The sequence below is a fragment of the Desmodus rotundus genome, chromosome 12 (genome assembly GCF_022682495.2).
Source record: "Desmodus rotundus isolate HL8 chromosome 12, HLdesRot8A.1, whole genome shotgun sequence".
NCBI lineage: Eukaryota > Metazoa > Chordata > Mammalia > Chiroptera > Phyllostomidae > Desmodus > Desmodus rotundus.
The window spans coordinates 63,540,125-63,610,041 of NC_071398.1; the positions used below are offsets into that span (position 1 = coordinate 63,540,125).

Below are 69,917 nucleotides of genomic sequence, written 5' to 3' on the forward strand. Positions count from 1 at the left end.
GCTCCTTCTGGGAATGGAGCATGCCTTATCCCCTTCGTATCCTGACTTTCTAATACACTGCCTTACACACAGAAGATCCTCAGTAGACATTTGCTGAATGGACAAATGAACTCCAGCTACACCAAACTCTCAAACTTCTTTGGCTGTACCATGCTCAAATATCACTCTCTTTGAAAGCGTTCCCTGACTGTCATTCAAGTGTTATATATGTCTCCATGCAATTCCCACCCCCCACCCCCAGCCCAACCAGGAGACTGTAAGCTCTTTAAGGAAAAGAGCACGCCTCCTTACTCAGCTTGCGTCTGGTCCAGTGTTGAGAAGAGTGCCTGGTGCAGAGCAGGCATATTGGCAGTTTGTTGGATAGATGGATGGATGATACTAGAGGGCAAAATATTAAACGTAAAGGTCTGTGTGTAGTGAGACAGACTGAGGAAATGACCTAAGAATAGTGAAAATAGAGATCAACAAGGATACGTAATTAAGTAGTCAGATGGTAATTCAGAACTGGATAATCAGAAAAAAGTGTGAGTGTGTGTTTGGGGGGTGTATTAATCAATCCGGAAAGACTCCCTAGGAGTGAGTTTTGAGATGTGTGTGAAAAGAGGAGAGGGACGTAACTTGGGCGAGCAGGAGCTGAGAAGCATCACAGAGCTGGGCCGAACCACAGCGTGGTAGTAAGCACTGAGTGTGTTTGCAGCCTTTTTGAGCGGGACCTCTTCTACCCCAAAGTCAAGTTCTGCCTTTCTCCTGGCTCACCACACAGACATGCTCATCCACTCTCTGTTCTGATGTTTCCTAGGCCAGCCCAATGTAGGACTGTATGTTCTCTCGGTTTCTGTGAGAATAAGCAAACAGAACTGTCCTGTTTTGCTAACCCTGGTTCTCTAGGGAAATAACTTTCCTGTTCCCAATAAAATAGAACTGCTCCCAGTGGTGTTAAGTCAGGAGAGAAACCCAAAGCTAGTATTAACCACTTTAGCACAACCTCATAGAAATTCTTTGTGTGGGGGGATGGGGGGAGATGGGGATCCCAAGAGGTCTAGGATGTCTGAGCTCTGAGGAAGACAGCTTGTTAGCAAAATCTTGCCATGGCCACACCTGCCCCCGCCTTCTGGAAGAGTGCAGTGCGGGCGCCCAGGAGGCTGGGCAGCCACTTTCTGGGCTCCCATCACCGCAGCCTGCAGCGCTTGTGGAATGGAAAACACAGACTATTCTACTCCCTAAAAACGTCCCCTCTTAGGAGTCAGAACGTTTTGTGCAGCGGGAGGTCCATGTGAGGTCCCGCGGAAACTCTCGACCCCGGGAGATGGCATCTGTAGGGCCTCCTGCTAGGGGACCCCACTTTTCACGCAGGGTCCACCCCCCACCCCGCCCCGAATGCTGGGTGCCCCACACACTGGGTTTCCTGGATCCCCAGCCTTCCGATCTCCCAGGGGAGGCAGCAAAATCGTGGTCGCCGTCGCGCACCGCGTATTTTGAGTGGTGGGTTGGGGCACCGCAACTTCTCCTCACCCGCTACCACAAACGCAGGGGCCGCGAGGCATCCACGCCTGCGCCGCGGGCCTCCCTCCCCTGCGGCGGCTCCGGGGGGGCGTCACGGCTCTTTGGGGTGTCGCGCCGCCCGTGGTGACGTCACACAGGCCGGCTGACGTTTCACAGCCGGGCCCTCCCGCCGCCACCAAGGCCCCCAGCGACCGCCGAGGGGCCGGCGGGGAGGGCGGGGACGCGGGAACGCAGCCCCCTGCCCTCGGGCCGCACCGCCCCCCAGCCGCCAGCTGCCAGCGCCGCTCCGGGGCGGAGCCACCACCACTTCCGCCCAGTAGGTGTCACTGCGCGGGGCTGGCCGAGGGCGCCGCGGGGCGGGGCGGCCGAATGGGGCGGCCGCTCGGCGCTCATTTCGTCGGGTCTGGCGACGGCTGCGGCTGCGGAGCGCGGGGCCGGCGGCGGCCCGGGACGGCTGCGGGAGGCCGAGGCGGGAGCCCCAGGGGCTGAGGCGGGCGGGCGGCGGAGCCTGCGGGGGGCTGAGGGGGCTCCCCCCGCGGGACGGGCGCGGGGCGGCTCCGGGGGGCCGGGGCCGGGCCGGCTCGCGCGGCGGGTATGATGACCCGGCGGCGGGGCCCCGGATCTCGTCTCCTCCGCCGCCTCCTCGCGGCTGCCCCAGCTCGCGGCTGAGAACCACACACACCGGCGGTGAGTGGCCGCGGGCGGGGGGCCGGCCGGGAGCGGCCTCCGATCTGCGCGCTGAGGGCCCGGGCCGCGGCTCCCCGGACGCTGGCCTGCGGGGCGGGGTGGGGGGGCGCCGCTCAGGGGAGCCGCCGCCCGGGCCGGCACTCGGCCGCGGGGCGGACTGTGGCCCCGGGGAAGCCGGCACGCTCCGGGCTGGCCTCCGGGGTGACTCCCCCCGCCAGCCACCGCCTGGGCGCGCTGCCGTCCCCCGGTGACAGGGGCGCCCCGGCGCGGCGGGTGTGCGTGGGTCTCGCAGCCCGGCGCCGCGCGCGACCTGGGAGTGGGGCGGGGACGGCGGGCTGCCTGGGAAGCTTCGCTGCGCCCCGCCGGCGGTCTCTTCGTTGAGCTCGCCCCGCGAGGTGCCTGTGCGCCGGCCGCCGTGCAGGTCTGGCCGGAGGGAAACTTTCGCTGCGCGCCGGCACTTTCCCGAGCGTTCGCTCCGGGGGAGGGGGGCGGGCGGAAGGGAACTGCCGGGCTCCCAGGCGGGCGAGGCCCGCACGGTCCCCAGGTCTGCGCGAGGGAGGCTGTGAGCACCTCGCGACCCAGACCCGGGGTCGGGGCCGGGTCTGCGTTGGTGGCGGGCGCGCCGTGTCCCGTCTGCGGGCCAGTGGGGCTGCGGAAGGGAAGCCGCCCGGGGCTGCAGCGCGGCCGCCCCCCCCGTGGTCCTGGGTGCTCGCGGCGGGTTCGCTGATGGCAGCGAAATGAGCCTTTGGACTGTGGGCTCCTGTGCGCAGCCCGAGCGTTCCCTGGTCTGTGTCCTGGTGACGCGGATGCGAACGGCGGTGTGGCTTCCTGCCCCCGACGAAGGGGGTTAAATTAAGTGGCTGATGCCCTCGGCAGAACCTACACTTTTGCTCTTGTTTGTGTAAAGCTATTTTTGATTCTTGGTCTGCAGTTGTGTGTGTGTGTGTGTGTGTGTGTGTGTGTTTTAAAGATTGCAGAGGATGCAAATCATTACCAGCTTTTTTCCACATATAGGCCTGTCAAACATTTTTTAAAAAGCTCCTAGCAAGTCGTTTAATCTAATAGTTGTTGTTCAGCTGGCGACTTGGGACCGTCACACGCAAGAGCGTCGGGGCCTGTGTTCCGCGGGACGGTCTGCCGCGGCGAAGGCGTCGCCGACTGTAAGGTGCTGTCCTGGCCTGGAGGGTGTTTTGCTGAAGCGCTTGCGGTTGCAGCTGCAGGCAGCCGGGCCCGAGAGCGTCTGGTGGTCACAGCGGGGAGCGAGGTCTCGGAAACGGGGGCTCGTGCTGAGGATGTTTGCGCCAACAGTTTCCCCTGACTTTGAACGCTAGTTTTATGGATTGTAGAGCAAGTTCATAACAACTTGGGACTAAAAACCAAGCCAGAACTCCCCTCTGAAAAAAAAGAATCTCCAAATTCCTGATCCTCGAGAAAGTGGAATTCTTTCGCTCTGTGGTTTTGTTTTCGTAAGCACAGTGGTTGTGTTGGCAGAAATCAGTGAGCCCGACCTGCCTTGTAAACTTCGGACACTCGGGACTCGTGCAACTCGTTGTTAGTTGTGTATTGTGCCCGGTCCTTTTGTGATTTGAAGTCATTCGTAAACTTGAACTTCCCGGTCTGCTCTTTCATTTTCATTTCACAGCTGTGTAGAGCACCCATTAATTTTTTTTTCAGTGTTTTTTTAAGTTACAGTTACTAGTTCCTCCCCAGGTTCTTCCCTTACATTTCATGCCACTCCGAATACTAGTCATCAAAATCAATTTTCCTTCAAGTGTCACTTCAACAATCACTGATTTGCTTTTTGATTCCTTTTCTGATTTGTGTTCCAGCTCTCCCAGCTCCCTAAATAAATGTCTTACGTATTTTTGTAGAACATAATTTGGCACCTTTGTGTGTCATATCACTGAAGCACATTCTAAGCTCCGGGGAGACAGGAACACTGAGGTGTGTTCCTTTTGGATTCCTTAAGGGCACCTTAAGGGTACAGTGCTTTCCCAGAGAGCTTTACACAAAAGAAATCAGAAGGCCTGAGTTCTTTGCTAGCATCTCTACTCCTTATCTGGCTTTTGTGGGTCTCCTTTCTCTCATTTTGAAATTAGGGAGTTTTAGGAAGAGTGTTGTGAGGTCCGTTTTAGCTGTAAAAATTCCTGTATGTGTTAGCCAGTGTCTTCTCCAATCAAATACATTTTTGGTTCTGATTTTTCTCCCTCCTCTGAACAGTTGTCCATTTTCCTACATCCCTTGCGTACGGGCAGAAGTTATACATCTGAAAGGGTTCTTTCCCCCTTTCACCTGCCAAACGGTTGTTTCCTTGTTTGGGTGCTGTGTACAGGCCTTTGCTGGCTGATCTGAACGGGGTCCTCTTTTGGTGTCTCTCTGTTTCAGACTGAGCTGTGTTTGAATTTGACACCCTCCTTACTCGGTTCAGACCTGTAGACTGTCCTGTACACATACTAAGATAGTACCTTTTTATCACACACAAAAAGCACCTGCTTTCCGTTTTGTTCCGATCCTAGAGATTCGTCCTTCCAAATCTCAGAGAGCTATTATTGACATTCAGGAAATGGTATCCTGCCTGGAAAGCAAGCACCCCTCAGCCAGTTTACCAAAATATTGCAGAGTTGGTTTGTATGGCCGGGAATTATAGAATTGCAGAGTTAGTCCTTCGCCAGCTGACACCACCTATTTCACACCCTATTTTTGTATCCTGGTTGGGGAACTGGCTTGTTTCACGTGGTTCCCTATGAAGGAAGCGGTACCGGAAAGGGGGTGGAGAGCTTTGCTTCAAAGAGTGCCCTTAGCATTTCAAGCTTATTTCTCCTTTTGTATTACTATACTTAGAAAGTCAATTAATATTGATGAAATTTTTCTTGTAGATAAGAGACTTCTTTCCATTTCATCATGTGAGTATGTCTGTAACTTAGTGAATGACTTCCGAGATCCCCTTAATGGTTACAAACACACGGAGAAGGAACGTGTTCTCTGTAGAGTCATTCATTCTAGCAATCATTCGACACAGACTGTGTGCCATCCGTTGTGATAGATGCTGGTGGTAAAAAAAAAAGGGCACCTAGTCCACTGTTGAGATCTGCCCTCACGACCCTTGCAGATGAGAATCGACTTTTAAATCAGTAATTACAAAGAGTACTACTTAGAATGAAATCCGGAGTGGCCCACAAGCCACGAGCTCTTTTCTGCCCCTTTGGGCCTGGTTTCTATCATTTTCTCCCTTGTTCCGTTCCACCTACACTGGTCGCTTTTTCAGATAGGCGAGAACAGTGCCAGGCAGCTAGACGCGCCTGTTCGGTGAATAGATGAAAAGAATGAGTACCAGGGTGGTATGCAGTAGTAGGGGGTGCTGTGGGAGCCTTTGGTAGCAAACCTCCCCGAGTATGAAGTGGTCCAGGGAAGGCCTTCCTGAGGATGTTTGTCAGCGTACGGCTGTCTAAACAACATTCTAGCTGAAGGAAAAAGTTCTCTGATGTACCAGCCTGAATGTTCCAGGTTGAAGTGAGCACTCCTGGTGGGCTGACGGCTCTGCTCTGTATGACCGTTCAGGGATCCATGTTCCCTCCGTCTTGTTGCTCTGCTGTCCCGTGGGCCCTATTTCATGGTGGAAGCTGGGTCTTCATGGGTTCCTGTGGGGGGGCAAAGGCAAAGGAACACGAGCCTCACCCACACATCACTTCCTGTCGGAGAGAGGGTCCGGTGAGTGCAGTCCAGCCTGGGACGAAGAAGAGAGTAGATTTTGATCCCAACCGACAGCCCGTCATGCCACACTGGAAAGCCAGTTGTAGGCAGGGACCAAAAGGATGAGCAGAAGTCAGAAAAAGGGGAGGCCGAAGGGAAGATGCAGTCCAGTGACGGAGTGTGATGTGCGAGGCTGCCAGGGTGGCAGGAGGCAAGGCCTGCCCTCGGCACCCAGGGAAACGGAGTACTGCTGCAAGGGAGAGTGCCCAGGGCAAGGGCGGGTGAAACAGGGCTGCAGAACCGATCCGGTCCAGATCTCGCAAGGCCCCAAACTAGGGGCGTTGGGCTTTATCTGAAGGTGAGGTGGGGGCAGGTAGGCATTTTGAAAAGTGTCCGTTGTAAGAAGGGAGAAGGGAGCATAAGAAGGGGTCTTGAGAGTCCCGTGGGGGAGACAGTTTAGGCTATTGATGTAAGTAGTCCAGACCATGCAGCAGGGGTAGAGAAACGTGGGTGGAGTAGAGAGAGAGTTGGTGTTCTGGCGAAAGAATTTTCTTGCTGAACTTGTCTTGCTTAATTTTTACAGAATGTGTATTTTTGTTTACATACTTTGATGATAAGAATGTTTTTTATATGTCATGTCAGACAAGTGCCAGAAGAAATCAGGATGTAGTACTGATTTTAGGTTGTTAAGATCACCAAGTGTTAAATTATACCAAAGAGGCAAAGCTGACACTAAGCAGTAGCAGTGGGAATATAGTGTTGGTGTGTCAGGGAAAAGATGAAGTTACTGCCCTGGCTGGCGTGGCTCAGTGGATTGAGCGCAGGCCTTCAATCTGAAAGGTTTGTGGGTTCCATTCCCAGTCAGGGCACATGCCTGGGTTGTGGGCAAGGTCCCCAGTTGGGGGTGTGCATGAGGCAACCAGCTGACTTTTCTCTTTTACACCGATGTTTCTCTCCCTCTCTTTCTCCCTCCCTTCTCCTCTCTCTGAAAATAAATAAAATCTTAAAAAAAAAAAAAAAAAGATGGAAGTCACTGAAAGCTAAGGGCAAAACACTGGCCTAGTAATTACCTTGGTTGTCATACCCAGTTCTGATCCCGGTTATAATACTTCAAATTTTTATGGTAAGATTATCCACCTGTAGTGACTTAGTGCGGAGCACCCAATAAAATGTTGTTAAATAGATGTGACCATTGCAGGGAGTGGGGGAGCTGTTAATTTTACTGTTTTTGAAAGCCTCGGATTCTAGCAAGACTCAGTTCTCTTTTTAGTAGTAAGTGCAGGTACCAGTGGCCTTTTGCCTTTAGTTTTAGTTCAGGATTAATGTGGTGGGCAAATTTGTCATTATGTTTAAATGCTTAAACCCTTGGAAAGTCAGGTTTGAAATATAAAGACTAGTTTATTGCGGGAGTTGAGCTACAGCATTTTCAGGAAGTTGGAAATAACTTCTAGTTTATTGGGAACTGTTCTCCTGTGAGCTGAAAATATTTGTAGTTGAGTTTTGGGAGATTATGGACTATGCAGAAGGTTAGTGCCCGTAACTCTCCCCAACCCTTCCCCCACCATTGTTCAAGAGTCACTGTAATTTCCTTACCAGAGAGGGCTGATACATAGTAAGTTTCCCACAGATGTTAGTTGTGTTTCATGTTTTTCCTTGGGAGGTCTCGGCCTAGGAAGAAAATTGCCTGCCTGTTTGCAAAGGCAAATCTGGTGACGTAGTATCTTTATCCTGTGTCTAGAAATGGCCATTTTTAGCGGAATTTCAGAATGTTATATAAGTAAGAGTGTTGATTTTTTGTAGGCAACTTTGATTCTGCATTTTCTCCTCTCCTGGTGCTTGCTGAGGTTGGGGTGAGCCTCAGCCACGCCGGGGGAGCCCCGGTGGCGTGACGCCGATGTCAGTGCTGTGCACCCTGGCTGTGGGGCAGGCCGGAAGTTTGTCTTACTGAGTAAGAATTATATTCATATTTATACTGAAACTTCCAGGGAAACGTTCACGAACTTGGGCTTTTTGCAGTGCTGTATGTGGAGATTTGAAACCATCAGTGTCTGTTAATTTGTTTACTGGAGGAAGAGTTGTCACTGACATTACTCTGGTAAATGCAGTATTTTTAAAAAGTGGCTACTTACGAACATACTTTAAAAAAAATTGGCATTACATCTTATGAATTCTCTTCAGTATTATTTTAAGCCCACATATTCCTAGATATAACTACAAACTGCAAATTTTGTATTCCAGATCTTTTATTAAGTAATTTTAGAAAGAAATAGAGAATGTCCCCGTACGTGCTTATGGTTTTTGAATTAGTAGCTCAGCAGATAGACAATGGGAAACACATTTTGCAGATCTACTTCCTTTCTTCAAAATTGGCTCAATTTTATGACAAATATTTTTTGCATATATTTTAATAGGTAAATTTTGTAAAGGCACTACTACATGATTTCAGATTTTTCTTTTATTATAATTTAGGGGGTGTTTTTTCTTTGCAGAGAGTAAAGTTTTTATTCACTCTCCAAGAAAGGAGGGCAGTGGTGTGGAGAGACACGAGCAGTGAGTGGGGGGGCTTTGAGATTCTATTGGATATAATTGGATTAAAAGGGAGGTGCTGCGGTGAGGCTCCTGGGCTGTTGGGGCATTGTGATGGAGGCTGCAATTTGTCCCAATGTTATCTTCTGCCTGGGGCTGCAGGGAGTGGTCAGTTCAGTTCTTCCAGTAATTCCCAGTCCTGGAATGACTGCTATGAACCTGGTGACAAAGCCAGGTACCAGGCCTGGTGGCTCTAATCAGTCTTTGAAAGTCAATCTTGATTCCTTAAGGCTTTCTGGTGATATCCAGGGTCAGGGTGCAGGCAGGGCTTCGATAAGAGTTGCCAAGTTCTAGATACCAATCTCTGGCCGGTGAGGAGGACGCTGTGGGCAGATTCCGGAGAGATGGAGAAGTTTGAGCATCCTCTCTCCCCACCTCACAGAGACGGGGCTGGGGGTCAGCCCTGGTGGAGCTTCCGCTGCCCACTGCTCCCCTAGTCGCGAGTCTGAGGAGGCCGGAGGAGAGGGAGGAATTGAGAATGTCCCTGTACGGACCACCACAATGTTAGAGTGGTCAGTGACACGGGCTGTGGAAGAATTCACAAATGGGAAAGTGTAGAAAATAAGGTTTTTATTCATTCTCCAAGAAAGGAGAGGGGCATGGTGTAGAGAGAGATACACCAGCCTATTATAATTTAGCATTATGTCAGCAATATAGTTAGAACAAGTTGACTTGTAAATTCATAGCTTTGGAGTTAAATTGCACGGACTTTAGCCTTTAATTTGCACTTTTTTTTTCTTTTCGAGGTTCATCTAAATTATGGGAACTCTTGTTTGAAGTAAATCCAGACTGCATTTTTAGAAGTTGAAGGCTGAGGATTTGTTCGTTCCAGCTGTCTAGTCCAGTGCAGATGGTTTTTAGTTGTATTCAGGCACAAAGAAATGTACACATTGCTTTTTTATGTTCTGTAACATCCTTTGCCACGCTTTCTTCCTTTCTAGTTGTATGTTTATTCTCTTATGAGTAGTAGAATTATACTATGTGTATTGGAGTGGAGCTTCCCCCGTTTCTTTAGGACTGCAGAGCTAAAAGGCAAGGGCATTAAAAACCAAAACAAGCATTTGGAAATGCTGCAGTTTAATGAGTGGTAGTCACCCAACAAATACCCAATGTCTGTGTATCGCCAGAGCCTGTGGTAGGTTCTGGTGATAAGAAACAAGTAACAGGACAGATGTGGTACCTGCCCTCCCTCATGGAACTTGTCCTGCAGCTGGAATGTAATAAATAATTTCAAGTTACAAGGGAGGAACTGGGTGCTCTGGGAGTGCATGGTGGGGGTGAGGCAGGGGTCGGGTGTGTGTGTGTGTGTGTGTGTGTGTGTGTGTGAACAGTTTTCCCAGCAGAAAATCTATGTTGAGTTAGAAGGCTTTCCAAAAAACTTACAGAAGGGCAGTGTGGCTGGAATTGAGGTCAAGGTGGAGAGATTTTGGAAGACAGCAGCCAAAAACCTCTTTTGGAGAGTTTTTTTTTTTTTTTTAAATCCTCACCCAAGGATGTGCTTATTGATTTCAGAGAGAGGGAGGGTGAGAGAGAAGCAACAAGTGGCTGCCTCCTGCAGGTGCGACCAGGGATGGAACCCCCCACCGAGAACTTGTGCCCTGATGGGGACTCAAACCCACTGTCTTTTGGAGTACAGCACACTCCAACTAGCTGAACCACCTGGCCAGGGCAGTTTTGAAGAGTGTTTTAAGGCGGGCTGAGGATTTGGGGCTCCCCATGGCAATGGAAACCCAGGAGACTGGAGGAGGGAGAAAGCTTTGCATCATCCTGAGACTTTCCTTCTTAAAAAAGAAAGGGCTGCCATCCAGTTTGCATAGGACTTCTCCCTCCCCTCCCCCACTTCCCCTAATATACAAGATTAGTTTGGAGGCTACTGGAAATGTGAATGAATTAGAATGTTCCAACAGGGTAGAGAAAAAGGGCTGGCTTGAGATACACTTAGGAGGTAGAATTGAAGATTTGGTCATAGATTAGATATTGGTAAGGGAGAGGAATGAGTCAGGATAATAATAATAGTGAATGAGTTCCAGGCATTATTACATGTATTAAATCTTTAAATTCTCTCAATAACTCCAAGAAGTAGGTATTGCTCTATGTATTTTATAGATAAGGAATCAGACTCTCTGCCTCCCTGGTTTTTGCCTTGAGGTGTTGGGTCGTTGAGATAGAAACCTGGGGTGGAGTGGAGGCTCCTCAGCTTAATTTTGAATTTGAGCTGTCTTTAAGATGTCCAAGTTGCAGTGTGAAGTGGTTTTTTGGAAATAAGGATTTGGGTTCAAGAGAGAAAAATCTGGGTTAGAAAGAGAGATCTGAGAACCTTTTGCAGATGATTAATCCTGGGAAGTAGTTACCGAAAGAGGGAAAAGTGTGGAGCAAGAGAAGAGGAATTCGTATAAAGCTCCAAGGCGTCTGAGGGCTATATTGCTGAGAAGGGAGAAGGTAAGTATGAAATGGCTTGTACGCTGTGTCAAATGTTTGGACTTTATTCTGAAAGTGTCAGCGTTGGGTTTAGTCTTTGGATGAATTGAGCCTGGGGTGACTATGGGACAGAAAGGTGGGCTGCCTTTCCTCTTTTTCATTCTTATTTTAAAAAGATTTTATTTATTTATTTTTAGAGAGTTGGAAAGGGAGGGAAAAAGAGGAGAGAAACATCAATGTGTGTTTGCCTCTTGTGTGCCCCGCCCACTGGGAACCTGGCCTGCAACCCAGGCATGTGCCCTGACTGGGAATCAAACCAGGGACCCTTTGGTTCGCAGAACGGCACTCAATCCACTGAGCCACACTAACCAGGGCTCCTCTTGTTTTTCTAAGAATAACATCCTGTGTTTCTTCAGAAGTTCCTGTCCAGGCTTTGTGTCATCCTCATTGCTTTCTTCTGGTCAGTTTACCAGTGGTCCTTTTACAGTGTAGTGGACAAAACTAGACACTATTTTATGCATGATCTGAGCAGAATGGATAGCCTTCACATTATCCACCGCGTTCTGGCCACTGTTTCTGTGAATATCGTTTAAGATTAAATTAGCCTTTGATGTGAGGGGAACATTGTAACATAATGTATCCCTTACCACCCGAAGGTGGTTTTCATGTGTTTTAATGCTAAACCTTGTCTCTCGTCCTGGTGCTTTGTGCCAGTTGTATTTGGGATCTAAGTGGGAGTCTGTGTTTGTGTTAAATTTAATCTGCTGGATTTGCCTTACGGTTTCTACCCTACGGTGCTCTTTCTGGACCTGTTATTTAGTAATATTGAGTATCCTGCCCAAATTCGGTTCATCTGTGAATTTTATAAGTATGCCATCTATGTCTAAATTTAAATAATTGTTTAAACAGTTAATCAGGGCAGGAATGAGGACGGAGCTGTGAAATGAGTTCTGTGGCCCGAGAGCTGGGTTTGAAATACAGTGCTGCCTGCCGCTTAATAGCTGTGTTGTTTTGGGCAAATTACTTTTAATGACTCTGGACCTTAGTTTCCTCGTCTATACAATGGAAATAATGATAGTTTCTGTTTCCAAGGGTTGTGGTGAGGATTAAGTGAGTAACGCCATGTGAAGAGCTTAGACTACTATGCAGTAAGTGATCAATCATCTAAATTATTATTATGTTATTTTTTATAAACCATCAGAGATGTTTCTACTTCTTTAACCATATGTCCTATTTATTGCTGAGTTCCAAAGAGCGATTAAGGATGTGTAATTAGACCATAAAGTTTATCCCTCTGTAACAGGAAACATGTTTTGGAAAATGCATAACATGAAACCCCAGCCAGATGTGTTTGCTTGTGGTTCTTCTTAACGAAAAGTTTTCTTAGACGCTCATTGAGGGGCTGTGTAAAACTGAGGGTCTGAGTCTTCCTCTCTGTCCTGCAGGTATGGCATCACAGCTGCAGGTGTTTTCCCCCCCGTCAGTGTCGTCCAGTGCCTTCTGCAGTGCGAAGAAACTGAAAATAGAGCCCTCCGGCTGGGATGTTTCTGGACAGAGCAGCAGCGACAAATATTACCCCCACAGCAAAACCCTCCCGGCTGCACAAGGGCAAGCCAACTCCTCTCACCAGGTAGCAAATTTCAACATCCCTGCTTATGACCAGGGCCTCCTCCTCCCGGCCCCTGCCGTGGAGCACATTGTTGTGACAGCTGCCGACAGCTCCGCCAGTGCTGCTACGTCGACCTTCCAAAGCAGCCAGACCCTGACTCACAGGAGCAACGTTTCTTTGCTTGAGCCATATCAAAAATGTGGATTGAAAAGAAAAAGTGAGGAAGTGGACAGCAACGGTAGCGTGCAGATCATAGAAGAACATCCCCCTCTCATGCTGCAAAACAGGACTGTGGTGGGTGCCGCTGCCACGACCACCACTGTGACCACGAAGAGTAGCAGTTCCAGTGGAGAAGGGGATTACCAGCTGGTCCAGCATGAGATCCTTTGCTCTATGACCAACAGCTACGAAGTCTTGGAGTTCCTAGGCCGGGGAACGTTCGGGCAGGTGGCTAAGTGCTGGAAGCGGAGCACCAAGGAAATCGTGGCTATTAAAATCCTGAAGAACCACCCCTCCTATGCCAGACAAGGACAGATTGAAGTGAGCATCCTTTCCCGCCTAAGCAGTGAAAATGCTGATGAGTATAATTTTGTGCGTTCTTATGAGTGCTTTCAGCATAAGAATCACACCTGCCTCGTGTTCGAGATGCTGGAGCAGAACTTATATGATTTCCTAAAGCAGAACAAGTTTAGCCCACTGCCACTCAAGTACATCAGACCGATCTTGCAGCAGGTGGCCACAGCCCTGATGAAGCTCAAGAGCCTTGGTCTGATTCATGCCGACCTTAAGCCAGAAAACATAATGCTGGTCGATCCAGTGCGCCAGCCCTACCGAGTGAAGGTCATCGATTTTGGTTCTGCTAGTCACGTTTCCAAGGCTGTGTGCTCAACCTACTTGCAGTCACGTTACTACAGGCAAGTGGCAAGTGCTAAAAAGCTAATCTTAGACTCAAGATCTATCTTTACATTTAATGTATGTTACATAGGGATACATATAACAATGAATTTATTTACAGGTTCCAAGACAGAAGTAGGAAAATAATTTAGTTAAGGGTACACCATTCCTATAAGTAGCATTATTTTATAGCTGAAATCTTATTTAACAATGGAAAAATTAATTCAGTCTGATTCCTAAGGTTGTTCCTAGTTGAATCATGTAGTTGACCCTTGAACAACAGTGCAGTTAGGGGGAACCTGCATATAACTTACGACTTCCCCAAAACTTAAGTTGGTTTTCAGTATCCGCAGGAGATTAGTTCCAGGACCCCTGCTGATACCAAAATTCGCAGATCCTCGAGGCCCTTTTACAAATTGGTATAAAGTACATCAGTGCACACAGCTCACCCTCCACACTGCGGGGCCCCCAGTGTCAGATTGAAAACAGTACAGGTAGTTATTGGGAAAAAAGCCTGCACATGGTGGGCCCTTGCAGTTCAAACCCTTGTTCAAGTATCAACTGTACTAGTGTCTGGTTTTCTTTAGTATCGTTATACCTAACTTTTTTCTTTAAAAGACTTTAAATATGTAAAGGTGTTTACTTATTTGTAATGAATTTGAGCATATGCTGTGATTTTTTCTTTTTCTTTTTTATGCTGCTACTTTTTCTAAGTTCATATCCTGGCAGGTAAGATGCCTTGGGAATAATTCCAGGTTTAACTGTAGCAATATTTTATTCTCCCACATTTTCTGTCTTGCCTAATAAAGGGAATTGAATTGGATGATTGCTAAGGTCTCCTCCTGTTTTAACATTCTCTCTAATACTTTGATAACTGACTTGGTTACCCTCCAACGGTCTTCACTCAAGTCAAGTGCTGGTATTCACAGGGGTGAGCAGAAGTAGGTTTGCAATTGTGAGTATGCAAAACAGAGTTTATTCTCATATAGTATTCATTACCTATTGTACTGGGTTGGCCAAAAAGTCCCTTACGTTTTTTCTGTACGATGGACCTAGTAATGCTTAGTTGTCTTTAACTACATTTGAAACAATTTTGCCAGATTGCGTTGTGACAGCTATCATATCAGCGTGCTTTAAAAAAAAAACTTATCAAAATTGGTGAATTTTACGCAGCTATTTTAATATGGGAGATGGAAAAAGATAAGCAACATTTTCAGCATGTTATGCTTTAGGTAAAAACACAACTGAAACGCCAAAAAAGATTTGTGCAGTGTATGGAGCAGGTGCTGTGACTGATCAGAAGTGGTCTGCGAAGTTTCTTGGTACTGTTGACATTTTGGCCAAATAATTCTTTGGTGTGGGGCTGTCTTATGCAATGGAAGGTGTTTAGCAGCACCCCTGGCCTCTACCCACTGGAAGCCTATAGCAGGAGAGAGCCAGCATACTCAAAATACCCAGATCAATAAAGTTATTGGTGAAAATGAAAGATGTGTCTTTTATTTTACTGAAAAACCTAAATGGACTTTTTGGCCAACCCAGAGTTATTTTCCATACAAACAACTCTGTCTGCCCACCCTGTACGATTCTGTCTGTACTGTAATCAAGGACTATTAGTGAAAGAAGAGGGGAAAGTCTTTTTTTTAATTGATTGAATTTTTTTAGAGAGCGGAAGGGAGAGGGCGAGAGAAAAACAGAGACAGTGAGAGAAACATCAGTTTGTTGTTCCAGTTGTTGATGCATTCGTTGGTTGCTTCTTGTATGTGCCCTGACCGGAGATCGAACCCACAACCTTGGCTTATGAGGATGAGGCTCTACCCAACTGAGTTACCCAGCCAGGGAGAGGGGAAAGCCTTTTAAAAATGAACTTTTATTTCTCAGTACATTTATTTACCTACGTACTAATTGTAGTAAAACTTACCTAACACGAAGTTTACCATTTTAATTATTTATTTTAAGAGTACCATTTCATTGTCATTAAATACATTCACGATGTTGTGTAACCATCACTACTATTTCCAAATTTTTTTTAGAACCCAAAACGGAAACTGTAACCATGAAGTAGTAACTCCACCTTTCCCCCCACCCGTGTTAACCTCTACTTGACTCTGTCTCTCTGAATTTGCCTAGTCTAGACAGTGCATGTAAGTGAAATCATACATTTGTCCCCTTAGGTCTGGCTTACCTTACTGTAAACCCATACTGTAACATGTATCAGAATTTCATTCCTTTTCACGACTGAATAGTTTTCCATTGCACGTACATACCACACTTTGTTTATCCAGTCATTTGTTGATGGACACTGGATTGTTTGCAAGTTTTGGCTATTGTGAGTAACGCTGCAGTGAACATTGGTATTCAGTTGCTTAAGTCTCTGTTTTCAGTTCTTTCGGGTGTATAGTTGGAAGTAGAATGGCTGAGTCATATGGTAATTCTGTGTTCACATTTTTAAGGAACCACCTGTTTTCCAAGGCTGCTGCACTGTTTTACATTCCCATCAGCAGTGCGTGAGGGTTCTAGTTTCTCCACGTCCTCACCAACACTTGTAATTTTCTGGGGTATTTTTATTGTAGTCATCCTTATGTATATGAAATGCTACCTCATTGTGGTTTCGATTTGCATTTCCCAAATGATGAGTGATGTTGAACATCTTTTCACATGTTTATTGCCCGGCCATCTGTTTATCTTTGGAGAAATGTCTGCTCAAGTCCTTGTCCATTTTTTAATTGTTTTTTTTGTTGTTGTTCTTCTTGAGTTGTAGGAGTTATTTATATATTCTGGGTATTTATCCCTTATCAGATATTTGATTTGCAGAGTTTTTCTCCCATCCATGGGGATGACTTTTCACTGTTTTTTCCACAAAAGTTTTAAACTGTGATGAAGTCTAATTTGTCAGTTTTTTCTTTTGTTGTTTGTGCTTTTAGTATCACATCCAAGAAATCATTTCCAAACCAATGTTATGGAGCTTTTCCTCTGTGTTTTCTTCTAAGAGTTTTATATTTTTAGCTCTTATATTTAGGTCTTTGATCCATTTTGAGTATGGTGTAATTTTTGTGTATGGTGTAAAGTAAGAGTCCAGTTTTATTATTTTGCGTGTGGACATTCCGTTTTCCCAGCACCATTTGCTGGAAAGACTGCCCTTTCTCCACTGGATGGTCTTGGCATTCGTCAAAACCCTTTAACCATATATGTGAGGGTTTACTCCTGGGCTGTCTGTTCTACTCCATTGGCCTGTTTGTCTGTCTTTATGCCAGTACCACACTGTTTTGATTACTTGTAGCTTTGTAGTAGGTTTTGGAGTCAGGAAGTAGGAGACCTCCAGCTTTATTCTCTTTCAAGGTTGTTTGGCGGTCTCAAGGAGTGTCTTGAGGGCCACATGAGTTTTAGGGTGGGTTTTTCTATTTTTACAGATTGATTTTTGATAGGGATCACACTGCATCTGTAAATCACTTTGGTTAATATTGACATTGGAACAACATTGTCTTCCAGTCTGCTCTCCGCTATTTTTATTTTTCGTTTCCCAGTTTTATAAAGCTGTGCCGTTTCTTCCTTGAGTGAGATAGAGGAGAGAAATTCCTAGCGCCTTTGGTTTCCGATTTCATGTTGTGTTGGACGACTTGGCTAATGTTGAGTATCTCACCTCCATTTATTTATTCATGACTTGGGAGACTTAGGTCCCAGTTTTGCTTCTAATCTTTTCCTTTGAGCAATCCCCCCCACCCCCAGCACATTTACAGGTGCACGGAAGAGTTCAGTGCCGCATGTCATTTTGAGCACTGGGGAGGAGGAAGGAGAACACAGCTGAGGGATGGGGGCCCATCAGCTGTTGCGTTCTCGATCTTTTATCTAGTCGGGTCTGCAGGTGTTCTTTCACTGTCTGCCCTCTCACAAAGTGCATTCTCTTGTGGTAACTGATGCAATTTTAAGATTGAAAAAGAGCAGTAGATCTAAGATTATTCATGAAATGTTGATGGAATTTTCTCTTAAAGAGAAAAAGGAAATCTCAGGGATGAAACAGTTCTGGCTACTTGGCTTTTGCTAGTATGAAATTTGAATAATTTTCAGTTGCTGGTCTTTGCCTCTTTTAAATTTAATTTAAGCTGTTATTTGAGTAATTTGGTTCTGCTTTTTTATAGAAAATATTTTTCAAAATTAAAAAATATTGTTAAAATTTGTTTATTTTTAGAGCGAGGGGAAGGGAAGGAGAAAGAGAGGGCGAGAAACATCAGTGTGAGAGAGAAACATCGATTGGTTGCCTCTTGCATGTGCCTCAACCAGGGACCGAACACCCAGCCCAGGCATGTGCCCTGACCGGAATTGATCTGGCAAATTTTTGCTTTGTGGGACAAAGCCCAGCCAACTGAGCCACACTGGTCAAAGCCTATTATCAAAATTTTAAATCCACTGGCAATTATTCTTCAACAAAGTCCTGTAAATCCATTGCATTTAGTTGTTGACTATTTGAGAAATTTTAAATGGAGCACAGTTTACCCCTTAGAAACAGTGATTCTGTGCGTTACTGAGTAACAACTGTGCATTCTGAGGTTCAATATCCAGGGCTTGACTCTGTTTAGGATTTAACATGAATGCTCTGGAGTGTTATGATGGAATAGCAGCTCAGGCACTCCTCCTCCATCCTTCGTTTTATCCACAGTGTCCTCCTGTTGCTTTGTTGCCTTATTAGAGTCCATTAAGTCCTCACCCTCTTGCCTTTCAGAAAACCTCTCAAATCCTTTCCACCAGTGAAGCATTCTGGCTCTAAGGCTGCCTTCCTCTCACCCTCCTTTTTAGTTTACATTGTTGCATCTTGCTGATAACATGCCAAAATATTACCATTCGACATACATTTTGCCACTGTGTTGTCTCTGTTGGCCCATGGGCATGGCTGAGTGACTCAGGCAGTGGAAATAACACACTCTTATTTCCTGGTCCACTATAAATGTAAACTAATTCCAAGAAAAGTTGCTGTCTTTGGGGTTTCAGTTTTAGGCACAAAGATTTCCATGCTTACAAGCTCAGTGCTTTAACATTCTGAACACACTAGCTGGCCTTCATTTAAAGCTGAGATCACTGTATTTGTTCTGTATGGAAGGACAAAGTCTAGAGAAAGAAAGCATATTTTCCCTTTGTCCTAGATAAACAAACAGTCCAGTTTCATCTGAGCCACAGATGTAGGAAGTGTGAATTTATGTAACACCTCTGATCCAGTAAGTTTGGTGCCTCTGCGACAGGCAGGAAGAAGCAAGTGCGTTCAGGAAAATGCATGGAGAAGGATTGCTGTTGGGTGATTGTGACCTCCGCTTGCTCTGGGTTCCAGTGGAAGAAAGCTTTGTGACCTTAGAGGAATCCTTCCATTTAAAGAAGTTTGAGGTTGGGAAATCGAAAGGCAGGGATTGCTGTTTCTACCACCTGGTATTATAGTAATTAGAGCTTGTTTAGTGTTTGTTCTTTAAGGGTGGGATGTATGTTCAAAGGGGAGACCACCATGTCCGAAGTAGAACTAATGCCATTTTTCTACTAGAGTGAACACTGCCAGTCTCCTGCCCCTCTTTCCTGTGCTTTAATAAGTAATTTTTTCACTGCCCGCCCATTAGAATGTCAGAGCTGGAAAGGGACCTACAGCAGTAATTATCTAACTCAGGCTCCGTATTTTACAGATGAAGTAGAACCAGAATATAGTGTCTATAGAGTTTATGTTAAGGGATTGAGAAATAATGGAGGCCAAGGGGAAGGATGATGTAGTAATGAGAATATTACCAAGAATTACAATCTGAATTCAGAGTTTGAAACATTCATTCTAGAAATGAACATGCTCTAACTAAATGATTCCTTTCTGTTCAGTAAAAGCAAATAGCTCAGTCTGTTTGCTTCCAAGAGCTTAGGTAAGTCTGACATTTCTAGGCTGAAATAATAGTGACAGTCCCTCAACAGACTGAACAGCCTTATTTTCATTTTATTTTACTTAGATTGCTTTCAGTTTTTTTCCCCTTTTGATACCTTTTGTGTGTGGTAGATGTTGCTGTTTTGAGGGAGCTTTGGCTGGAAATCCTTAGCTGCTCTTACTACTCCAGAAGCAGGGTGAGACCAAATGGAAAAACTGATTCCCGGCAATCTCCAGGGTTTGTTCTTGAATAGGGCTTGGGGCTGGAATTAGCGTGTTTCTTAGTTTCCCTGAGACTTCAGGTTTTATCACATGTCGTTACTACCTTTTTAAAGAAGTAAGTTACTGGGTTCCTGCCCCCTCCCTGTGACCTACCTTTTGGATTTTAAAATGTCTTCCTGGTAGAGTGGAAACGGCAGAATCACTCGCTCTCTTCAGTTGGTGCTTAGGAATGTTCTGAGCCCAGTTTTTACTTTGGCACAGAGCCATTTGCATTCTCCCTGCCAGCTATTTTTGGCACTGTCGTGAACTTGAAAATTAATGATTCTGCTCACTGAAAGTAAAAATTTTGTTCCTTCTAGATTTTAGAAAAGCTTTTATGTTTCTGGGTCCTCTTACCCTCTTGTTTGTTAATGCTGTCAGACTTGTGCCGTCTTAAAAACATGCCATAGTGGTCGGGATTTATTTGAACTCGGAAATTCCATCCCGGAGCTCCAGCCACCTGCAGTGGGCATATCGCTTTTGATGGCCGTTTCTTTGGCTAGCGAAGCCGCAGTTCACATCAGATAGTACAAAAACTGTCCGTTTCGCGGTTCCTCCCATAGCTGTCACCTAGTGTCAGTCTCGACAGGCCTGGATCTTTTGCTATTTCTCTGCAAGATCAAGAAAACTTCCAGACCCTGTGGAGTCCTCCCATTTACCCTGTTTTCATAGAAATTTACTTGGGGAGGATCCTCTTATTTAGGGAACTACCTTTATACCCTCTCGCACTTGATCTTTGCCCCTAGCTCCTCCTAGGCCCTCATGAGGAGCCAGAGTCTGTTGGATGCTTCTTAATGGAGAGATCTGCTTTTCCATTATCACCTGTTAAATGAGGGATCTGGATCTGGTGTCCTTACAGATTCAAGTTGGATGACTTGTGAGAAGGAGAGGAAGTTATTTGGAGAAGTTGCTAAAGTGTTTTAAGAGACTGCCTGGGTTCCATCATGTGCTAATTGTGTGGCCTTGGGCAACATACTTAACCTCTCAATACCCAGCTTCTTCATCTGTAAAATGCAAATGATACTTTATTGCGTAGAATCTGAGATACCATCGATTAGAAGGGGCAACATTGATTGTGTGCCAATGAGAAAGTAAAAGCACTGCCTCAAAACTAAAATATACTATCATTTGCAAGGATCTTCTTCATTTTAGAGATGCTAAAATGTGTAAAACTGTGCATCTGAGAATTAATGGCTTAATAGTAATAGTACCACTTTCACAAGATTGCTGTCAGGGTCACGTGACTCCACATACGCCAGTGCATGGCACACAGCACTCCGTGTCATCTGTTAGTGTCACTGATAATAGTGTCACCTGTTAGTATCATTCCCTTTCTGAATCATTTATGTCTTAAGTTTGGTCACACTTTGAAAAATGCCATGTATTGTATTCCACCATGCCAAATAGATTTTTATGGATGGGTATGTACTTCACTTTTTACTTACTTAGGGACAGTGTAATATACTCAACTCCAGAGCTAGACTTCTAGGATTCAAATTTTAGCTCTGCCGCTTACTATGTGATTTTGGGCAAGTTACTTAGTATATGTGCCTCAGTTTCCTCCTCTGTAAGTGAGGATAACAATTTTGCCTTGAATGTGTTCATGTATATAAAGCTCTAAGTTTATGACATTATCTTAGTCTTCTTTTTAAGCATTAATGGAAGTGAATATTTCTAAAAGCATACAAAGAACTCAAAGTATTAAAATAATGCTAATATAATAAGTTACTGTTATATCCAACACTAATATAGTACTTCCGTGTGTTAGGAGAGTTTGCTGTACAAGAGCTTTAATATTTATTATGATTACCAATTGCTTATTTGTATAAGCCGTATAACAGAGACATTAAGTAATTGGCTGCAGCCATTAAAGAGTGGAGCCAGGATCTGGCCCCTGATAGGCTGGCTCCAGAGTCCCGCTCTCAGCCACCCCGAGGTATTTATCAGCTAAGCTGTTTAATTGTTTTTTCATAATTAAAAAGGTACTAGAGGTAAAAAGAATAACTCTATGATTCCCTCTCTGTGATTTCAAAATTCAGAAACCTCTAAATACTAAAAATCTTTTTCTCAGTTTGGTATAAACTCATTTATTGGCAGGACCTGACTTGAACCTGCGTAAGGCTGTTGCAAGTCTCTATTCAGCGGACTTAGTATGACTGCTTGTGTGCTTTGTTGCAGAAATGTTCATGTATTTGATTATGAGTGCTTTCCTAAACTCCTTTGGGGTTATTATGTAATATGTAGTATATACATGGTTGTATCTTTCTGAAATACAAAAAGCTCTGAATTCCAAAAACACATCTGGCCCCAAGAGTTTTGAACGACGGACTGTATACCAAAGAACATTTTCAGTTTAGTTAAATCAGTGTGTCTTTAGTTGATACTAAAACAGGATTTAGTCAGTATTGTTCATTTTCCCAAATAACATGTATTGTTTCTATCTACTCTTTTTGTTCTTGCTAGAGCCCCTGAAATTATTCTTGGATTACCGTTTTGTGAAGCTATTGATATGTGGTCCCTGGGCTGTGTGATAGCTGAGCTGTTCCTGGGGTGGCCTCTTTATCCTGGTGCTTCAGAATATGATCAGGTAAGAGGGTTTATTAAATGGAAACAGAAGGAAGTAGTTACTAGTGAAGTAGAGTCTAGAAGACACGAAGTACTGGTGAAGTATTTAGATGGTAGGGAAAGGGTCGTTCATTTAGAAAGAGTTTTTACAGACTAGAAATTTCACTACCTGCTTTTTAGTCTGAAGTTATGTTTGCAATTCCACAATTAAAAAGGGATTTTATTTTATATTACCTTAGATGGGTACTTTTCCAGATCTGTAATGATTTATTAGAGTATTAACTTAGGTGAACTAAGGCAAATTATGAGTTGAGAGTAAAGTAAGGATGAGGACTTGGGAGTTTAAGAGTACGTGGGCTCATTCACACCTGTCGCGTTTGTCACACATGATGCGCACTGGAGGAAGCGCTCTCTGCGTACCCACTGGGCCCGGAGTCGGAGATGGACAGTGGGTCTCTGTGGAATTGGGCTTAGGAGGGGACGCATGGGCCTTGGAAAGTATTGCAGTGAATGACCTGTGTCTCGAACAGACAAGCTTTGGTTGATAATGCTACATTTCCTAAAGAGCTGGTCCTGAGGGAAAAAGTTTTGCCAAGGTTTTGAAATAAATTGTGGATTCTCATTTTTTGTTTTTTTAAAAAAGTGGATCATTAAAGCCTACTGGCTTTCAGCTTTTTGAGGGCAGTGACTGTTTCATTCCGTCAGTGTAACTCAGCTGTTGACACTGTGTCTGGCACATAGATGCATGCGATTTGGGGGAGAGGGTTTTTCTTTTCTATTTTTTTCTGGTTTTTTTTTTTTCCAGTTTGAAAGTCACAGACAATATAACTTTCTATAATTAGCTTAGGAGAAAAGTGGAGAACCCACTGGTAGTAGGAAGAAGCCAGAGTCTTCTAGGTTCAGGCATTTGATGAAATATTCCGTTACTGTGCATTTCCATTGCTTTCCCACGGCAGAGCATGCGGCAGAGACTTGGAACGCGCATGCCTGAAGCTAGGTTACTCTTATGTTCCATACCTAGGTTGCTAGCAGGGCTGTTCTTGCCACAGTAGTTGGCTGTGCCCCAGACAAATAGGGTACTGGTCTGTTCCCACAAATCTTTATCGTGGTCTTCACTGCAAGGAGGGCACTGCCACGTGCTCCTGGCCAGGGGATCTTGTTTGAGGTTGCTGGTTTGGTCGACAGCATCCTGCTCCATCCAACTTCTGTCGGCACAGCTTGAGGTACAATGGATAATTTCAGTCCAAGGAGCCTGATGATGAGCCAGCGTTGAAGGGACAAGGATCCAATTTGCGGCATCAGGATGATTCTTTTTGCACTTGATAAGATGATAAGGAAACCTGCAGGCCCTTATCTGGTGGTTCCTATTATGAAACAAAAGGTTTGCTGGAATTTCTAAAAGGACACAAGAGCAAAACAATTCTTGTCCCCACTTAGCCTAGAATTTTGACTGCTTGATCTATTTTAGAGTAGTTGTCACATTTACCAACTTCTAAATATTTGACTCTTTGGGCGTGTCTTTGCATGAAACAGAAAAATGAGCTCCCCATGTCATAAGTAACCAGGTACATTGTGCTTTGTAATTTTTTCATCTTCTGTCTTGTGAGAAGCAAGTCACTTTCCTTACTTTACAACAATGATGAAGAGTATGAGGGAGATTAAAATGATCCAAAGCCACATTTGGTTCGACCAAGCTGCTGATTCTCCTTTTTGGGCCTTAGACTCTTTTGAGAATCTGATGAAGCTATGGATCGCCTCAGAAAAACACACACAAAGTTTTGTGTGCACATTTAGGGGATTCATAAACTCCTGATTAAGAAACCTTACTCTGAGCTATTACAGCTGCCAAAGCACCATCCCTAGCCCAAACATCATGTGCCATCTCTTCGACCTTAGTGAATAGGTTGGTATCATAAAATTTCTCAGGAAGTGGAACCAAATAAAATAGATTTAGAAGCTAAAGTATGGCTGGGGCTTTCCTTGTGAAGAAAGGATCTGATAATTTTGAGAATTTTTGTGTGGTGCATAAATGTGAAACTGTGGGTGGCAGGAGGAAGCTATTTCCCACGCTGAGTAAGTAGGATGCTGCTGTTGCAGAGCAGGGTGGGGGATAGTTTATATTGCATCTCTAGTTGTACAAAAGGTTCCTATGGCAGCATCCTTATTCTTACAGATGAGTTTGTTTAAAAACAACTTTGTTGAGATATAACTCACATACCATTTACCTCAGCCATTGAAAGTGTATTGTACAGTTCAGTGGTTTTGATATGTTCACAGGGCTAGGAACCCTTACGACAGTTTTAGAACATTTCCATCACTGTTAGTGGTCAGCCCTCATTCTCCCCCAGTCCCTGCCCTAGGCAGCTGCTGGGGGACAACCCCCAAAACTTAAGCTCATCAATTTTAGATTTAGCAGTTAATCCGAAGAACTGACACATATGTAGTCTTGTCCCGATTCATAAGAGCTTTATTTAGTAGGGAGAAATGGGCCAGGAGGAATCCCACACCGCCTCCAGGGCAGGGTCCCTTTTTAAAGGGGGTTAATAGCAAATCCATAGTGTGGGTAGTCGTGTACACCACTGGAGAGAACAAGGCATTCCTAAGGTAAAAGATAACACCAGGCACTTACTACACTCTATACATTCATTAACATCCCTCCTGGGACATGACACTCAGCTCTGGGTGGCCATCTGGCTTTCTGGGTAGTCAGGCAAGTGGGAGGTTACAGAGAGTCCAACAGTCACAGAGTTCAGCATTTCCCAGATGCCTTTGCTGCGGGAGCCATATTGCATCTCTAAAGTGAGTTCATCTAGCAACCACTAATCTACTTTCTATCTCGAGATCTGACTCTTCTATTCTAGTATATCATATCCATCACACGATGTAGTCTCTTGTGTGGGCTCCTTTTACTTAGTGTAATGTTTTTCATCCATGCCGTAGCGTGGATCACAACTGCATTCCTTGTTGTGGCCGAATTTACTCCTCTGTGTGTGTGTGTGTGTGTGTGTGTTGGCCGCGTGAGTAATGATGCTGTGGACATTGGTGTGCAGTGTGTAAGTCCATTTTCAGTTTTTCGCATACATACGTAGTGAGAGACAGAATTGCTGGGTCGTGTGCTAAGTCCACATCTAACTTTCTGGTAACCACCGCACCTTTTCCCACAGAGGTTACACCATTTACATTCCCATCAGCAATGTGCAGGAGTTCTGGTTTCTTTTTCTTATTTTAATTGGAAGGACAACATCTATTCCTTTTAGTGTCTAACGTATACAAGTAATGCATGGAAGACACGGAACCCGAGTTGGTGTGCCGTCCTTGCGCAGGGCCGTGCTAATCTGCCCGCCCTTCCCGCGTCGGTGTCTGTGCTGCCGAAGTGAGCACAGGAGCTTGATTTCTGAACCTCCTTGCAAACGCCAGTGACTGTTTATTTTTTAATAATAGTCATCCGTATGAAATGCTATCTCATCGTGGTTTTGATTTGCATTTTCTAATGATTAGTGACGTTAAACATCTTTTCGTGTATTTCCTGGACATCTGTATATCTTCCCTGAACAAGTGTCTATCCAAGTCCATTGTCTGTTTTTGAATTAGGTTGTTTGTTGTTGTTGTCATTGAGTTTTAGGAATTTTTCATGCATCCTGGGTATTACCCCCTCATCATGATACACGATTTGCAAATTATTTACCCCATTCTCTGGGGTTGCCTTTTTACTCTGTTGATCATATCCTTTGGTGCACAAAGTTTTTAATTTTGGTGAAGTCCAGTTGATCTGTTTTTTTCTTTTGTTGCTTGTGCTTTCAGAATCATCTAAGAAATGGTCACCAAATTTAATGTCATGAAGCTTTTCTCCAATGTTTTCTTCTAAGAGGTTTAGAGTTTTACAATTTGACCTCTTACATTTAGGTCTTTGAGCAATTTTTAAGTTAATTTTTGAACATAGTATAAGTTAAAGGTCCAATTTAATTCTTCTGCATGTGGATATTCAGTTTTCCCAGCACCATTTGCTAAAAGACGGTTCTTTTCCTGTTGAATTGCCTTGGCGTCCTTGCCAAAAAATCAGTTGACCATCAGTGCAATGGTTTATTTCTGGACCGTCGATTCTATTCCATCAATCCATATCCTACATCCACATAGCAGCGCCACGCCGTTCTGATACTGCAGCTTCATGGGCAGTTATGAAATTAGGAAGCGTGAGTCCTCTAACTTTGTTCTTTTTCAAGATTGTTTTGGCTATTCAGGATTCCTTGAGATTTCATATGAATTTTAGAGTGGGTTTTCTGTTTTGCCAAAAAAGGTTATTGTTTTTTTAAAAATCAGGATTGCATGGAATTTGTAGATTGCTTTGGGAAGTATCCCCATCTTAACAATGTTGTTTTCTGATCTGTAAACATTTATTTAGGTTTTATTTAGAAATGCTTTGTAAATTTCAGAGTACCAGTTTTACACTTTTGTTAAATTTATATCTAACTATTCTATTCTTTTTGATCCTATGTTGAATGGAATTATTTTCTTAATTTCATTTTCAGGTTGTTCATTGCTCGTGTATAGAAATACAGTGAGTTATGCAATTGATCTTATCTTCGACCTTGTTGAACTCTTTTCCTAATAGTTTTCTAGTAGAACTTAGTTCTAATAGTTGTGTGTGTGTGTATTCCTTATGATTTTCTAACTACAGGATCATGTCATCTACGAATAGAGTTTTGCATCTTCTTTTCCATCCAGATTCCTTTTGTTTCTTGCCTGGTTGCCTTGCATTGAGTCACTACTACAGTGTTGAGTACCAATAACAAGAGTGGACATGCTTGTCTTGTTCCTGATTCTAGGGGGAAGGCATTCAGTCTTTCATCAGTAAGAGTGCTGTCAGCTGTGGGTTTTTCATAGATGCTCTGGCTGAGGTTTTAGAGCAGGTGTTTGTGAGTCTTGAAGTCAAATGCAAATAACCTCTCTAGATACTAGGGGCTTCAAATTTGTTGGAAACATTAGAATTGTTTAAAATAACAAGTGACGAATAATTCTTTGTTTGCGTAGGTGTGGAGTTTTTGTCGTTGCTTTATTTGAAGCTATATGAAAAGTAGTATCTGGATAATAGCTTCCCATTCTGCCTTCACAATGAAACTTTTTCATTTTATAACATTAAAATTTTTAAATGTTCTAATTCCGTAAGTGCATCATTGTAGAAAAATAAAGATGAGGTCAGCCAAGAGACAAAAATTTGAACCACCAGTAGTTTTACCCCTCAGAGGTAACCGGGTAGGTTAGGTGTTATGCATTGTTCACATATGCATATAATTTGTTAATTTTCATCATGTGTTTATTGAGTAGAACTTTGTGGGAGGTGCTCCAGGCCCAGGGGGTGCAGTGCTGAGTAGAACATTGTCCCTGCCCGCAGGCTCTGGTTTGGTATTGGAAAGAGACATTAACTTAAGTAACCATACAAATAATTACGTCCTACAATTATGATAAATTCTATGAAGAAAAAGATGTAGTTTGCCGTGTGTGTGCTTGCACCTGTGTGTCTCATGGCCACTTATGTCCTGATGCCTCTTTAATATACTTCCTTTTTCCATTGCCACTCTCTAGTCCAGGCTGTCGTCCTCCTGGACTAGACAGTTTCCCTTTTTCTCCTCTGGTCTTCCTTCAGTTTTTTATCAAGAGTGATTTTTTTTTTTTCAAAACATGACTTTGATGGTGTCACTCCCCTGCCCTTCAGTGGTCTCCCATCACTTTTAGGATAAAGGGCTAAATCTCTCATACGACCTCTGAGCCCCTACCTCGGTTGTCCCACCCCTTCCTGTCTTTCTCTCGAGACTGATCTTACGCCATTTCTCCTTGTTTTTCATACGTTAGCCCTATTGGCATCATTTCAGCCCTGCTTCCTTCCAGCCCAAGCCCTCGTGCATAACTGGTCTCGTAGTTGGAAGCATCTCCACCAGCCATTCTTTTCATCTAGTCAGTGTCTACTCATTCATCAGCTCGAGGAGCTTTTCCTCCTCAGTCCCCAGTTTAGGTCAGGTGTCTTTTTTATGTATTTTTTATGGAAGCCTATTTATTCTGACTTGAATTATGCATTTGGTGTCTGTCTCCCTCCCTAGACTGCAGGGTGTGTGAGAGCAGGAACCATGTCTATTTTTAAAATCACTGTCTGGCTCAATAAATACTTATTGAAAGAATGATTGAATGTATGCTATATATAGGTACATCCCAAATATAAATTTATGGATATAGAGGAACATATATGCTATATTTCCTCAAATCCACGACACCGCTGATCAAAAGATGTACCATTCTTCCGCACCTCTAAAAAAAATGCTGCCATTAAACCATGACATCTCAGTTGGAAGACAGCTCCTGATTTGAAAGCTGTGAATGTGAAAAAATGTGTCTCTTAGAACCAGTGAAATGTAGTAATTTTTAAAAAAATAATGTGAGGTTATATCTGTTTGTAATCTGCCTTTTTTATTACATAGTATATTGCAAAAATATTTCTTTACATGCTAATAAGTATACTTCTGCCTTATCATTTTAAGTGTCTGCGTAGTATTTTATTGTACCAATTTTATTCTGGATTTTAAAAAAGTTTACTTTTTTGTATACAAAAGAAGTTGCCTCCTGTATTGCTCTCAGTAGTAGGGAGGGAAACAGATTGCCTCCTCTGTTGCTTCTCTGGTTTGGGAGAAGCAACCAGAAGTGTGAACAGTTAAATTGGGAAATGCGTAAAACAAACACAAGTGCACGTTTCATTAGCCCTCAGAACAATGACATCGTCACACATCACCTCTGGAAGTTTCTGCTGTGCACCCAAGAGAAGAGACTGCAAACGCAAATAAAATAACCTCTTAGTATTATGATGAAAATAATTTTTATTTCATAGACCCCCTAAAATAGGGTCTTGGGGTGGGACCCCAAGGGGTCCCCAGACCGCAGTTGAGAACTGCTGGCCTACCAGCAAATGTTGAATGGAGGAACACAGCACTTTTCCTCCACTGATAGGGAAGCTAAATTAAGGGCTTGATTTTTTGATATGAGAGATAATCTCTGTGACAGTTTAGAGTTAGGGGCAGTTGACCAGGGACTGGAGCAGCCAAGGAAGAAAGAGGTTTATAGAAATTGTTCCTGATCATTTTAATTTGATGATGTATCAGAAAAAAAAAAGAAAGAAAGAAACAAAACAAAACAAAGATTTCATAGTAATCCATGAAATACAGTTGGTTTAAAACCATTCTGTTCTGTCTTTTGGACATTTCTAATGTCCAAAGTTTTCTGAATTTTGTATCATAAGTCTACAAAAAGCAAAAAAGATTACACACAAAATTTTCAAAACCAAAAGCTGTGAATCGCAGACGTAGTAACAAGGAAGTTATTGAGTAAATATTTGGGAATTATTTGTGAGTGGGTTGTAGGTAAATTTCACTTGTGTTTATCAATTAGTTAATTCACTGTGGTAGCTTTCTTTTTGCCTAGAGCTAAATAATGTTTTAGTGTAAAAGTTTTAATAATTACTCTTCATTCCAAATCAATGTTCTGATGTTTCAGATTCGTTATATTTCACAAACACAAGGCCTGCCAGCTGAGTATCTTCTCAGTGCCGGGACAAAAACAACCAGGTTTTTCAACAGAGATCCTAATTTGGGGTACCCACTGTGGAGGCTTAAGGTCAGTCTCCCCTACTCTACTACCCATACCCATACTTCTCACTCCCAACTTTGAATTCAAAGTTTATTCCTTTTTCTAAGATTATATCACCTTTTTTTTTTTCTTGCTTGGTTATCCAAGTTTATTCTTGAGGTAGAGGAGGGAAAAGGGCTGGGGGGGAATGTATGTTTGCAGGAGGGAACGTTTTGAAAAATTACTTCATTGTACCCATTTGGCCTTACCCTTTATTAAAAAACAAAACTTGAAATGCCTGTTCAGTTGGCCAAGGTTATTTTGAATATTTGAATTAGCGGCTGAAAAAGGCCTAGGGAGAGTAGTGCTGACCATTAAGTCATAAAAAACTGGAGTCATTTAGTAGTAATGACTATTTTTTAGAGCATTCTCAATAAATATGACAAAGCAACATAATTTTCTAACTGCCCACCTCAAGGCCTTGTATATTTTCTTAAACCAAGTATCTGCTTTTGGCTTCTGAGCCTGCTCCTTTAACTTGAGAGATCCCTGAGTCATTCGGTTAACCCCCATGGCTTGTCTTCCAGAGTCTGAATAGTTAGCATTTGAAGCATCTCATTTGCAAATAGCTTGAAGTCAAAAATGGTAATGTCCCTTCTTATCTGACATTCTTCAGGGGGGTGTTATGGCGTTATCATTGCTGTTGAAAGGGGTGGCCACATACCAAGGTCGCATCTCCCCCGGAAGGTTTTCTAGTTGTAAATAACTTTTCATGTTTGTCCTCTCTTAGTTGGCAAGGTGACGACACTTAAGTCTTTGCATTCTGGCCTTTACTAGAACGAAATGTGAGAATCATACACAGGTGGAATTTTTTAAAATCTGTGTTTTATAGACACCCGAAGAACATGAATTGGAGACTGGAATCAAATCAAAAGAAGCACGAAAGTACATTTTTAATTGTTTAGATGACATGGCTCAGGTGAGTGGAGCAGCTTTCAGAAGGCCAGAGACTTATGCATCTCTTTTATTCACAGGCATACTTCTGTTGGTTATATTAAAGACCGTCAGTCTGTTTTCCTCCTGCATGTGTTTTCATTTTTTACATAAAAGGTGCATTGATGCTCTGTCATGTATTAAAAAAAGTTTGAATCCTAACAAAGGATACTTTTGTATATTTCTTCCTTGCTTTTCTTAAACTGATCTTATTACACGCCAGTATTTTGATATATTGCTTATGACGGTTTCTTATCCATTTTCTCTACTATATAAATAAATACTTATGTAAGAGCTAACATTTATTAAGTGCTTAAACTCTTCAAACCCTTTTTACTTATGTCACTTAATCTTTTTAACAATAGAAAATTATATTAAAGTAATAATAATTTTTGCTTGTTTGACTCAGATTTTGAATGAACAGGAGTTTATTCAGCTTTATTCTACCAACAAACTCTACCAAAGTGATTTTAATTAGCGTAAGAGCTTCCACCTGTGAAAATGATTAGACTGATAAAAATAACTCGAGTTTTTCTCTTGAGTGCAATATTACATAGTTGGGAGAGAATGCAGATATTTAGTGGCAGCATTAAAGGTTAAGGAACAAAGTGCAAAACTTCTAAATTTTCCTTGGAAGGTGAATATGTCCACAGACTTGGAAGGAACAGACATGCTGGCTGAGAAGGCGGATCGGAGAGAATACATTGACCTCTTAAAAAAAATGCTAACGATTGATGCAGATAAGAGAGTCACTCCTCTGAAAACTCTTAATCACCAGTTTGTGGCCATGACTCACCTCCTGGACTTCCCGCATAGCAATCAGTGAGTACAGTGCCTCTGTCCAGGCAGCTTGCTGTGCTGCAGCTCTCTGTTGCATTACCTGTATCTTACAGGTAAACGAAAATATCCCATGAGAACAGCTTTGGGGTTTGCACATTCTGCTCGCTGATGCTTCTCTTTCTTACTGAGGCACTATGAAATAGATATGTGTATTTTCTCTGTGATTGTAAAAACTCTGGATTCATTTGATCTGAAAATACTCAGGGGTGGGGGGGTGGGTGTTGGTCCGTATTTGTCTTGAGTTATTTTCTATCTGCTTAAACCTCAGCATTCATTTTCAGTGACTCTTTAATCTTTTTTTTCAGTGTTAAGTCTTGTTTTCAGAACATGGAGATCTGCAAGCGGAGAGTTCACATGTACGACACAGTGAGTCAGATCAAGAGTCCCTTCACTACGCATGTTGCTCCAAATACAAGCACAAATCTGACCATGAGCTTCAGCAACCAGCTTAACACCGTGCACAATCAGGTATTTTGTAAATGATTTTGGAAACTCAAGCTCCAGGGGGATAAAAACTAGTAAGAACACAGGGTGAGGTAAAGAAACCAGTCTTGGCTTTGGAGGTCCGGGTGATTGCTTAAGAATTTTCTGCTTAACAAAAGTGCTGCTAAACAGGGTAGATGGATAATACCTATCAGTCATCTGCTGACAGAAATTAAATATAAAGACCTAATCTGTGCCCTCGGTCTTAGCATTGTCAAATAAATGGATCGTGGCTATTATACTACTCAACTGCTGTTAGTTGTACCGACTTTAGCTAAATGACTCTGTTCGAAGGATTTTTTATATGTCTAAGGCATGTATTGAAGGGTGTTTCCAGTAATTGTTTTTACATGCTGTACATTAGATTCCCAGGACTTACTGTTTAGTAAGTGGAAGCTTGTACTCTTTGACCACCCTCTCCTGTGCTCCCCTCCCTGCCCTGCTCTTCCCTCGGCAACTGCCAATCTGCTTTCTGTTTCCATGACTCCCGTCAGGTGTTCCCAATAATTAGGTTTAAGAGTGGTTTCCTATTTGTTGGCTAAACAGTGATATTTACATTTAAGTTTGTTTCTGAAGATATCAGCTTCCTGGTTTCTTAGCTAGTTCTCTCTTTTAAATGAGATCTGGTGGGATCTCACATCTGGCAACTTTTTGCGCAGAAAGAAGAGATAGGGGTTTATACAGCCTCAGCCAGCATGGGACCATTTTTTCATGCTTTGTTTTCTTATTCAACTTTATAATGTGCCTTAAATTTAGAGACTGGAAAAATTTCTTAAGCAGAGACTAATTTCAAAGACAGCATTACATTTTTAAAATAAATTTTTCTGGATCGATTCTGTGTGTATAAAAATACCATCCTTATACCAGTATATAACTATAATCCTTTTTGTTTTTAGGCCAGTGTTTTAGCTTCCAGTTCTACTGCAGCGGCTGCTACTCTTTCTCTGGCTAATTCTGATGTCTCACTGCTGAACTACCAGTCAGCTCTGTACCCATCCTCTGCAGCGCCGGTTCCTGGAGTTGCCCAGCAGAGCGTCTCCTTGCAGCCTGGAACCACCCAGATCTGCACTCAGACAGATCCCTTCCAACAGACCTTTATCGTGTGTCCACCCGCGTTTCAGAGTAAGTGGGGAAACTCTGTTTCATGTGTATTTGAACCTGCCTGCTTTAGGCAGATCCTTACTAGCTTTGACCTTTGCCAAGGTTAAACTCTGTCTCTGATTATGAAGATAACTGAAATTGACAAGGTAGATTTACCCCTTTCTATTTTTGGCCAATTATGATACTATCTGACACTTTACAGGGGGAGTTCAGTTAATGTTTCCTTACTTGAACTGCCTGATTTCCGTTTTCTTGCCCATCGAGACCTTGTATCCATGTGTCTTTTGTTGGGTTGGCCAAAAGGTCCATTTAGTTTTTTCAGTAAAATGAAAGGCATATTTTTCATTTTCACCAATAACTTGATTGATTTGGATATTTTGAATACATCAGCTATCTCCTGCTGTTGGCTTCTAATGGGTAGAGGCCAGGGGTGCTGCTAAACACCTTCCAATGCATAACACAGCTGCGCAGCAAATAATTATTTGGCCAAAATGCCAATGGTACCGAGAAACGTCACACACCACTTTTGACATGTTTGATCAGTCACAGCACCTTCTCCACACACTGCACATCTTTTTTTGCGTTTCAGTTGCGTGCTTGCCTTTCTGGAAATAATAAAGCGCAGTACACCGAAAATGTTGCATATCTTCTTCTTCATCTTCAGTATTAAAATGGCTGCACAAAAATTCACCAATTTTGATGCTTTTTTCAAATGCACGCTGATATGACAAATGACAGGATACAATCTAACAAAATTGTTTGGAATGAAGTTAAAAACAATGAGGTGCTACTAGAGCCATCTTACGGATAAAACTCAATGAACATTTTAGCCCACCCGATATAAGCATATCTCTCAAGATGTAGAATATATAACCTTGAAAAAATGTAAATACAATTGCTACATATGGAATCTTATTTCCTGTATCATTACAGTGTTCCACATAAATGGTAATTTCATTAGGAAGTATGGAAGTCATGTCTAAGAATGTGGAAACCTCCAGTTACATTTAGAAATGCAGACGATTGTTTGTGGCACTGGAAAGTCTACAAGCTGGGGTGCTTGTGTGAGGGAGGTGTTGAGACTTTCTGCCTCAGCTTATGAACCCTCTTGTTCCCCGAACCCCTGTCACAGAGGAACAGAAGAGCCGAGGGGGGCTCTCACCCCATGTGCCGCAATAAGATTGTGATTTCCACATTCCCATCCTTTCTCATTTTCCCGTTGTTCCGTAATGCAGTCTGTTCGGTTCCTTTTTTTTCTCTCTCAAAAATGGGAAATGTGTGCTTATTGATCTGCTGAGCCATTTGAAAGGTAAAGTTTTTTTGAGGTTGTTTTTCTGAGGACACACTTGTGACTTTCCCATTAGGAAGTCAGTGTCAGCACCTTGTGGGAATAAACCAGGATTCGGGCTTCCCATGGCACTTTCCATAGAAGCAGGTAGCATTTTTATCTCTCACTGCAGTCACTTACTGACCGTGACTCTCTGTGTGTTTGGTTTCTGACAGAGTCGGAGCAAGCAGGAGGAAAAGAGGGGCTGGGGGAGACTGAGAGATTACCGGGAGGCCAGGAGAGCGGTAGTGGTGTAAACCCGGGAGAAACTACAGGGAGAGCGGAGCAGATTCGAAACCCGTAAATGCACACTTAGCCTGACTTGCAAAACTGTTTTCTGCGTGTTTCATGATAGTAAATTCTGCCCTTTGGGCTGTTCTGTGTTGAGTGACTGAATTTAGCAATAGCCACACCCTGTCCCCGTCACCTTTTGCAAAATGAGTTTCATTGGGACAGTTTTCAGATGTGGGGCTGCCAAGTTATTTAAGAGATGAGGCACAAGACCTTCTTAGTTCTTCTAACAAAACAGTGTACATTGAAGAGGTACAGGGCTAAAGTGGTATAATCCTTTTGGTATAAGAAGGTAAGTATAAGCTTTGGAAATTTCTTATTTAGGAAGTCTAAATCACGTGGGGAGCTAGGTAGAGCATATCTTAAAATTTCCAAGTAAAAGGGAGTTTCAGATTAAGCTAATGCTGATGAACAAAGTGGTGTGTGTGTATTACTGTGGGGCTGGCCCCAAAGGTTGTTCAGTTTTGTCTGTAAATTACAGGACACGTTTTTCATTTTCACCAATAACTGTATTGACTTGGATATTTTGAGTATGTCAGCTCTCTCCCACGTGGTAGAACACTGATTGTTCTCAGTTAATGTCTCTGATTGCTACCAACTTCAATGGGTCTTCCTGACCATGGAGCATCGTCCAGCGAGAAATCTCCAGTAGGAAACTTCACAAACCACTTTTGACACATTTGATCAGTCACAGCACCTTCTCCACACACTGCACAAATCTTTTTTTGCATTTCAGTTGTGTTTTTACCTTCTTGAAATAATAAAACATAATATGCCAAAAATATTGCATATCTTCTTTCATCTTCAGTATCAAAATGGCTACACAGAAATTCACCAATATTGATTTTTTTAATGCACACTGATATGACAGCTGTCACAATGTAATCTACAAAATTTTTTTGAATGAAGTTAAAGACACTAAGCACTACTAGAACCATCTTACAGAAAAAAACAAACAAACTTTTTGGGGCACCCCAGAATGAGCCAGTCCCTGTTCTGAATGGTTTCACGTGTCCTAATGCACTCTCACAGACCGAGGAAGTGGGTGCACGCCCCATGCTAGGTGCAGAAGCGGACCCTGACTCCCTCGTCTGCCCGGCTCTGTAACCAGTCAGTGGTACAGCCACAGTGCTTGTGTGTTTGGGAGTATTACTCTGGATGACCTCTCAGTATTTAAACTCAAATAGCTGTAAAGAGTTGTCAGTTGATTTGCCAGCCACAGCCATATGCTGGTTTCTGCCCAACAGTTCTTTTCCAGGTTGTCCACTTTTTTTTTCACCATCTGCTCTCTTACAAAATGCCAATACTTAGAGAAGAAACAGACCCTCAGAAATTAGTTTTACTCTTTCCAAACTTCCATGGTTTTTTGTTTGTTTGTTTGTTTGTTTAATTTAAAGGGTTGTGTTGAACAAAAATAAACCAGGAAACAAAATTTTAATCCATCTTAGTTTAGAGGAGAGCCTTCCCAAAGTGTTGCCTTTTGTTAATCTCTTTGTTTCCACTTGGGGTTCCCTGAAACTAGCTTGACCGCAATGTTTAGAGTCACATTTGTAGGTCAGTACTATAAATACTACTTTCTATACTATTCTAGTTGACCAAAATAGATACATATTTTGCTCAGTAGGAATTATTATTCTGTATTTTGTCCCCTTTTACTTCGTCATCCTGGGACACAAGACGAGCTGCAGCGAACATTTCTTCCTAAATTTTGCCTCCTTACTTTCTACTTGTTTGTAGGAGGCTATTACAATAACATTGTTTTGTATACACTTGGTCATGTGTCCTGGGAATATAGACAAGAATTTTAATGTTGCTTAGCTTTCTTATTTATTACATAGTATTGCTTTAGGAAGAATGACTGGTAATTTATTTTTTCATCTGTATTTGTTACTTTTTATTTTTATCTAAGTTGCACTTTTTAAAAAGTTATTAGGACGTATTAGCATTTTGCTAGCCTCTCTTACTTTGTACATTGTGTTTGTTTTCCTCTATAACAGTTTGCTACTAAATTACTTATAAATTATTGAAATGAGAAATTGAAAGACAGCTTGTTGTAAGCAGTATTAGAGTTTATGAGTTATGCTCATTTGCTACCTCTTTGGTAACATTGAGAGAAATTAGTTGGTGATACCTTAAAAAGTCACTGATGGACTATCTGGTTAAAATGTTTGCATTCTTACTTAATTAAACAGATAACATTAATGAATTAGAAACCTCACAGAAACTCAAGTTCTCTACATTGAAACTTTTGATGGGGTAGGCTTAAAAGAAAGCTGTGAAGGCCCTCCTCTTGGTTCTTGGCAAAGGGAGAGCTATCTTGAGCCTCTCTTTTCCCCAGAGTGAGATGCTCTGGTTTGTAGGAGACATTCATTCAGCATTTCTCCTGGGACACAGTGAATAAAAAGACCAGTGGGACGTGGTCACCTGTCTCCTGGTCACACGGTTTTAAAGGCAGCGCCCAGGCCCTGGTTTTCTGAGCTGTCCAAGTCCCGAAAGAGCCTTGTTAGAAATCTGTCAGTGACAAGAGCCGATTTCTAAAGAAAGTAGAAAAAAGTGTTTCTGTAAACCAGTGTGTCTGCTTTTAAAATATTTTTATCCTGGGTATAATTTAGTTCACATATTTGTTAAAGACAAAAGTGTTTGACTAATTTGCAAACTAGGTGGTACTTTCTGAGGAGTGGGGTAAGACATCCCCTTAAAATATTCTGATCAAAAGGGTAATTTACTTGATAAATTACTGAGCTTTCATAGTGTTTTCTTACCTAATTTAACCCAAAGTTATATATTTTAGCCTTTGCTTTTTTTTAATAGGTTACACTTAAAAAGCAATACCCTCCCCCAGGGAATTAAAAGTTGGATGTAATTTACTAAGTGAAGGTTTTTTAATTGTTTTTGCCTATACTGTTTGTTAATAGGATGGGTGTTATAAGTTTTGTAGGGTAAAAAAAAATTCAGAATTCCTTTAAATCTACCCTCCCTGTATCAGACATCTTTTCATTAACCCCACCCAAAGGGACTATGTCTCTTTTTTCTTTATTCTTAGACTTATATGAAACTACTAAGTATCTAGAACTAAAACCTAAACAGTGGATTATTTGAACAGAAAAGCTAACAACCCCCCCACCCCAAAACAAACAAACAAACAATATCCCAAGACCTAGCAAAGCAGTTTAACCATGTGTGCTTTGCTTTCTGCAGCTGGACTACAAGCAACCACAAAGCATTCTGGATTCCCTGTGAGGATGGATAACGCTGTGCCCATCGTCCCCCAGGCGCCAGCTGCCCAGCCACTGCAGATACAGTCGGGAGTTCTCACGCAGGTAAAAGCCAGAGCAGCCTGCACACTCCATGTGGCTGAAGCGCTGCCGAGAATCAGATAGTTCGTCCCAGGAAAAGGTGTTTGCTTTGAGTGTACGGTCTTTCTTGGTCACGATTCAGTGGAGTTAAAGTGAAACATCAATAATGGGACGATGTACTCATCCCAGCTCTGCCAGTGTCTGCCTCAGACATGCAGGGATAAATAGCCAGACTTTGAGAAATTGTCTTTTGAGAAAATGTACTCTTAATTTTGTGAGATGAAGTTAATTTTTATGTTGGTGCTTTCAGAGGTGTATTAACATATAACAACCTTTTGATTCTGAAAATAAAAGGTTCCCCTTTGGCTCCCCGAGGGTCCCCTTTGGTCCCTCTTGTGGAATGTCATCACAGTGGAGAGGTTGGACCTCGTCGGGATGCTTCTTCAATCACTGCATTCCGTGACTCCTTGTGTTTCCCTGGCCCGTAGAAAGCTTTGAATCTTTATGCCCGCCATGGAACATACGACCAAGAAGGTCAAGAAAATCATGAAGTGTTCGTACACACAACAAATACTATATTTTCCATTCTGTGTGTGACAGTTTACGGCCCGTGACACATGGGAAATTCTGAAATCCCAGACCCCTAATTAGTGAGCAGGAGTTCTTGATACATGCCTTTGTGAACTGAGTTTTCTAGAACTGACCCCTGAATCTGTCCCGGGAGTGAGTGCTATGCCTTGTTGCTTCAGGCCATTGACACCTGACCTAGTGGGCTCCGCTGGCTGGCGGAGCAGAAGGGGGCACTTGTGTTTGGTACGCGCATTTGAGGTGATAGGAAACTGCTGCTTGTTGGTGATAACTTGGGGGGAATGAGAACCCTTCTGTACCCAGATAACCTGCCTCCGTGTTTGTGTCACTCACCTGCCTCATCTACGTTTCAGGGAAGCTGTACACCATTAATGGTAGCAACTCTCCACCCTCAAGTAGCCACCATCACACCGCAGTATGCGGTGCCCTTTACTCTGAGCTGCGCCGCCGGCCGCCCGGCGCTGGTCGAACAGACTGCTGCTGTACTGGTAATTCCCCTCACTTGATTGTGTTACTAACGGAGTTCCTTTGGTTTCTTTCTTTTTTTGATTTTTTCCTGTTCGTTTCTGTTCTGTTTTCTTCTGGTTTTCTCATTTTTCAAAAAAATTTCAACTAAGTCTTTGCAGAGGGCATGGAAGCATGTGCCATCTTGTGGCTGTGTTCTTGCTGCATCTTTAATGTCTCGTTTTCCTCCCCAACGTTTGCCGAAGCCCTGTTTGACTCTGATGTTCAGTGTGGCTCTGTGAGGAGCCAGGTCCCCGGCCTCTTCTTTGCCAGCCTAGTGTGGTAAAAGCGCTGGGCGTGGACTCAGAAGAGCTTCAGTGCTGTATCTGTTTTCTGCCTCGTCCTTCACCCTCTCTGATCCTTGAGAATGAAAGACACGGCCTCAGTTGGGCTCGGCCACAGGCACCCAGCTGGGCAGAATTGGAGCTCCCTAGCAAGTTAGCAGCATCCTTCTTGGTTTGGTGTTTCGAGCTTCTAAACCCTTTGTGATGTAGACGAGTTTGAGGGCCTCTGAACTTTACTGCTTCATCAGTGCTGTTAACTTCCCTCCCGGGAACACGTGAAGCGAACTCTTCCTGCTGCTCCTGAGCAGTGGCAGCTTACACCTTCCGTTTGTTCCCTGTAGACGGCATTTGTGGACCGAAATTTAAAAGTGAACTCATTTTTAGGGGTTTGTGGAGACACTTTTTACAAATAGGTCTTTATACAAAGGTGAAAACATGGATGAAAAACTTCATGCAAATATTACATTTGTTCCTAAAAGTTTTGGGGGGAAGTTACTAAACACAGCAGCAAATGTAGTATAGGGCTTAGAGCTAGGAAAAACAAGTAGGACTGTGAGGTGTAGTTCAGGGTTTGTAACTTGAAGCGATTTGTGGATGCATTTTGGACATCCAGCGTTTTATTTTTTGAGATTTAAAATTAGGCAAGCATTTAAAAACCTGACTGATATACTATGAGTCCTGATATTTCTACATCCCTCAAAGAGGCTTTCAGTTTCTTGGGTTGTTCCTCAAGGACTCGTGAGTGAAAACACTTCTAGAAACACACTTTGGCTGCTGAAACTAGTTTGGTTTTCAGTTTAAGTCGTTATCACCTTCAGATTAATTATGCGCATAAAGCTTGAGTACAAGGAAGTCGGATACAGTTGTAACTCGACTGGTGAGGCCTCTGGTCTTCATTGCTCACCTGGAGTCCGAGGTTGGGTTGTTGGCTGACACTGCTGCTTCGCTGCTTCTCTCCAGTTTGCACTGGCCATTTGCTGAGCTCTGCATATTTTTGTTCTTCCTCTGTCAAAACAGTTTCGTCGCTTGGAACGCCAGATTTCTGCCTCACGTTGGAATGTTATTTCTTGCTCTGTATTAAACTACATGCTTTGTCTCGTGCAGGTGTTGGCTTATGGAAAGACGCATGATGTACTTAACATACTTCTCTTATTTTTCGTTTGGCTTTGTTTTAAGTTCTGCGAATGGTAGCAGACATATTTGCAGTTTCTCTGCTTTAAAGGCTTCTTGTTTGGAACCAGTATTTTCAACCAGTGGATTTGTTACTTGCAGAAATATTTTTAAAACAGTGTCTGATGGCCTTGCAGTTTGAAATCCCAGAAACAGAACCATATGTACCCAAGCACTGTAGGTGATTGTATTGTAGACTTCGAGTTTAAAAAGGAAACTTTCAAATCTGTTCATATTCTTTTAGAAAATGCCAGGATTTCTGTAAGAAGTACAGAAAGCGTATTTGCTGCTGTCTATTGCACGTGATGTGGCTTGTGAAAAACTAGAAATGATGGATTTCTTTGTAGTGGTTAGTTTTATGTTGAAATATGTTTCTACAAATGATACCTAAAACATTTTGTTTTGGGTAACTATTAAAAACAAAATATGGTGCTCTCCGCATCTGTTTCATAAGTATTCTACCTGATGCCTTATTTTAAAATCCTATTAAGTGGCTCTAAACGATGAAGTTAGCTTTCTCATGCTGGCAGGAGCTTGTTGGCCAGAGGATTTTGGCCTTCAGTCTTCAACATCTGGCTCCATGTTCCGAGTGCTAACTACCCTTTTAAAAAGGAGCAATTCTCCCCTTTGTTTTATGGCTTGAATTGACCTGATATCTTATCTGATGGGTGTTTAAAATCTAAGTTCCTGTTTTTAATCTCAAGGGAGCTGTCTTAACTCTTTCTAGGGATATTCTTTAAATCTTTGCAAAAATGATACTCCAGCATTTAACCAGAGCTCAACTCTGAACTTCCCGACTCCTTCACTCTGTAGTGTAACAGACTCTGTCAAATAACCACAGGGCCCTTTTTTGCTTGAATACCCTGCTGGTCAGGCTGTGGAGGTGGCCGAGAGAAAGCAGCGTGCTCTGTCCCTAATCATAAGACTTGTAACCCCGAAGCCCACCCCCCTTTCTTTTTTAATCTCTGCAAGTTAACAATCTACAAGCAACTTCTTGTAAGATGTGAATTTTTCTTTCATCTGAAAAACAAAAGAGAAGGCCAAGAGCGAGTCAAGTCCGGATCTTTCTGTGTGTGTTTCCTTGCAGCAGGCCTGGCCCGGAGGAACCCAACAAATTCTCCTGCCTTCCGCTTGGCAACAGTTGCCGGGGGTGGCTCTGCACAACTCGGTCCAGCCCACAGCAGTGATCCCAGAGGCCATGGGCAGTGGCCAGCAGCTTGCAGACTGGAGGCAAGTGCCTGGAGCTCCTCTCTGGGAGACTTGCAAGGGCAGGTCCCACCAGAGAGGGGCAGCTTGGTGACTTGGTGAGGCTGGGAAGAAAATAAAGGAGAGATTTATCTCTGTTTGAAATTCTTTAGGAAGAGGAACCATATCAGGCCAGGAGGTGGGGTTATCAGCAAGCTTTGAATACAGGAAAATAATAGGCTTTAAGCTCAGGAATCCTTTACTTCAGATTTAAAGAAAGTCTCATGCAATTAGAAACCCTGTGGGGAAAACCTAGGGCCTCGTGTCACATGACAAGTAAAATGCAGCTCTTTTGGGTCGTTTGAGTTGCTGTTCATGGCTCTTTGGCCCTGATTTGCCCCCGTGTTAAGCATTCACTCCTCCCTGTTCCCTCCCATTGGTGCAGGAATGCCCACTCCCATGGCAGCCAGTACAGCACTGTCATGCAGCCGCCATCCTTGCTCACCAGCCACGTGACTCTGGCCACTGCTCAGCCCCTGAATGTCGGTGTCGCCCATGTTGTTAGACAGCAGCAGTCCAGCTCCCTGCCTGCAAAGAAGAATAAGCCGTCTGCTTCAGGCTCTTCCAAGTAAGTCCTATGGCAGCCGAGGTGACCCCGGGCCCATTTGGGAGAGGTGGTGCCCGGCGTTTGGAGTGCTGTGGTCCAGGCACTTTGGGAATGAGGCAGCAAGTGGCTGCCCAGCTGAGGTGGAGCTGGCCTTTCATCTGGGCATGCGTACCACGTGTGTCCTGGCCAGCTGATCCTTTCTCTCTGCCAGCCTTCGCTATGCCCCAGTTTTTATTTTTCTGCCCACTTTACAGATAAAAATTAACCACATTGTAAAGGGCATAACAAAAATAAGATTGCTCTTGTATTTCAATGTTCTTACCCCTGGAAACCCCGGCTAGGGTGGTTAGTTTACTTTTCATTGGAACTTTTATAGTTAAGTGTATTGGCTTAGTGATGGGGTAAAAAGGAATCAAAGAGCAAATTGGGGAGAGTTGGAGGGAAAGGAAATATAGTTTTGGGGTCCGAGAACTAAATGGTCTTTCCTACAGGTCTTCTGTGGATGCTCTGCCTTCTCAAGTCTATTCTCTGGTTGGGAGCAGTCCCCTCCGCTCCACATCCTCCTATAACTCCCTGGTCCCTGTCCAGGATCAGCATCAGCCAATCATCATTCCAGACACTCCCAGCCCTCCTGTGAGTGTCATCACTATCCGCAGTGACACTGACGAGGAGGAGGACAACAAATACAAGCCCAGCAGGTAAGGTGGGTGAATGGTTCACTGGCTTGGTGGCTGCTACCTTTGGCCTTGACTGGTGGCCTCAGGCGAGTGGCCCGGCTTGGGCTGTGAGAGGAAGGACTAAAAAGAGGTATTTTGGAAGCATGGCTTCGGGCGCGTGAGCCAAAACACTCACATTGCCCTAACCGAGCAGTGGCAGGTCTTCCGTAGTAGGCTACATGTTCGTCAGCTAAGTCAGTCCTTCGGACACACCACATAGAAGGTGTATGTTAGGTTGCCGGGCTCCGCTGGCTTGGAGCGCATGTGGTACTACAGAGACACAGTCCCCTCCCTTTAAGGAACTGTAGAGGCTGAAACAGATTCGCAGCAGAAGCACATGGACAGCAGTTAGTTGGAACAAGTCAGCAGACATGAGAGTGTTTGAGGCTCGTGTAGTTTCTACTCTGAAAAGTCCTCTTTGGAAGAGGTAGAAATTTAAATAATGTTACCTTCTTTTTTTCTCCTCTGCTGTATGGTCTGAAAAGGTTAAGAATTTAAGTATCAGATTATTTCCTCTTATCCCAGCACCTTAATCCAAGTCCTTAAGTGAGCAGTTAACTAAGACTGAGCAGATACACTAGAGAACTGTGACACACGCCTCTCTCAGTGTGAAAGTGCTGGGTCAGTTGCCTCTATAGCCCTGACTTGTATTCTTCACTGGCTTCTAATATTAGACATACAGAAGCAGGAAGAAGCCACTTCTCCATGAAAGTAATGTAGGAGACTTCACGGAGTCATCTATGTGTATATAAATGAAGTGTAAATGAACTTGAAAGAGTAATTTTAGAATGAACTACTTCAAAAGGGCTGTTTACAAAATGGTATCTGCAGTTACAGAATGGTCTTTACAAACGGTAAGTAGACTTGGCACTAAGTTTTGAAAGTGGTCATTGAACTGGGGAAGAGAAAAAGTAAACTTTGCAGTGAGGATAAGTATCCTAGTAGTGGCAAAAAGTTATGTAACCAGCGGGATTGCTTTGACTGGAGCTAAGTCTTTCAAAGAAAGAAAAAGGAAAAACTAAAGTTAGTAAGGTGGGATCAGTTTGTGAAGGAACTTAAATAAGTTGGGTGAGAAGTTTGATCAGATCTAATAAGGAGCCTTTTATTAGTCTGTCGGGGTAATGAGGAACGAGTGTTTGGGGGGTTCTGTTGAAACAGCTGGGGGTGGGTATGGCGAGGAGGCGGCATGGAGTGGTGCTGGAGGCGTTGGCTCCTGGGTCTGAACCCTGTCTTACTGCTTGCGTGCCCTTGGCCAAGTTTCTTAGTTCTCCCGGGCCTCAGTTGCCTCGTCTGCAGAACCAGGATAACAGTGCCTACTTCACAGAAGTGTTCTGAGGATTCCGGGAACTGTGTGTAGAGTGTAAGAACAGTGCCTAATGCATAGGGAGCACTCAGAAGTTTCCTGCGGCTATTATTATTATTACTATTGTTATGGTAATTGTCATCACTGTTACCAGGGGAGGACAAGAGGCCATCATAGAAACAGTGCTGACAGGGCGTTGAATTTTCCTGCATTTCCTTCTCCTCAGCTCTGGCCTGAAGGCAAGGTCGAATGTCATCAGCTATGTCACTGTCAACGACTCTCCAGACTCTGACTCTTCCTTGAGCAGCCCCTATTCCGCAGACGCCCTGAGTGCTCTCCGGGGTGACAGCGGGCCCCCCCCAGAGGGGTCCAGCAGAGGGGGGGGCGACGGCACCGGCACCCGCACCATCATCGTGCCCCCACTGAAGTCCCAGCCTGGTGACTGCACTGCAGCCACACAGGCCTCGGGTGAGTGTCTCCTCTGTGGCGTTGCGTTCTCCGCCGGTGTGCCTGTCCCTCTGCCCGTGGTGGGGACCAGCGGCGTAATGTCCTTAAAGATTACTAAGCTCAGAAATGAGTTCCTTGTCTTAGGAAGTTAATTTTGGCCATTGGCTTATCTTTTCTATTTTTATTTTGCTTGGATTAATTAAAAAAAAATTGTAGTCTCAGAAATACACTCGCTGTTGATGGGAGAAGGTTGACAAGACATATGTTACATGGCAGGGAGAATTAGCAAGCATTTTTTTTTTTAACCACAAGCGATTCATTTTGATGATCCAGAAGTGGGCAGGAACCAATACTATTAAAAATGACTACAAAAATGTTTTTGGAAAACAATATGTACTTAAGACTTTTTTCTCTGCCACTGTCATAGCAGTGATGCTTTTCTGGGTTTTATCATCAAACTAATCACCTCCATCTTTTTTGCTCTGTTGGATGCTGGGCTTAGGCTCCTAGGTTCAGTACTGGGTAATGCTCACTGCAGTGCTGGGCACCAGGTCTCCTCACTTACTCACGTGACTTCCCAGTACTGGTGTTCCTGGTTGGGAGGCCTGCTGTGAGTTCAGGGTCAGAACCTTGGCCTCCTCAGCCTCCAGACAGAAGGAACAAGAAAGTTGAGAGGAGGCACACACACGTCTTAACCTCCTTAGCCCTGAAAATAGTGAGAACCACATTGTGGCCCCGCCCAGAGGCAAAGGGCCCAGGAGATGAAGTCCCTGACTAGGCAGCTGTGTCTGGTGGAAACTCACACAGCAAAGGAGGGAGTGTGCATTTTTGGTGTCAGTGTAGCTGTCGCTGCTGTGTTTGTGTGCCTTGGTGTTTTGCTATGAATAATGTTACTACCAGCGACATACACTGGGTTCTAATTAGAGGGAGGGTATTGTGTTAAGTGAAGCCAACTGTCCCTTGCAGACAAGGCAGAATGTCCCTGTCAGGCTACTGACCAAGACTGTTAGGGGCTCTGTCCACAGCTGGGCCCAAAGGCAGGAGGGCTCTACAGTCACGGTTAAATGCTCCAGCCTTCCTCGTGGGAGCCAGAAGGGAGCAAGATTTTGAAGACCGATCTTGCTTATTCAACTGCCCTGCAGTGCAGTTTCTTAGAATTTGAAGACAGTGAGTGCCCAACAAGATACAATTGTGCCTTTCTTTAAACCCTTTTGATACTTAAATGTCCTAAGTATTAGCCACATCTAGCTCAGCCTCACATTGTCCTTTCTACGCTTGTTTAATCCCTTCCTACATAAACTAGGCCCCGGGCGGGGAGACCTATGCCTTGTTTGTATTTCACTAGCACCTTGCACATCACAGAAGATTAGATAGTATTTACCGAAGTGAGCATGCTGAAGATCCCTTAGGAGCTTCATAGCAAGACAGAAAAGAAATGGATAATACAGTCTATGTTCTGGTATAAATGTAATCCAGGAAGTAAGGTACACCTGAAGCCTCACCCCCTGCCAACCTCGTACAGACGTGGACTGATGATACTGTCTGAGAGTTAGCCCGGTGATGCCGAGTGGGTGGTTTCTCGTAACTAACGAGGGCCTGACCGACTTTCAGGTCTCCTGAGCAGTAAGACCAAGCCGGTGGCCTCGGTGAGTGGGCAGTCATCTGGATGCTGCATCACCCCCACGGGGTACCGAACTCAGCGCGGGGGGGCCAGCGCAGCGCAGCCGCTCAACCTTAGTCAGGTAAGCGCCGGGGGCTGCTGGCCTCTGTGCGGGGCCCCAACTACTGTTACTCTCTGGAGAACCCCACTTCCGGCTGGACCACTGAATAAAACCAAATGAAGCTCCTCTCGTGTCAAATGATTTGGCGTTCTGTGGCCTCCGTCACATGTGCACGAGCTGTGTGCCTTCTTCCCTGTGGAATTGTGCTTGGGATGGGCAGCCCAGCTTTTCCATCAGTCCTAGTCTGTCCTGGGAGATGAGAGAGACGTGTGGAATGCAGAGAGCCTAAGACGCTTTCGTCTGGGTCTGGTTCTGCACCACCCCAGTCTTTGAGACCAGAGTCTCTTCCTTTATCTCCCAGATCGTAAATAACTTGAGCCTCCCACTGTTTCCTTGAGGCAAGAGACGGAAAAGCTTTCTGGCCACCTAATCAACCAGTTCTAGTCCTACCTGTTGTGTGAGTCTGGGGTGTGGGGCTTTCTCCTCCCATCTGATCCTCTGGCGGGGAGGGGGGGGGTCGCTGTTCTGTTTCTGTTCACTCTTTTCCTCAGCTCAGATTCTGGTGCTTGTGTGATGTCTACTAGTAGTGAGAAAGTGTATGTGCGAGGATGTAACTCTGTACGTGTGTGTGAGAAGAGCACGTGTTGTAAGTGCAAATGTAAGTTCGAGTTAGTGCATGTGTTTTAGGCTCCACAATTCAAGAGGGATATGAAGAACTTAGAGGAGAACAAAAGAAAACATTGCCGAGAAAGAAAGGTTAGGAAAAATTCAGATTCACTGATGCCCGAATAGGGTGAGTTGAGTCGACAGTTACTACCCTGCAGGGGTGGGCACCCCTCTGAACTCTCGATCCTGCCCCCACCCCCCCGCCCCCCATGCTTGAGAGCGTAGTGCTGCTCCCTGGGCTGGGTTAGGGTCCGGGCTGCCCAGAAGCAGCATGAGTTCGATCCTCAGCTCTCAGCTCGGCCTTTGATGCCCCGAACCAGAGTAACCCTGAGATTCCTGACGCCCTCCTTCCTCCTTCCAGAACCAGCAGTCGTCGTCAGCGCCAGCCCCGCAGGAGAGAAGCAGCAACCCTGCCCCCCGCAGGCAGCAGGCGTTTGTGGCCCCGCTCTCCCAAGCCCCCTACGCCTTCCAGCACGGCAGCCCACTGCACTCGACTGGGCACCCACACCTGGCCCCGGCCCCCGCTCACTTGCCAAGCCAGCCTCACCTGTATACGTACGCAGCCCCCACCTCTGCTGCTGCGCTGGGCTCCACCAGCTCCATTGCTCATCTCTTCTCCCCCCAGGGCTCTGCAAGGCATGCCACAGCCTACACCGCCCACCCCAGCACTCTGGTGCACCAGGTCCCTGTCAGTGTGGGGCCCAACCTCCTCACCTCTGCCAGTGTGGCCCCTGCTCAGTATCAGCACCAGTTTGCCACCCAGTCCTACATCGGGTCGTCCCGAGGCTCAGCGATCTACACTGGATACCCACTGAGCCCTACCAAGATCAGCCAGTATTCCTACTTGTAGTTAGGGAGCCCGGGGGAGCCCCATGGCCACCCTCTCCTGGCCCCGAGCTCTTCGCTGCAGGCTCCCGTAGCCTCTCCCTCACTCTCTGTGGAAACTCCTTAGCCAGCAACTTGCTCTGCAGGGGCCACTGGAGCAGAAGGGTTTCTCTGGGAACCTGTGCCAGCGTCGACCTTGTTGCTGTAGTCAGTCTCTCAGAGTCCGCCCTCCTCCTCTCTCTCTGTCTTCGTGACAGCAGCTTGTCCTTGGGGGAGTGCAGGTGCCCATCTTCTGCAGTTCCCAAGGGGGAAAGATCATTCTGAAGTTACCCTCCAAAAAGTATTTTCTCTCTGACTTTATTTCTATAAATGCTTTTAAAAACAAGTGAAGCCCCTTTTTATTTAACTTTGTTTTGTGTAGTTGCTGTTCAGAGGGAAAATGCTGATGGAAGGACTTGAAATCTGGCAATGAGTGAGAAAAGAAAAATCATTAGTTTTTGCTGTTTAAGAACCAAGACTTAATTGACTACTTTAAGAGCAGCTCTCACAAGTCCTTATTTTACTGTCAGGCATTTCTCCTCAAAATTTTACTTTTGTTTGTGAGCTATTTAAACTTACAATGTTTTAATTTTATTCTCATGTCACATTATACTTAAGGGTCAGTTGTTACTTATGCAAAATACACACTGCTCTGTATTACTATCGGGATTCTCTCAGTCACTCCTGTATCTATTACAAAGTAGTGTTAAAAAGGCAGCTCTCCATTTGCTGGTTAACTTAGTGCGAGAATCCATTCCTGCCGTGAAAACACGAAACACCAGATATTCTTTTTAAATGAAGCACCACGCATTCTTTTAAAATTAGTTTTTAAAATGTCCTTCTCTGATTCAGCTTACATTTTATTATAGAAAAGCCATGCAGGTGGTGGTTATTGTACGGTGGTGGTGGTGGTGGTATTATATGCAAAATCTCTTTGTATTATGTGATACTGGCATTAATGAGCTTTGCCTAAAGATTAGTATAGTATGAATTTTCAATAATACACCTCTCCCTCCTCGCCTCCTCTCTCCCTTCTGTTCTCTGTGATTTATCTGGGGAGAAAGCTAAAGAATCTGAAACCAGATGAGAACATTGTGTACAGCTTTTATACTTTAAAGTAGCTTCCTTTGTATGCCAGCAGCAAATTGAATGCTCTCTTATTAAGACTTATACAATAAGTGCATGTAGGAATTGCAAAAAAATATTTTAAAATTTTATTACTGAATTTAAAAATATTTTAGAAGTTTTGTAATGGTGGTGTTTTAATATTTTGCATAATTAAATATGTACATATTGATTAGAAAAATATAACAAGCAATTTTTCCTGCTAACCCAAGATGTTATTTGTGATCAAATGTGTAGTGATTATACCTGAATTGTGTATTTAGTGCGTGTCTGACCCTCCAGTGTTACCCCGGAGATGGCACTGGTGTCTCCATTGTATTTAAACCAGAAGGAACTGATCCTTGTTGGAGTGTGTGTGAACTAACCGCAGTTATATCCGAGCGTATTACTGTAGTGCTGAGTGAGCAGGGGCACTGCCTGCGAGGGGAGGAGACCCTTGGAACTGTTTTGCACAGGTGTGTCTGGTGAGGCGTCGTTCAGTGTGTGTCTCTCCCTTCCCTCTCTCCTCCTTCCCTTATTGTAGTGCCTTATATGATGATGTGGTGGTGGTAGAGTTTACAGTGAGCTTGCCTTAGGACAGACCAGCAAGCCCCGGGGCCTCCGCCGTCCACAGGGGTTTATCAGAGCAGGACGAGTAGCTGTGTTGTGTCTGTGCATTGTTCTCAGCTTCCCTGCCGACACACACCGAAGAACAAAAACGGCAGCCTTTCTCCTTTTCTGCCATTCTGCCCCCTTTCTGTTTTGGCTTGGCAGCCGAGTTCTCACCGCTGTTTTCCCTGCGTGGCTCTCACGGCGCATTGCTACCCTGCTTCCGTGAGCATCCGGGAAGCAGGGGAGAGGAGGCAAGCCAGTATTTAATAGGCATTTTTCCTTTTTTAAAGAGTATGTGCGATCACTTTGAAAATGAGATTCCCCCCCCCCCTTTTCCCACGTGGCAGTCCTTCCTGCAAATAGCCGACATTCCTAGTGAAGTATTTGCCTGTTGAAAAAAACATATAGCAGATGTGTCTATACCAAAGAGCCTGTTGTATTGCTTCCCATGTCCCCATACTGCGAGGGGTAGTTTTGTGATGCCACTGTGGCAGGGAACTCATAGAAAGGTTTCTCAGCTGGTGAAGACTATTAAGAAGGAACCAAAGCCAGCTGAGTCATTGGGCTTTTTGAGGTTTCTTTTTAACAGCTAGTATATTCTTGGGGCCCTTCCCACTGTGAAATCGTCCTTGTACTCTCAGCTCCTGCGTGGATCTGGGTCAGGTAGAGGGTACTGGGGATGGGGATGTTCCTGCCCGCAAAAGATGAGGGGGAAGAAGGTCAATCTAAGATACAGTGTTCCATCTGAACTGAGAGTGACATACTTGAGGGATAAGTCTAGGACCGGTTCTTTGTAGAGATGGTACCAAGGAGGTGCAGGATGGAGCTGGGAGATTTCGTGGAGCCCGGTCAGCGAGCTCTGCACTGAGCTCTGCACCGGGTCGAACACCGAGGAGCTGTCAGGGTATTCAGAGTTCTTCACTGTAAGGACTAAGGGCTTCCAGGACGGGGCGGACCGCCAGTACAGCCTCCCAGGAACACGTCGGTGTTTTCCATACATTTTAAATCGTACGGAGCTGTGTTTCCAGCATTATGTTGGTCAGGACACCCGAGCAGTTAGTACAGTTTCTGTCATTAGTGTTACACAGTGTTCTGGTCAGCGTGTGTGATCTCCATGTCTCCTTTTTGCCAAGCACATTCTGATTTTCTTGCTCAAGGGCAGATCTAGTTTCTAATGGAATCACTTTTTCCCTTATCTTTCCTCTGCAAGGGATAGGAATTACCGGTTTTGTAAGAAACGAGATGCAGGGGGCGGAAACAAAACACTCCACTGCTGTCCCCAGTCCAGTAGATGCACCATTTCAGATGCAGAGGAAAAGACAATACCAAGATCTTCTGTTTTTAACCTTAATCATCTTACTAGCATTGTGTGGCTTTAAGGATTTCAGAGGTTTTCAGCCTTAGTTTATAAATTGGCATTTCAGATTTACCCAGATAAAAATCCACCTGTGTCTGCTGAATGTGTACGTGCTCAGTGTGGCTTTGGACTCTGCGCCTGGGGCTCGCCATCTCTGGCCTGGCAGGACGCGAGAGGCCCCGTGAATTTAGTGAGCAGCTGGCCTGGGCCACAGGGGCCCGGCCTCAGGCCAGGTGAAGGCTTCAAGGCCTCTCTGGGGTTGCATTTCCAGCTGCTGCCCTTCAGGGTGAGAGAGAAAGTGGGTGAGTGTGAAGAACAGCCAGTCTAGGCTTGTCAGGACCCTTGATCACTTGAGTTTTTAATAACTCCCAAGAGGGGATCCCACCGTCCGTGCTCAGCTAAGAGCCAGCCCCAGGAATAAGAACTCTGTCTCAGACCATTCTGGCCATCCATCGCCCTCCCCCCAGAGGGGCTGCGCTTGGCTGCCCTTCACCAGGCAAGCTCAGTGATGAGTGTTTTATTCGGCGTTATTATGCAAAAACCCACTGGTTATGATGGTTTGTTTTAAGTTAGGAAATGAAATTGCCTCTCAGTGACAGACACGGCCCAAGCCTGCTTCCTGTTTTGGTTTTGTTTTTAACTGATGGATGGTGCAGCATGTCTACATGGTTGTCTGTTGCTAAACTTATATAATGTGTGGTTTTGATTCAGCTTGAAAAATAATCTCACTACATGTAGCAGTACATTATATGTAATGTTAGTATTTCTGCTTTGAATCCTTGATATTGCAATGGAATTTGAACTTTATTAAATGTATTTGATAGGCTAGTTATTGTGTGCGATTTACATTTCTTTTGCTTTCCCCTTTTCTGGTTGTGCGCTTCCTTTTACAACAACCCTCTAGAAGCAGTTTCTGAGAATTACTGAGTTATGTTTGTAATGCAGATGTACTTAGGGAGTATGTAAAATAATCATTTTAACAAAATAAATAGATATTTAAAATTTAATACTAACTATGGGAAAAGGGTCCATTGTGTAAAACATAGTTTATCTTTGGATTCAATGTTTGTCTTTGGTTTTACAAAGTAGCTTGTATTTTCAGTATTTTCTATATAATATGGTAAAATGTAGAGCAATTGCGATGCATCAATAAAGTGGGTAAATTTTCTGATTCGTGTGACTGTTTTAGACTTTCGTTGTGGGAGGCCCCGTCTGGAGGAGGTCTCCTGGCCGCCGTGGGTGAGGATAAGTTGTCCTGGACACAAGCTGTTGTTCTGGCGGGGAAGGGGGCAGCGGTTCCCTCTAGTGGAGAATGCCCTGAGCCCTTCTCCTAAACTGCTTTTATTGAGATCGGTATGTGCAGGGATATATGTCAAAGGGCTGTAGTTACAGTAAACATATTATTTATAGATAACAATTGAAGAAACCCAGAAATCTGCCTCAGGTCAGGGTCTGTTAGACATGCTGACGCCAGGTGGTTATTAAGGCATATTTCCCAAGATAAGGAGTTCACTCCTTATGCTTTGAACTTAAACATCTGGTTTACACCAACAGGGCTATAGCAAAGCAAAGCAAGCTTCAAAGGATACAACGTATATATTGCAGGCCTGATTGCCCACGGGAACCCTCAGTGCTAGTATTGGGTGGTGCCTGCCTCCTTCATTCCTGGCGTTCCAATCACAACTTACAGCAAGGCCCTGCCCGGGGCTACAGTCTCTGAAACCACACAAAGCGGTCCCCAACATTTCACTTTAAGGGTAGAAGGGGATCAATAAAAGGCATCTTTGGAGTACCTAAATACACTTGAACATTAGTAGACAAATTACATATTTGAGACAAATTTATTTTTCATGCAAACCTCACGACAGAAAGGAGTAGGCGTTGGTAGGGAACATTCCTGAGAATGGAGTTCCAGGCACCTGACCTGAGATCATCGGGATCTGGCCCTTTCAAAGAGGCAGAAAGAAACATCTGACATAGGCTGATTAAATTTTGTTTCCTAGCATGTTCCACCCAACACCTAAAGTAGCGGAATAAAAATAAAGCTCACCACAAGAGGATGCTCCTCTTCCCTCCATTCCAGCTGCCCTGTTAGAAGCAAAGTCCTTTTTAGAGAAGGAGCGTTTCAGATCAGATTTCTCTTGATTCTGAAGTGAGTGAACTTGCTCCGGATAAAGAATGAGAGATTCGTCTGGATCAGTCATTGCAAGTCTCTGACTAAACGCGATCTTCATTTGACTCCTTTTGACGTGTTTCAGGCCAAGTTAAACCCTTCAGTGGCCACTGATTTGTTTGGCGCTCCTGAAGTCCTAGCTGGGCTATAGAAATAAGAAACATTCAGAAACACACTTTTGGACCATCAGAGGAGAAATTATCAATAGTTCTTTTCCATTAGTAGGGGAGTCAGAATACATTTATTTTGGTTTACACTGCGCACACATTTTTCAGATGTTCTTCCTGAATAAATACATGTAAAATTAGTGTCCACTTGCTGAACACTCCCCGGTTAAGAACATGTAATACCTGGAACCTTCCGGGCAAAGGAAAACCATATAGAAAGGCTTTGCTGCCAATCATGCTTCCAGTTAACCAAGAATCTACTCAGTGACTTGTTTTTGTTTCGTTTTCCAAGTTGTTTTTTATCTTATATTTTCTTCTTAGGCTAAACCAGAGAGAGATTGGGATAGCCCCATAAGCAACTGGGTAGTCTGTGGGGAAATCTGCATTTTAATGATGAAAACTCATAAATTCACTCTGCTGGGCTGGCTTTGTGGAAAATTCCACATGAAGTTCAAGTCAGCCTCGGTTTCCCTATTCATCTCGAGATGATACCTGAGGTTTAGCACTAGATGGCGCCAATGAGCTATGGGAGAAGATCGTGCAATTGGCTACTGTGGCTTTCCCCTGCCTTCACCCCCTTTCCCCCTCAAACCTCATCTCCCCTGCTTCCAGCTTCCATGAACAAGGCAAGAAACAACCCGTGCTGTTATTGCTGGGAAAGGGAAGGATTAATGAAGGATCTTTCTTATGTCAGTGCTGGAAACCTTCTGAGACATGGGGAAGAGTTTGCTTTTTTCCCCGGGGCCTCCCCCTGCCCCGCTAGCTCCTTTTCCGGGGTGGCCGCCCAGGAGGCTCTGGTCGAGGGTTTCCATCTCCTGCCCCTCTTCTGGGGAGCCTAGCCTAGGCGGGAGGTGGTTAAGGCTTCTGGCTGCTCTGCAGTGGGGCCATCTGTGTTTGATCAATCCAGGCAGGAAGGAGGGGGTAGGGGCTGTGAAGGGCCTGAAAGCATTCCAGAGTAGTGAGAGAGACCCAGAGGTCCTGAAGGACGAGGCCCCGCCCCCACCCCGCCTCCAGCGCCAACCCGCGGGCTCCAGCGAAGAGGCCGCCGGCAGGACCGCACACTCCTACCCCGGCCCTGCTCTCCCGCTGCCATGGGGCCTTGTACTCCTCTCCTCTTCGTGCTCCTCCTGTCGTGGTCGGGACCCCTTCAGGGACAGCAGCACCACCTGGTGGAGTACATGGAACGCCGACTAGTTGCCTTAGAGGTGAGAGACTCCTTTCTCTTGTAGCCCAGTTTGTCAGGCATCTAGGGAGAACATTGGGCTCTGTAAGAACCTACAGAAAACTCCACCTTTTAATAAGATCCTCTTTCCCCACAAACACAGAGCAGCTCACACCTTTGTGTTCTCCCCCGCCCCCACCCTGGGATTAGATAGAATAGAGGGACAGAGTGGAAAGGAGAGCTAGGAGGTGGGGATGCAGCTGAGGATGAGCTGAGGATTCTGCTCCAGAGTTGCAAGCTCCCAGAGAACTTTCTGCTGTTGTAACCCTTTGAAGTCTGTAGCATCCTAACCCCAGGAGAAGTGTATAATGGAGCAGAGACCCCTCCCCACCCCAGAGGCTCAGTGACTCGGTGGCCCTGCTCACAGAGAAGGTAGGCTGGAGGACACGTAGTAGGGGCAGGGGCTGAGGTGAATCTGAGCCAGGCTTTCTGCACACTTAGCATCTCTGAGCATCTGGTTTCCTTCCTACGGGGGTAGAAGGGGATGTTGCTGCCTAGCTGAATGTGCTTTTCCCCTTTCCTGCCTCCCTGGTTGGGCCTCTCCCTGCCTGGGAGTTGTAAGCCTGCAGCCCTCCATCCCCCTCCCTGCAGGAACGGCTGGCCCAGTGCCAGGACCAGAGCAGTCGGCATGCTGCTGAGCTGCGGGACTTCAAGAACAAGATGCTGCCGCTGCTGGAGGTGGCGGAGAAGGAGCGGGAGGCCCTCAGAACTGAGGCAGACACCATCGCGGGGAGAGTGGACCGTCTGGAGCGGGAGGTTGACTATCTGGAGATGCAGAACCCAGCGCTACCCTGTGAAGAGGTTGAGGAGAAAGTGGCAGGAGGCACCGGGACCAAAGGCAAGGGCAGAAGAAATGAGAAGTATGATATGGTGACAGGTAAGCGATCCGAAAGCAGGCCCCCAACTCGGAGACCTGTGCTCTTGCTTGGGTGCCAGCCCACGTGGAGGGATCCAACCCCCTGGGGCAACAGTGAGCTGTCCTCCACTATTCCCTTCTTCCTCCCTGCCCCAGTCCACGCTGGCTGTGTCTTCCGGAATCTGCCTTAGGGCAACTCTGCAATGACAGGTCCATGAGGGAGAGTTGCTGTGGGCCCAGGCCCCATAGTGTCCTTTTTCCCCCATCTGCCATAAGAGTGGATGCATCCATTGGGCAAAGCACACTGTCCTCCAATGGCCTTCCCAGGGTGGGGGGGACGGAGGGTGCTGGCATTGGGCATCTAACTCTTGCCTGTATTTCCTTGTGCTGTGCTTTTCTCCTTCCCCACCAGACTGTGGCTACACAATCTCTCAGGTGAAGTCAATGAAGATCCTGAAGCGGTTCGGGGGCCCAGCTGGCCTGTGGACCAAGGATCCCCTGGGACCAGCAGAGAAGATCTACGTGTTAGATGGGACACAGAATGACACAGCCTTTGTCTTCCCGAGGCTGCGTGACTTCACCCTTGCCATGGCGGCCCGGAAGGCATCCCGAATCCGGGTCCCCTTCCCCTGGGTCGGCACAGGGCAGCTGGTCTATGGTGGCTTTCTTTACTATGCACGGAGGCCTCCTGGAGGACCTGGGGGCGGCGGGTTGGAGAACACTTTGCAGCTCATCAAATTCCACCTGGCAAACCGAACCGTGGTGGACAGCTCAGTGTTCCCAGCGGAGGGCCTGATCCCCCCATACGGGCTGACGTCACACACATACATTGACCTGGCAGCTGATGAGGAGGGCCTTTGGGCAGTCTATGCCACCCAGGAGGACGACAGGCACCTGTGTTTGGCCAAGTTAGACCCACAGACACTGGACACAGAGCAGCAGTGGGACACGCCGTGTCCCCGAGAGAATGCGGAGGCTGCCTTTGTCATCTGTGGGACCCTCTACGTCGTCTATAACACCCGCCCCGCCAGTCGGGCCCGCATCCAGTGCTCCTTTGATGCCAGCGGCACCCTGACCCCAGAAAGGGCAGCACTCCCTTATTTCCCCCGCCGGTATGGCGCCCACGCCAGCCTCCGCTATAACCCCCGCGAGCGCCAGCTCTATGCCTGGGATGATGGCTACCAGCTTGTCTATAAGCTGGAGATGAGGAGCAAAGAGGAAGAAGTCTGAGGAGCTAGCCTTAGAATCTCTCTCAGCTCCATCCATTTATATCCCCACTAAATTTCCTGTTCCTCATCATCCCATGGGGGCAAGTTGTAGTTCAAATCTCGTATTTTTAGCCGACGGACGCCGAGTTCTCATGGCCTCTTCGTTTCGTATGGGATCTTGGGGAGTCCTTTTGGAGCTAAAAGAGGAAGGAAACCCTAAGGGTTCACTCCTCCACGGCCCCATGTCAACAAATGTCAGGCCAAAGACGACCCAGAACCAGAGCTCCGACCCTCGTATGGGGGCCCCCAGTGAGAGGCAACGGAGTATTTCTTGCCTTGGTGTGAGTTGAGGAGAGAGGACTGGGAGACTTTCAACTCCGCCCTCTCTCCTTTCAGTGCCCTCAGGAATGGGACTTTCTCCACCTCATTTTGTACAGAGACGTCTTGCATTAAAAGGAAAATCCACTGCTCCTTGCCTGTGTGTGTTTGGGGCAACCCTCACGACCTGTTTCACCCCATAACCCTCTATTTCCCTCCTCCACCCCATCCCCACTCCTTCAGCCACGTTAGGGACTTGGCTGGGTTCCCTGGCTGCGGGAGAAGGAACTTCTCTCGTTACAGAGAGGCGCCTGGGGAAGTAGCTGAATCTGGCTAATGGAGGAGGCAAACTTCTCCACACCCCCCTCCACCCCAGCAGCCCTCCCAGAACCACCAGTGGCACCGCGCCTCTGGCCACAAGACAGCCCAGGGGCAGAGTTTCCGAGTCCAATTCTCAGAGGTTCTGAACCAGAAAGTGGATTTCAGTTGCACTGGAGTCTACTGTGGAAGCCGGGCGACCGCATGTGTTTTCAGTAAGAACGTGAAGCCTCACCTCTAGAGGAGACTCTACCCCCAACCCTGAACCCCACTCCCGGGGCCAGCATCGGGCTGACCCCCAGGGTTGCACAATCGGACTTGGTCTGAACTCTGATTTCCTGCTGCCACAGCGTCTGCGGTTTGGGTGGAGGGGCAGTGACCATGTCTGAGATGTTAGTCCTACCAGTTTCCCAACACTCTCCCTCTCTCCACCCTCATCGTCCAGCTTTCCCACCCTGGGCCTGGAACCTGGCAGAAATCCATCCAGGAGTCCTGGAAACTTAACCCCTTCTTGGTGGTACCCTGGGCTCTGGTTTGTATCTGGGGAGGGAAGGAGACCAGAGGAGGAAAACCCCAGGTTTTGGACTCCAGTCTCTAGGAGTCTGTTGAGCAAATTACCAGGCCCACCCCTGCTTCATCTCTGTCCAGCCCTGGGGAGCAAGGCTGCCTGGTGGACCAGATCCCCTGCTTTATGGGGAAGTTGACCTCAGGTCACCTTGGGAGTCCTCGTGGTGATTCACCTCAGGTGGGGGGGGAAGGAACGTGGTCTTCCACCCACAGTGCACCTGTCCTCCCTCCAGGATGGGGTGGGTGGGCCAGGGCCGCCTCCCCCACCCCCAGCCTCCTTTGCCTTCTCTCCTCAGGCAGAGCTGCTCCCCGCGGTGAGGAGGGGGAGAGAAAGGCAGTAGGAGCCCAGGCGGTGGGGCTCTCGCCCATTCAGTTCTCTCCTAATGTGGGGCTGGCAACCATAATCACTGCCTGCCAGCCCACGGAGGGGGCTGCCCACCAAACATCTGCCCCAGCGCGCCGCTGGGAGGGGTGCAGAGGGAGGAAGGGCGATCTCAGGGGAGCCTGGAGACGGGTGCCCGCCGTCGACAGGGCGGCCACGCAGCTGTGGCTGTGGTGTGTGCATGCGTGGGTGCACCTGGCAGGTGTCTCTCCCCCCTCCGTGGTATGACTGTATGTCAGTGTCTGATTGGAAGCTGCTAGAGGGTGGAGTTGAGTTATCTCAACACCGCAGCAAACATGAGGCATGGCTTTTGACGACCCTGGGGGGAGAACAGCTGCAGCACTGAGTGTGTCGGTGACGTCAGTGTGAGTGTAAGAACCGGGACCACCTGCCGCCCACGTGTGTGCCTGGCTCTGGGGCGTCGGTCTTTGCCTGGTTCCTCAACGAGAAGGGGAAAAGGAGGCTTCTTTTCCTTTTTCCTTCTGGGCTTAAAATTTCTTTGGAAAAGTTCACTGAGACTTTTCTGAAAGGGCAGAAATCTCTGGGGCCTTGTCATTTATTTCTTTTCGCTTTTTTTTCTTTTTGGCTCCTGTACAAAAGCTAGTGCTATTTTGGAAATGTTTTGGAAGGTAAGTGGACCTGGGTGGACAGATCCAGTGAACTGTCCAAATTCCTTAAATTAAATGATCTGCTGCTCAAGGAGAGAGCCTCGGGAGCTGAACCCGGTCAGCAGAACCAGCCTTACCACCCTCCCCACCCCCCTACCCCCCGCCCAGACCCTCCGCACCTGTCACTTGGCAGAAACCCGGCGTGACCTTTGGTTTGGGCTGAACGAAAGGCAGTGGAAGCAGAGGTTCTGATGGGGAAAGGAGGGACTGAAAGCCCAAAGAAGAGTTCCACATCTGCCCCCAACGCCTGGTACTCAGACAGCCCGGCAGGTATGGGGATGCGGGCACAGCAGCAGGAGGCAAGAGGAGCTGATGCTGTGGGACAGCCTTCCCCCATATCACTGGTCCAGATGCTGCCTCCCCATCGCAAGGCAGGATTCAGGGGGCTTCCTCATCCCACTCTGGCCCCAGCGTTTCCTGCCCCGACTTCCAGGCTCCCTTCTTTATTCTCAAGATCCCCTCCCCCCGGCTCCCTAGTGCCGGTCTTAGTGTCTCCCTGCCAGAGAAACCGAAGTGTCCGTCTTGTCATTTTCATCCGGAGCCGGAGCTGAGGTCCTCTGACCCCTGGGTGGTGGGGAGGGAGGGAGCAGCCAGGCAAGGGAGGGAGTTGTTGATTCAGCTGCGGTGCTTCCTCTGGAATGGGGCTCAGAGCTGAACAGGAACCGGAGCCCTTTCCCTCCTCCTCCTCCCCAGTCTCAGGTTTTCTGGATCCCTCCTTAATCCCTTCCCTTAGAGAGGTGCATCTTCCCTGAGGCTCCTGGAGCACCCCGTTCCTCTGCTCTCTGCTTCTCTACCCGGTTTAGGTCAGAACAAGCTCAACAGGAGCTGCCGAGACTCTCCTCGTCTGCCTGTCTCCCAGCCTTCAGGAGAGTTCTGCGGACCTGCTGCCCAGACTCTCCATGACTGTCTCAGCTCTGTGGTCTCAGTCCAGGAGGGGTTTTCTGGTCCCTGAGCCAGAGGGCAGGGGCTGTCCCTCTGCCCTGGGCCCCTAGCAGCCGCTGCAGCCTGTCCTGGCTGCTCTGCCCCAGCAGCCTGGAAGCTTCCTCCTCTGCCACCCCGGCCCCTAAGGCTGCTAAGCTGTCCTCTGCCTGCTCTTTTAACGTCTGCTCTCACAATGCAGAGCTTAAAAGATTAAATCTTTATTTATGGATTTAATAACTCCACGGAAGCATTATAAATGTGAAAGCCAGTGCATTAGAGGGCAGAGTGAGAAAGTAAAAATTCAGACCTCTCAGGACACTCCGTCCAGGGCCTCGGCTCTGACAATATCTGGAATCGGACATCTCTCTGGGGTCTGTGCAGCCCAATCACTGACTTCGCTGCGAATGGCCACCCTCACTCCCTGGACATAGCTCTGTGGCCCAAGGGGGACAAATCAGATTCTCTCTGCTGGGATTTAGAATCGCAGAGCAGAGCTGTTAGATGTGAGAAAGTGCTGGGAAGCTTTTATGCGCTTCCCCCCCCCCCCTCCCAGAGAGGCAGAGAAAGCCAGACTGCAGAGCGAAGGGGTGAGGCGGGCAGGACAGAAGCAGAGGCAGGAGTGAGAGGGCAGCTTGTGCTGGCCACTGTGCGTGTCCTGTCTCTAGCCACTCCTCCTGCGGTCGCAGCACAGTTCTAGCCTTTGTGTCCTACTAAATGCTCAAACCCTTAAAATAAATATGGTTGACTCTTGAACAACATAGGGGTTAGGGGTTCCAACCCTCCCCCCCCCCCCCCCGCCCCAGCCGAAGATCCACGTGTCTTCTGATTCCCCCAAAACTTAAATGGTGCCTCAGGATCCATGGGGGATTGGTTCCGGGACCCCTGGGACACCAAAATCCACAGCGGCCCACGTTCCCTGTGTAAAATGGTGTCGGCCAGCCCTGGCTGGTGTGGCTCAGTAGACTGAGTGCCGGCCTGCGAACCAAAGGGTGGCGGGTTCAAGTCCCATTCAGGGCACATGCCTGGGTTGTAAGTCAGGTCCCCACACATTTGATGTTTCTCTTCTTTCTCCCTTCCCCTCTGTGTAAAAGTAAATAAATAAAATCTTTTAAAAAATGATGTAGATCAGTGCCTGCAGTCAGCCCTTCCCAACCGCAGACTGAAAACAGTACAGGGACTTACTGAAAAAAATCTGTGTATAGGTGAACCAGCACGTCCAAACCAGTGTTGTTCAAGGGCCGACTGTGCCGACTGTTCCCTCTTCTTGAATGATTTTTCTCTTTGCTCACATTAGTATGAGTGGGTTTCTGTTTCCTGCAACCCAAAGATAATGCCTCCTCTTCACCCAAAACATCACCCACCCCCTAGGCTTCTGGGCAAATGACCCTGACTCCTTACAGTGTTCCTGCTTATCTCGCAGAGGACTCACTAGAATAACGAAGGAGCCGGTGTGTGCCTGACCTGAATCGTTCCACCCTGCTCGCTCAGGGTGGCTCTCTCAGGCCTCACCCCTCCGTGGCCCGCCTAGACAGCCTGGCCCCGTTCTCTCCCTTCACGGTGCGCTGTTTCTCAGCAGACGTTCCCGGAGGCGGCCTGACAGGTGCATACCGTAGAGCCTGGTGAGTGTGGGGTTGGAGTCCTGGGTTCGGAGTCTGGCTCTGCCGCCACTAACTGCTGTGACCCCTCATTACCTGCTATCTTATCTCTAAAACAGTCATGGCAGCTTCAGCCCGACAGGATTGGTGCTGTGAGAATTAGAGATGGTATATGCCAACTCTTCAGCAGTGCAGACAGCGGTATGTCGCCCTGGGACCCCACAACCTGTGGGCGTCTTTTCTGACCACTTCCCCTCCCACCCAACAGGGTCAGGTGTCCTTCCTGTGGGCCCGATCTACCCTGTGCACACCCCAGGTGGAGCCCGTACCCCAGTGTGCTGGATCTGGCTCACCCTTGTGTCCCTGGGGCCTGACACAGAGCCCGGCTCCTTTGTGGGGCCCAATAAACACTCATGTTCCTGCCCCGCCCCCGTCGGGCTGTGAACCCTGAGACCTGTGGGTCTGTGTCTCCTAACTCAGGACCTCACTCAGGAGCATGCTGCCAGCAAGCAGTGAATGTTCATGGTGGCATTTTTCAATTTAGCTGGACAAAGACAAGCTGCAGATGAAGACTGAAAGCAGTCTCTTTTCCCCAGCAGAAATCACTGGCCTTCTTCCCGCAGTGACGATTTCCAGCTGCAGTGTCTAAGGGGACGTCTGAAGCTCGGCCAGCACCTCTAACCCTGTGGCCGCAGGGGAGGAAGGCAGCACAGCTGCAGAAGGTACTGGGAGGACCTTTGAGGTTCAGCATCTGGTTTGTAGCAAGGATTCTGGAGCAGTTAAACCTATTCCCTGCCACTTACGAGCAAGTTGTTTCTCCTCGATGAGCCTCAGTTTCTTCACCTATGAAATGCAGGTAACAGTACCTGTGTCACAGACCGCTGTGCGGATGAAATGCAGGAAGTCCTGTAAAGCGGTAAAGTCAGTGCCTGGTACATACCGGGCGCTTCATAAATATGGTTGTTATTGTTATTAATATTATCGTGCTTGCAGAAGCCTCTTCAGATAGCAGAGTGCTCATGCGTTTGATCCCCTTTGATCTTTACGACAGTTCCTGTAGATCGGCAGGTGTCAGGCGCCTGAGGGTTAGAGAGGCTAAAATGACCTGCCCTGGCCAGGGGGCGCAGGTGGTTGGGCATCATCTCGAGCACCAAAAAGTTGTGGGTTTGCTCCCCAGGTTGGGGTGTAAATGGGAGGCAACCGTTCGATGCTTCTCTCTCTCTTTCCTCTTCCCTTTCTCTCTCTAAAATCAGTATGGATATCCTTGGGTGAGGATTAAAATAATGACTTGTGTAAGGCCACACAGCTCATAAGTACTGGGGCCAGCTGTGTGAAGAGTGGGAAGAGCTCGAGCTCTGAACTCAGGCTGAGTTCAAATCCTTGCTCCGCCGCTCACTCTCTGCATGTCAGTGAGTACTACCGACCCTGGCAACCTGTGAGTGGAGGAGCCAGGTGCTCAGTAAATGCTCGTTCCCAGGCCTGCAACTCATGATGTCTCATCCTGGACACTACGCTGGTGGCCATCTCTGGGGCTATACACTGCCTGTCTCAGTCCAGGAGCTCCTCAGCTGCCTTTCCTCTGCATATGTACATGGTCTGGAGAAGAAACGGCGCCTGCTTCCCCCAGAGGGTTCTCCACCAGCAGGTGCAGCCGTCAGGGAAGAGAGCAGGTTGTGTGGATGCTTCTGCCCTTTCTCTGTGCCTGAGCTACTCTGCCAGCCGTGTGCGTGTGTGATTTTGGTTTTCTTTCCTTTTTTAAAAAAAAACATAGTGCTCCCAAACTGCCTTTTTCCTTAACCACATTTTGTCTCAAAGGTGTTCTAGCTGTTCAGCACGTGTCCCTAGGAGCCCTCACTGGTGAGTTTTTGGACTTACCTCGCTGTTTATTGTGACAGATCCTTCAATGTTGTGGTGAATGCTTTTGGTCTTAGAGATATTTATTACGTCCAATTGCGTATGATTTTGTTCAGGGGCTGCTGGGGGTTGTTTCAGACCTGTAAATCCTCGCAGCTGTCAAATGCCTGAGCTGTCCTCCATCTATTCTCATTACCCTTTTGGAGGAAGGAAAGCGGCAGAAAGAACCCGGGGAGGGAGTAAGTGGACCTTTCCATTTCAGTGGCTTAGTGTCCTGGCCCTGCTTCTCGTGAACAGTGTGACCTTGAGTCAGACGCCAACCTCTCTGAGCCTTGGTTTGCTTATTTGCAGAACAGGATTACGCTGCCTGAGTGACCCCTCACAGGGTCGTCGGGTCCAGCTCTAATGCACAAAGCTTTTCGTGTCCTCCAGGAAGGAAGCCCAGGAGCCCTTGAGTTTGGCTCCTCGTTTTACAGTTGAAGTCTGAGAGCCTTCTGAGGTCAAGGCCCCTGCCTTCTGTCTTCCTACCTCCGGCTGCAGACGGAGTAGGTGCATCCCGAGTGTCCAATAGATACTTGGCAAACGAGTCAAGTCAGCAGCTCGTAGTGACACAGTATGATTTAACCTCTCTTGGTGACTCAGAATTCTCACCATCAATGGTGATCACCATCACCATTGCTGTGCTGTGCTGCTCTGCCACGACGCCCTCAGAGCCTGGGAGACCGTGTGGAGCACGGCCGTGGTGCTTCTCTACGTAGCGTTTCTTCTCTCCCGTCTCTCCCGGGAGCTACTGGCTCCACTCTGAGGCACCTTTGTCACCATTTCTAATTGACTGTCCGCTCTAGGCTGGGACAGAACAAGAGTGAACGGGCTTTGAAAGAAGTGAGGTTGGCGCACGTGCCAGGCACCTTCATTGGCGTCCCAGGGAGTGTGGCGGCACCACAGACCAGAAGCACAGCCTGTTTTCAGCAGGAAGAGACCTCAGTGCCCTCCGCTCTGGCCCGCTTAGTCTGCAGGTGTTTTCTACCTCGCTGTGCCCTGCCCCGCGACCCGGTGTATCTTCGATGCTGGTGGTGGCTGAGGACACCGTAGTTTCTGCCCCTGGCTTCTCTCCCCAGTGACCTGGCTTCTCCCCAGCGGCCTGGCTTCTTTAGCATTTCCCCATCCCAGCCCAGGCGGCAGTCAACACGCACAGGTGAGATTCTCTCTGGTCATTCCTGGCGATGACCTAGCGAATCCGCTTCCCTTTCTCCCTCTGGCCTCTCCAGCCCTCCTTAGTCCTGATGGAGATGAAGTATTTTTTACTGTCATATATGGTTTAACCATCTAAGGGAAGCTTTAGAGCTGTAAACTAGAAACACGAGTTTATTAATTAAGTAGGTGAGGGGAGACGGGGAACGCTAGTCGTTTCACCAGGGTTTAAATTGAGATAGGCCTACTCTCATTTAAACCAAACTTCAGCATTCGTTTGAAAGCCTGTAAATTGCAGACGAATGATCAGCCATAAATTGTGGTTTTGTTCTGTGGGTTTTTTATGAGGGTTGGTGAGGTCGTTCAACACTCTTACAGGGTGGGGCCAAAGTAGGGTTACAGTTGTGAGTACACAAAACACAGTGTATTCTCATATTCTTATTTACTAATTATTGCATTGTCTTCCATCCAAACAAGTGTACACCTACTTTGGCCCCACCCTGCATTGATCTGCGGTCTGGAAAGGGCCAGCCTGGCTCACCCAGTCACTGAGGACGGTGCAGTGGAAGGCACGGAACAGAGAGCTGAGGTTCAAGTTGTAGTTCAGGTCTTTTCTGCCCACATGGTCTGTCTCCGTCTGTAAGACAGCAACAATGTTAACATCCCTCACAGGGGAGGTGTGCTGACTCAATGAGGAGATGTAGGTGAAAATACTTTGTAAGTCACACAGCCACACAAATGCCAGCTGCCCCCATTACTCATTCAATACTTAGCTCAGAGTGTCCCGTTTCGGTGCTCGGTTGTGGGCAGCCAAGGCCTGGGCCAGGTCAGCAGCCTTTCTGGCGGGCAGGAACAAAAAGACGGGTACAAACGAAAAGTCGAGTTAGAGCGGTTGATAGTACAACCGAAAGGAACTTGTAGATATCCCAGACTCCACAGGGGGCGTGAGGTCTGTCTTACCTGGGCCCCATTTTGGGAATTGACCACTGTGAGTGGTCATCGTTGGCAGGAAATACAAAGCCCAAGACAGCGTTCGGACTGCAAAGTCAAACTCCATGACAGTGCAGAGCTGGGGGCCAGACGCGGGTCCGAGCCCAGGAAGGCCACCGAGAGCTGTTGGCGTCTGAATGGGGCCTGTGGGCGAGGCAGTGGGGACACTTTGGTGTCCAAGCCAACTGGGACACTTGACTGATTAAAAATTCAGTGCATATTGGTGAAGTGTTAATCCTGTGCTGGGCGCTGAATGACCGACACAGACACTGACATGCTTTACAGCTCGTGGACGGCGTGGGGGGCGGGGGGAGATAAAGAGATGAATAAATAGGCTAGTCCACTACAGTGTGGCAGGGGTTACTCGATGGGGCGAGGGAGGGGTCAACTTCTGGAGGCTCCTCAGCCTCAGTGGAGGGACACCCGTGAGGGCTCCCCTGCACACCACGGCCACCACGGTCACCACGGTCACGATCACTCGAGTGGACTATTGCAAGAGGCTCCCAGTTGGCCTCCTTGCCCAAGAGTCTCTCCCGACTGCAGCCCATGTCGTCACGTCCCACTGGCTGTCATTCGTTACTAATGGAGCCACCCCCCACACCAGACTGTGGGACTTTCCCTCCCAGTGGGGATCAGAGGGAGACAGGAGGGCCTTTGCGTCCAGGGTTGTCCTCTCCTTCCAGGGATGTTCTCCATGAGCTTGGGAGGCCAGCGCCCCTGGTACCATGTTTTCTCATGGGTCTAAGCTCTCTCGGAAGCACCGCTCCTCTCCTGGGTGTGGAACCAGGCCCAGGCAGGGTTCTCCACCGGTCTCCTGGGGACAGGGCCTTATTGCCAACGTTACATCTCCCAGAGCTGAGACGCACTGGGTTCACCCCTGAATCCGCCCTTGCCTTGGCCTGCAGCTTCTGCAGGGCCCTGACAGCTGCGTCCTGCCGCTGCACGAAATGACAAAAGGGAGCAATATCTACTGAGCCCTTCCCACCTGCCGGACACGGCATGAATGCCATGGTCTCACCAAACCCTCAAAACTACAGACCCCCGTCAGCCAATATGTATGTAGTGAGAGCCAGGCTCTGCATGGGGGTTGAGGAGGACACAGCGATGACTTCTGAGACCCAGGAGCTGACTACTCGGTTGGGGTGGGGGAGCAGGGGGTGGTTGGGGGAGATGATAAAGCAGGCATGCGTTTCCCTCTACTGCCTAAGGCCACTGAGCGGCTTAAGAAGAGTGAGAATTCCAAGGGGGAAGTGGCCATTCTCCAATGAGAGAGATAGAAGACATTCTATAAAGTGGTAGCACTGTCTTCAAATATCAGAAAGGTCGGCGTAAGGAAAAGGGATGATACTTGTTTTGCCTGGCTCCAGAGTACAGACCGAGACTCTCAATGGAGGCAAGTTTGGCAAAGAAAAAGTTCCGCTTGAAACAAGGAACAACAGGCAGCCCTGGGCCGGAATGTGTTGTGTTGCCTTTGGTGGAAGTGAGCTCCCTGTTTCTGGAGGAGTTTCAGCAAAGGCTGGGTGAATGTGGGGTGGGGCTTTACAGAGGATGCCAGTGTTAGAGGAGTGGAACTAGATGCCCTCTCACAATATTTTCCCTCGTTCAGACTGGGTTTCATTTTTCAGTAAGGTAAAAAAGAAAGTCCAGAGGGAAGAGGCTCAAACGCTTCCAAGTGGCTGGCCCTGCAGCAAAGCTCCACAAGCTGCATTTTAGGAAATGAGGGGGTGTTGGGGCGAGGAGGGGTAGAGCTGGGGGGGCCCGGCCCCACCCCTGACCTGGCCTCTGGGGAAGGCAGAGGAAGGAGTGTAGCCCCGCGTACATTCCTCCCTGAGCAACTCTGCTTCCATTTCTCACAAGCTGGGGCGCGGGCAGGTGCCTGGCTGTGGTTTGAATCTGATTTGTTTGCATTTCTGTGGCAGGCAGCTGCTGTGACTGGTTGCAAAGGGAGAGATTTACTTTGCACATAATTGAATCCAAGGGTTAGTTAATGAGTTTGCTTCCCCTCAGACACAGGGAAGCAACCTGCTTCCTCCAGCCTTGCCTTTGCTGGGTCATTAGCAGCCACGCTGCTCTCTCTGCGCCTGGTTAGAGTCACGTGGTCACAATTCAGCGGTGATTTACTGTGACTCCTGATATGAAAACCCTCTGAGTGAGGCATGCGGGATGAATAATGCTCTGTAGTGAACTTGTTAGTGAATTTCCTCTCTGCTTCCAAAAAGATGTGACTGGCAAAAATAAAAGGGTGTCGGACCAGGGGAAGGCCTTGATAATCTCCAGAAGTCAGGGTTCTTGATGATTCTCGAGAGAAAAATAATCAGAAATTGCTTTAAAAAAAGTTCACGTTCTGTTCCCAATAGGACTGCCATTAATTTCAGGGTAGAAGATGGCTTGGCATCTTTCTGATATGCTTAAAATAGAATAAATAAGCATTCATCTTTTTTTAAAAAAAGGAGGTCATGACCCAGGATGTGAGTAATCATGCTGGCCTCTGGTTTGCATGTACAGATGATAATGTATGCCGTATGCCGCTGTTCCAGAGGGTGACTGCCGGGGAGCCGGACCCGCAGAGAGTGAAAACTTGTTCAGCAACAGGTGTGGAGGCAGTGGGGCCTCCTGTCCACATCCCTGGGCACGGTGCCACCCCCAAACCTCACCTGGGGGGCGGGCAGAGTGTCGTGCCTCAGGCCGGTGTCCAGGGCCCACTTCCTGGGTGTTCGCTGAGGCCCCACACTGGGTTTAATGCTCTGCTGTTGCTGTCTTAAAATTCTTAATTTTTGACGAAGGGCCCCCGTTTTTATTTTGCACCGGTCCCTGCTGATCATGCTGCCTGCCTGCCCGCCAACGGCTCTTTCTTCGGTCAGTAACCCCTGTTCACCGGCCCTTTTCAGCTCTGGCTTTTCTCAGGGAGCAGAGTGGTAAGAAGTGTGCTCTACAAGTACGTGTATTGGGTTAAATCATGCGTCTGTCTCTTAGAAAGATGGACCCCGTGTTGCTTTTTATGCCCTGTTTAAAAAAACAGTGCATGTTAATTGTGGAAAGTGTGATAAAGTGCAAAGAAGAAGAAAATTGTTCATGCGCTCACCACACACTGACATATCCCTTTTGGTGTGTATTTTTGTTTTGCTTTGTCTTTACATCGTTGGAAATGCGCTGAAACAATGTTTTGAAAAAGGCTTTTTCAGGAAATTCCCAGTGGATGAGCTTTTTCCCATATATATATATTTCAAGAGTTTATGATATCCTCCTGGACAAAAATTCCATCATTTACTCAGTCTCTTATTGCTGGGTCATTTGTGTTTATTACAAATAACACTCCAAAGAGAACACTTGTAGATATAAAACAAAACAAATCATTATTTTTCTGGGCTGAGATTCCTAGAAAGTTGGACTTAGTGAGAACTTTATCATACATTGCCAAATCACTCCTGGGAAAACTGACCCAATTTACAGGGAAGGGAGGAGGGAGGCGGGGTTGAAGGAGAGGTGGAAGAAAATAACAGAAGAAAAGGGAGCCTTGCTCGGGTCCTTGGCTCTGTGGGTGGGCCATCAGGCGAATTTATGTTGCGACCGGGGTACAGTGACTTCGAGCAGAGCTAGTTTTCCAGCTGATCTAAATCTCTTTCCCGTGGGTGGCTGGTCCCCGGGTTTCTGCCTCCACCAGTGCTCCCAGGTGATCTGACCGCCTGGGGAAGGGGGACCCCTAAGGAGCTTTTCCACCCTCGGTTGCCGTAGGTCAAGGTTACCTCATGTCCCTGCAGAGTTGCAACTGGGATCATTTTAGAGTGCTAGGCTTGGCTTAATGCCTGGACTCTTCCCAAAGTCTCCGGTGGGTGGGCGGGGGAGGAAAAGAGCCTTCTAAGCTTGACAGCCTCGACTCAGAGTCTCCAGTGAGGGCTCAGAGATTCAGAGCGGCGGCTGCCCTCAGCAGCTTCATTCCCAATGCCAGCGATGTGTGTGTTCGCAGAATGGCTTTGCCACTTGCTGTCACCGTCACCGAGACTTGTATTTAGGTGTCTGGGAGGGAGATTGCTGAGCAGCTGGTCTGTTTACTACTGAGGCCTCAGCCTGTCTGACTGTGGGAGAAGCTGCCATATGCTGATGGGGAGGGAGCTCTTGAGTTCTCTTTGAAATGCAAGTTGGGAAATTTCTAGATGGTTCTACTCTGGGTCTGTAGCCGGCATGCCTCCCAGAAACCGGCTTCTGCTAGACGACAGGAGAGGTGAGGAGTGTGTTTTGGGCAGTGTGGGGTTGAGGAGTGGCATTTAGAGACCAGCTGTGCAGCAGACCCCAAAGGACCCCCAGCTCCCGCAGGGCCTGGGGCTGGAAAGGAAT

At 46.5% G+C, this 69,917-nt stretch overlaps 2 protein-coding genes across 8 annotated transcripts; both read left to right on the forward strand.

Annotated features, from left to right (window-relative positions):
* Window positions 1-1,684: 1,684 nt before the first annotated feature.
* On the forward strand, window positions 1,685-52,323 carry HIPK1 (homeodomain interacting protein kinase 1). 7 transcript variants are annotated; one of them, XM_053916232.1, is made up of 18 exons: window positions 1,908-2,190; window positions 11,977-12,032; window positions 12,330-13,407; window positions 21,990-22,113; window positions 29,625-29,744; window positions 30,589-30,675; window positions 31,327-31,511; window positions 31,835-31,997; window positions 32,909-33,134; window positions 37,930-38,051; window positions 38,969-39,103; window positions 41,661-41,803; window positions 42,204-42,386; window positions 42,857-43,063; window positions 44,611-44,852; window positions 46,443-46,573; window positions 47,240-47,308; window positions 47,580-52,323. In XM_053916232.1, exons 3-18 carry the CDS (start codon window positions 12,332-12,334, stop codon window positions 48,066-48,068), a joined length of 3,702 nt encoding a protein of 1,233 aa, XP_053772207.1. In that variant the 5' UTR covers window positions 1,908-2,190; window positions 11,977-12,032; window positions 12,330-12,331; the 3' UTR covers window positions 48,069-52,323. The 7 variants fall into 7 exon arrangements, with proteins under 7 accessions (XP_053772206.1, XP_053772207.1, XP_053772205.1 ...); XM_053916231.2 differs by lacking the exons at window positions 1,908-2,190; window positions 11,977-12,032 and adding an exon at window positions 1,685-1,819; XM_053916230.1 differs by lacking the exon at window positions 11,977-12,032.
* Window positions 52,324-54,343: 2,020 nt separating this feature from the next.
* On the forward strand, window positions 54,344-57,250 carry OLFML3 (olfactomedin like 3). Its single transcript, XM_024570357.4, has 3 exons — window positions 54,344-54,700; window positions 55,309-55,594; window positions 55,986-57,250. Exons 1-3 carry the CDS (start codon window positions 54,587-54,589, stop codon window positions 56,801-56,803), a joined length of 1,218 nt encoding a protein of 405 aa, XP_024426125.2. The 5' UTR covers window positions 54,344-54,586; the 3' UTR covers window positions 56,804-57,250.
* Window positions 57,251-69,917: the final 12,667 nt, after the last annotated feature.

What these genes read in the sequence shown, in the direction of transcription:
- HIPK1 (XM_053916231.2), top strand. Translation starts at nt 12,332, where the DNA reads ATGGCATCACAGCTGCAGGTGTTTTCCCCCCCGTCAGTGTCGTCCAGT. An exon ending in GTGCTTCAGAATATGATCAG is followed by an intron (nt 22,114 to 29,624) that starts GTAAGAGGGTTT and finishes CTGATGTTTCAG; the next exon opens with ATTCGTTATATTTCACAAAC. An exon ending in AACAAATACAAGCCCAGCAG is followed by an intron (nt 43,064 to 44,610) that starts GTAAGGTGGGTG and finishes CCTTCTCCTCAG; the next exon opens with CTCTGGCCTGAAGGCAAGGT.
- OLFML3 (XM_024570357.4), top strand. Translation starts at nt 54,587, where the DNA reads ATGGGGCCTTGTACTCCTCTCCTCTTCGTGCTCCTCCTGTCGTGGTCG. An exon ending in GCCGACTAGTTGCCTTAGAG is followed by an intron (nt 54,701 to 55,308) that starts GTGAGAGACTCC and finishes CCCTCCCTGCAG; the next exon opens with GAACGGCTGGCCCAGTGCCA. An exon ending in GAAGTATGATATGGTGACAG is followed by an intron (nt 55,595 to 55,985) that starts GTAAGCGATCCG and finishes CTTCCCCACCAG; the next exon opens with ACTGTGGCTACACAATCTCT.